This window comes from Vanessa cardui, chromosome 15 (genome assembly GCF_905220365.1).
Source record: "Vanessa cardui chromosome 15, ilVanCard2.1, whole genome shotgun sequence".
NCBI lineage: Eukaryota > Metazoa > Arthropoda > Insecta > Lepidoptera > Nymphalidae > Vanessa > Vanessa cardui.
In genome coordinates this window covers 9,273,098-9,345,186 of record NC_061137.1, presented here as the reverse complement: position 1 = coordinate 9,345,186, position 72,089 = coordinate 9,273,098, and the positions used below count along the sequence as shown (strand labels likewise).

Below are 72,089 nucleotides of genomic sequence, written 5' to 3'. Positions count from 1 at the left end.
TTGGAAGTAAAATTCAAGTGGAAATAAATTGTTTATTACAAAAGTTTTCTATTATAAATAAATATATATTAATCATAAACTCTTAGTAGAGCACAATATAACTGAATTATTATAAAATCGTATCGTAGATGCATAATATAAGATAATTTAAATTTTATTTACCGTTTATTAAGGGAATGTTTAATAACATGGGGAACGAGAAGACCTGCTCCTATTTGAAATTATCATCATTGTCGTCTTATCCTTATTCAATTTATTTAGATCAGGGCAGAATGTTACATGCATGATGAAAAGAAGATAAGAAACCTGTCCTGTGAAAAATATTTATTTATTTATAATACAAAAATGTATACATGTGATTACAGGATATAGTTATTTCAATTCCATATAACTTCACGTTTAATAAGGATATTTAAAATAAGTATATATATACATATATTTTGGTTGTATTTGTACAAAATCAATTGATATTCGGAAGCAGATTTAAAAAAAATATAATCTCTTGATTGAAAGAAAGATGAGATCGAAAAACACGTGTTTGAGCTCTCGTTAAATGAAAATGTATATGGATTTCCAATTTGCCAATACTTGTAGATAGATTTTTACGATTAAATACTCGGTAAAATAAATGCATTACTCAATCCATGTAACGATTGTTCCTAGCCGGTCACGGTGCTACCTTTTCTCTGTCAGCGCTCTCTTATTTAACGCCTCGCAGTTCCTTTATGCTTTCTAAAACTTACAAAATTAGTTTCGATGACAATTTCTATGATTTCACTTGTGGCTTTATTATTATGAAAATGTGGTTAAATTTACATTTTTAAATATTTTATATTCTAAAGTTACTAATGGTAATAAAAGTCGAGCTCATCCAATTAAAAAAAATAGTACCCAATTTTTAAGCCACATTCTGTACAAATTATAAAAAATTGTCGTAAGTTATTTCAGAATAAATTTTATTAACCGTTTATATACTATTTTTAAAAACAATATTAACCAGAATAATAATTAAATTTAAATAATTTATAGAACAACATCTGTACAAGATCGTAGCGAACTCACCTTATATATATATATGTAATTTATGAGATAAAGTTAATTAGAACCAGTTGCTATAAAAAAATAATTTGTAAAGATATTTTTAGTAAATAATTATAAAGACAACTTAATAATTAGTCTTTATAATTCATCTCGTGCTCAGCGGTGAAGCAAAACATCGTCAGGAAACCTGCATGTGACAAATTTCATAGAAATTCTGCTACATGTGTATTCCACCAACCCGCATTGGAACAGCGTGGTGGAATATGTTCCAAACCTTCTCCTCAAAGGGAGAGGAGGCCTTTAGCCCAGCAGTGGGAATATACAGGATGTTGTTGTTGTTTTTGTTGTTGTAGTAAAGTAAATGTGTCACTTTTAAAAAACAATCACAATATTACAAATAATTTATTAAGAACAATATATATACAACATGTAAGTAGCTTAAGTAGGGTAACTAAGTATATAGTAGATTTTTTAAAAACCAACACGTATTCAAAATTGTTAAACAAGTTCAATGAAGCAATAATGTATCGCGCCGCTACAATATAAGGAGACTATTTGGGTCCTATGTCCTCATTAAATATTTATAGAATACAGTTTTTTTCTGTAGGGAAAGCCTTATGTCTCCTCCAGAAGACCCTTTCTCTTTCTTTCTATCTCTTTTTATTACACACGGCTTACGTGGTTTTTTTTTATTATTGTTATTTCATTCTCTTTAAACGTTGTTATATATTTTATTGTTTATTTTATTTAATAGGCAATGTATAGCAATTATTGTAATCAGTGTATATTATGAGTTTAAAAATGGTTATTTACTAACGAAACTTGAATAATACTTAATTTATTCAAAAATCTAAAAATAAAAATGCATTTTTTCAAACGTTTGTCACGTGACACAAAACGCTCCTGATTGGCCGGGCTTATGATGAAGTCACTTTCTTGTAAACCTTGCTTTTCTACCATATGTTCCACAGATTAAAATACAGCAAAGTGACGTCACTGACCCCATTGCAGCGCCATATTGTCCAAGTAGCTTTTTCGCGCATTATTTAAATATGGAATTTTTAATATGATATTTTTCGGCAAATGTGTACCAAAAATAAAAAAATCAACTTTTAATGGGTTCCTTAACCTCTACTAAATAATATAAAATGGATTTTAAAAACCAGTCAAATAGCCTATTGCTACTGCTAACCAGATGTCCCGTGCCACCTCTAGTTTTTTTATCAGCAACAATCAAATCATGCCCTTGTCCAAGAAAATGCTTATTATTAAGTCTAAAGGTGTTTGAGCTCGACGTATATTAATTGAGAATTAATTAGGAAAAACCCAAGTTTTCCCGTGAGGATTTTAAATGATGTTTTCAAAGCATCAACCGACACTTTAGTACAACTAGATCGTTATTTATGATATCCTAATCATAAGGGTATGTTATAAAACAAGGCGGGCGATAAACGTAGTTTAGAGGAAGAAGAAAATTGTATAGCGACACAATAGCAAGGAAGCCTTCCGCTTCTTTTATCAATGTACAATGTAAACCATATTATATGCATCGGTTGATTTTAAACAAAACAATTGATTGTTATTATCGATAAATTGTATTGTTTTCCATTTCAATGAATTATTAATATGAATATTATTGCATAACATTTTATAACACAATACACAGATATACAATAATAAATGTATTTGTGGTAGGACGTTGCGAGTCCGTCTGGATAGTACCACCCACTCATCGTAATATATTCTACCATTAAATAGCAATACTTAGTATTTTTTTTTTCAGTTTGTAAGGTAATTGAGTCAGTGTGATTACAGGTATAAGACACATGACATCTTAGTTCATTAGGGTTGGTCTTTAGTTCTGGTGGCTCATTGGCCGTGTAAGAAATGTTTAAAAAGTCTAAAAGCGCCAATATCTGTAAGCAGTGATGACCAATAACCGTCGAGTGACGCTTAGTTATAGTTTGTTTAACCTTAATAAAAAGAATGAAGTTATTTTTACTAGTAGAGGATAAATAAATGTAATTATATAAGAACATATGAATTTGGTGTTTTGTATGGGATGGCCATCAACCCAAATTGGAACAGCGTGGTGGAATATGTTCCAAACCCTCTTCTCAAAGAGAGAGGAGGCCTTTAGCCCCGCAGTGGGAATTTACAGGTTGTTCTTGTTTTTTATGGGAGTAATATATTTTTTTGTAAAATATATTTAATTAATCAAAGTGTGCACCGTTGTTATCTTAGCACTTTTGCCATCTCGTAGGTAGTTCATTGATCCCTGTACTAAAAAAGAAAGGGGCAAGCCAGAATCAATAAACTCTTCGATGGCAGTTCGGAACGGTGTACCAGAGATTAATTTTTTCTTTGTAAGAAGTTGTCCAAATTCCGGAAAATAGTTCAGCAAGGTCTGGCGAGTACGGTGGATGTCGCAGACAATCCAATTGTATCTCATCTAACTTAGTGCTTGTTTGTGTGTCGTCTTGCGTTGTGGTGAAGCAGCAGTGGCTCAGCAGATCGAATCTTACTTTGGGCAAGATACAGTTTGCGAGGCCCTTGTTTTAATCAAATTTCGGGCGCGAAGCCCTTTGCACCGTGAGGCACACATCGCCCACGCCTTACGCCGCCACTGGTTGCTGACAATAGATATCTGCCGTAATCGTTTGGCCAGATTTTATTAATCTGTAGTGGACGACACCGAGTCTAGTCCACCAATCAGTCACAAGTATATTTATCAGTCAATTTTTTATTTAGTATTTGGCGTGGTCTCCAAGGTTCAGCCATTTCGACGAGCGCTTCTGATTTACAGTATTATCTTTTCGTCATAACTAATGATTCGATCTAAAATACCTTGATTATTGTGTCGGAGGAGCAATACAACAGTCGTGGCATGTTGGCAAGTTCAATTCACAAAATGAATCGTTAAAGTTTTTACTTTTCCGATTTGTTTCAAGTGGATTCATACAGTTTTATCGCTTACCCCGAAGCCCGCGGCTATCTCTGAAGTGCTATGTGATGAATCCGCGTCTACAATAGCCTTTAATTCTTCTTTGGTCTCTGACCGGCCACATGCTTAGTTCCGAAGGTCGGTCTTTCTTTTGCGACAGCAGCGCCCTCACACATCATTAATTCTACAACCTGTTTCTACAGCACTGGTGCCACGGTGGAACTCGTACTCGTAAATAGACCAATATTTTAGGTTTTCTATTGTGTTTATTTGTGGTAGTAAGCCACGCCTAAGAAAAAATATGAGGAAAAAACAAATGAGTGACTGTTTTCAAAACTCGGATATATAAGCGACATGAATTTATAAATTTGAATTTGGAATCTCAACCAAAGAAGAGATATTTCAGAACAAAGGGGTCAGTACGACAAAACGCTAATTTCTTGTGTAAGGACCTAATATATGTATCGTTATTATAACGAAGCGTTTTATTTGAGAAAAAGAGTCTGTGAGAGTGTGCGACACATTCAATTTCATTCTGCAACGTCAATTTAAAAATACTCACTCCATTCTTTTAAATTGTTCAAGCATTATATAAGTTTGATAAATTAACTAATGGAGTCGGGAACGCCGAATGAATGAATAAGGAAAACGTATTTAAAATAAGTATTACAGATATCGGCATTCTAATGCATTCGTCTGAGGCTACAAGTAAGTTCTTAGTAATTAGTGACCTACCCCGGCTTCGCACAGATGCATTGCTGATACTAAATATAATGCAGAACATCTTTATACATTCACGGTCTTATTGTATTTAAAGTTGTTAATTGGATAGGGATTAATGATGTATTGCTTAAAATCGCTTTGAAAACAAGCCAATATTTCTTTTAAAAACATAACCCTAGTATGGGGTTTTCCAATAGGGACATGACAATTTTGAACTTAGTTTGTAAACGCACGTTTGTAAAAATATACACTAGAAATTCGAAGTCGGTGGGCGCTCTTTAACTCCAATTTTTGGCCCAAATTGGAATATATGGACTTGGACAGCCTATGGTTTCAACAGGGCGGCGCTACATGCCACACGTTTATCGATCGATCGAATTATTGAAGAACAAGTTTGATGAGCGTCTTATCTCAAGAAATGGACCAGTCGGCTGGCCACCTTGTTCGTGCGATGTAATGCCTCTAGACTTTTTTCTTTGCAGCTACGTCAAGTCATTGATCTATCCTAATAGAAGCCAATAAGACGTTGGAAGACCTCAAGGCCAACATTGAACGCGAAATAGCAGCGGATTCGGCCGAAACGTGTGACCGAGTCATTAAAATTGGTTCCAACGAAACCACTGTAAACGTGCCCGCGGTGTCTATATGAGCGAAGTAGACTTCCATTCATAAATGTTTTGAATATACTTCAACCTAAAAAGTTTTTTAAATATCTCAAATGGTTTTCATATTATTTTGAAAAAGTTGTCAAGTCCTCATTGGAAAATCATTACTACCAATAAGTACCTACTACTTACTAACAAAAGTAATGCCATATAAGTCTGTGACTTTTATGTAAACCAATACTGTGGATGTACCACAGTTGAGACATTTTGAGATGCCATTTGAAATGTCTCAAATTGCCATTGTTTCTCTAATATATCATGCATGTATTATATACCTCAGTATTATAAACCTTCCTCTTGAATCATTCTATCTATTTGAAAATTCGGATCAAAATCTATTTTGTAGTTTTAAGGATACCGTATTCAGACAGGCGTCAAGGCATTTTGCAGGCCCTCCTGACGAGAGCGATTAGTGCAGCTCATTCTTGCTGTTTTTTCTGATCATCTACGTGTTTCCACTCGATTTCCACTTACCATTAGGTGGTGTGGAGTCATATGCATTTTTTATACCCATTTTGTATAAAAAAACCTATTTTTTACGAACAAAATCCTAAAAAAAAAAGAACTTCACAATTATTGCATTAGTAAAAAAATCCGATTTCGTCATCCCTGTTTTTGTTCAAACTTTCCTGTTATATAAAAATGTCTAAATTCTTAAATTTTATAAATGTAAAAACACCACAAATGTACTGACAAACTGTTTAAAAAATTTTCAGACGATATCCCGTTATTGTTCCGTATTCATTTCATTATATGATGAAGTTAGACCGAGAGCAATTCGCACTTTTATTATTATTTTCAATAAATAAAACCCCTCTATTTCCTCTTACGGTAGTATCAACAGTTAGACATTAACTCGTGTATAACTGTTTACTATTATCTATAGTTTTTCTAGTTCACTTCTTACGTATCCGTCACACTTACTGTAGTTGAGCGCGGTTGCATCACGGTCGTAAAGTTCGAAAGCGTAATGGCCCCCCGTTTTATAATAGTAACAAAGCACTTTCCTCGATTTGCCTAAACATTTTACTCAGATGAGAACAGAGGATTGAATAGAGCTGATTTTCTATAAAATGTAAATTAATTTTTTTGTAAGTTTTGAAGTGAACTATTATCCAAAAAAAAAAATGTTTTTTTGATTCACGATAAATGCCATAATTATTTGTTGTATCAGAGAATGAGTAATAACAACAATAAAAAAACACATAAGATTGTTAGAAATGCAAACCCGAACATATGAATAAAAAAAAATAGATAATCAACGTTCCAAGTTTTGTCAGTACACAAAACTATCATAGAAATTCAACGTATTTATTACATAACATATAAGTAACTAAAAGATACATAATGTTAAAAAAAAACAAAACAGTAATACTATATTACTGTTTTGTACTGTACCATATACGTAACATTAAATTGAAAGTGTGTATAGCATGAATTATTATCATAACTATTAGCGATAGTCAAAGCGACTCCGCAGCGCTGCGGTCGTGACGGTCAAGGCCCGGTTTCACTTTTTGCTACCAAAACAATTTCACCGCTCTCACGCTCTCCGTTCACAGCATCAGTGATTCAGTGAAAAGACGCTGCATTTGACTCCATGCTTACCGAAAACAGTTGAACTGCGACCGACAGAGTGGAATGACCGGGGCGGAGATATTTTATGCAAGTTGTGTTGCAACTTGTAAAATATACATTGTTTAAAGGCCATTGTACCGCTGGGGCAGTTTGTTTAAGTAATTTTCATAGTCTTATGTCATTAAGAATGTCAGTATGGGAAAACGCCACATATATTGAAATAGATTTTTCTGCAACAAAGCTCTCCGAACTATTTACAATATTAATTCTAAGATATAATTCATAAAATTTCACAATATATTTATCGTACCTAATAATATAACGTTCTGCTTTCCGCTTACATTTGAACAGAGAACTTTTTTTGGGCAATGGTATACGTTTATATGAAATAAAAAATTAGCCATTTAAAAGTTTAGACATAACGTTAAAATCATCAATAGCATGTAAATTTCCCACTGCTGGCCTAAACTCTGTTGGATTGTAATACATAAATTTGGCAATCACTTCCGACTCTTCAAAGTTATTTTTTCAGTCACTTCAAACAACACTGGGCCAGCATGTTAGACTATGGTCCCACTTTTCCAATACTGATTAGAAGCCAGATTAGCTGATATATCAAATATTTATAATATACTATAATAAAAAATACCTTAATATATATTAAGGTCTTTTATCGAGAAATTATGTTAAAACAAACTTATTTATACATTTTTAATAACAATAGAGCTGCTAAAATTTTAACGTTGAATTATTAATTATAAGTTAATTAATGACGTGTTTGTCAGAGAACTCGTCATTAGAGAAAAGTAATTAGCCTTAGGTACGCTTATAATTTATGAGAAGGGATGAAAAGTGGAAAAGTGAAAATGTCTGCTCTCATCTAGAACTGAGGCCGAAGTTTAAAAACTCGTGGATGAGCTTATTCATTTCAAGTGAACTTTGAATGAAAGTTCATTATTAATTTTATATAAAAAATCAAGTATTCATATTAATCATTTTATTGATATTGTGTTGAAATTATAAAATAATGTGGAATCGGAAAAAAATTGCGAAAATACCTGTATTTATTTAGGGTAATAGTACTTATTTATAAATTAACAAAAATAAAAATAAATGGTTGTACTTATTTCAATCGCATATTGAATCGTAATTATTTAATTATCTATAATAGAAAGAAATTTAACCTTATTTCGTGTTTACGAATAAACAGAATATAAGCGACATCTATGCCTCATACTTATTACTATTAGGGAATTTCGAATTTTGTTAGCGCCATCTAGGTTTTATCATTTTAACTTAATACAGTAAACTTTTAACAGATGTCACTAGTTCTTGTAGGAAATTGTGTACAGTGGCATCTAGCGGTACGATTTGGAACAATTTAGTTACCCTTATTATTAAAAGAATTAAATAGTTCAGTAATTATGGACATCTTAAAATGCAAGTTTATCGAAACTTCTAATTTTTGTATACGTTTTAAGTTTGGTTCAGAAAAGCATAATGACATAAATCTTTGAAAAATTCTTGAATTCTCATCAGATTCTCGTGTCCGTCATTTTCTTTGATTTAAATTACATTTGCAGATATTAAATAATTTGTAAAATATAATATAATATTGAAATACTAAAACTGTTGACTAGTATGAAGCAATGTTAAATTTATATAAATGTTGTCGAAATAGAGACCAGACTCGAAATCACATTGAATCATAATATAATAATTAATATGTTAAAACGAAGACCCATACAATTACCCTTACCCATAAAAGAACCTCACCTTTGAGTCACCTACAATCCTTAATTACGGATTAAACATTTTTTCCCATAAATTAACAGAAACATAAAGTGATGACACCTCAATTATCAGAACCAATTAATTGTTTTAATTTTTAGATACCTAGGTACTTGGATTTTTACTTCGAAAATCGAGCATACAATTAGATACATTTTTATTATAGTGCAATACATCGCGTCATAAATAAGAGCACTATTACCGGAACAATGCATTTATTTTAGGGAAGTAGAACAAGCATTATTATAATAATAATAATCACAACAATATGACATAACGTGCCACTTGCTCGCCCGAGTATGTCTAAGCGTTTATTGTTTTAACCCATTCAGTGCTGCGTACACCATCGTCGTACCTAATTTTATTTAGGTGCGGAAAATGCCGATCGTAAATAAATCACTTACTGGTAGCTTATAGTTCTTGTTATTTACCAAAAACTCGTTACTATAACAAGTAAGATTAATTTAGGAACAGTGGTGAATTAGTGGCGTATTTTATATTCACAAGATTAATATTTCTGAAGATAAGTTTGCTGCGGCATGACAATTTATAATAAAGACAAGAAATAGTAAATGATATTTTTTTTTTGGAAACTTTGTTTTTTCATTTTTATTCTAACAATTAACGGTTATATGTTATATTATACCATATCGTTTCAGTAAAAAAATGTCCTGCGATAAAATCATTAGAACGATTTTTACAAAATTGGGTCTATCTTTGGTACCGGTTCTACAATATATCAAGAATACCTTTTAATTTATTTTAAGTTGATACGGTATTATTATATTAATTTAGGTACTCCTGGCATAGTGTGATCCTCTGATTGTGCTAGTATTTCATATCCACATTCAACCGAGGGGAAAATTGTCTGTTTACGTCAATTTGTCACAACGACCTTACTTTCACTCAACGAAAGGGATATTGTTCCTCAAAGATTTCCAATAGTTGAATATATGAACGACTTGTATTATACAGATGCAAACGTTAGGTATATTTTCCGGGATAAAGTCTACAATTACTTAATTAATGAAAAATTTACTACGAGTAGGTATTTGGTGTGCTCAAAATATAGACTGTCAATTCAGCCCCTGAAATAATATTATCTTATATATATTTTATTTTAAAAACCATAAAATCTAAAATAAAAACGTACAAAAATTATTCCTTCTTCTTTAATTAAAACTTAGACTAACATCAAATGAAAAGATATGGAATTATTCATTTCTAAGGAACTGTTTATAAATACACTCGGTAGTGATACAGATTAAATATAATTTATTGCATATAATAAAAAAATGTACTAATTGTTACACAATGGCCGACCATTTGCTAAGAAAAGCAATCTCTTCCAAACCATCAATTATGCAATGGACATGACATTGTAAAAATATTGCTTAATGGTTGTAGAATTCGCACCAAACAAATGTAATATTATGTCACAGTATTATTACAAAAATAACTCTGCTATAACAAGCCACTATAACGGGACAAGAACGACATGTAATCATTAGTGTTTTCCTATAGTAATGAGCTTGTATAAAATTCAGTAAACTCAATATATTATTAGACGGAGTAACTGCAGCGTCAATATTCTCTAACATCTGAATCATTACTAGATACTGTGACAAACAAGAAAACGAAATAAACTTTGAAATCTCTTTTAATATAGGTTATGAAAAGCATTTTTACCAATTCTTCAAACATATCAAATAATCTTATAAAGCAAACATTATATTGAAATGTTTCATAGAATTTTTCTTACGATAAAAAGAACTACCTCTTAAGCGCAACAACAATAGCTCCATTAAGGGATGTCATCGTGCGTGCAATAAACAAAAGAGAGTTGGGAGCGATAAAATAGCGAAATACAAAGACCGACGCAAAATGCACAAGAACGCTACCTGTTTCCTTCCAGTTGTCTTCCGTCCGCCTGCCAAAATGGTTGCTATCTACTTACTCCTGCTGATCCCTATTGTCGCTTCCACGGAACATTCCGGGGCTTACTCATCGCCACAATACGCGAAGAAGATGTATCCAAAGAACTACGATTCGAGCGCTTTTCTACCCAAAGAGACTGCATCAAATTTCAAGAGTCAAAGCGCAGCCGATAGATATGACATCGATGCTAACGATACGTCCAATTACGCAAGATCTTCGTTTCTTGATACGGCTGGAAACTTCCTAAGCGGGAGCGGAGGTCAAGTTATGTCAAGCCTGGCTAAGGACTTCATTGCCAGATCCACGGGGAGTAGCCAGGTTGGTTTTGACTGCATGTCGCAGGTTCGTATCGCACTTAAAATTTCAAATTGCACGCATTCCATTGACGCTTGACAGAGATAACATTCAACAAAACTTTAAGTGAGTGAGTCATAAATAATTCAAAGGTATCTTTTTCGAAGGACGATGAATCATTCTTAAAACTAAATAAATTTAACTGCTTTAAGGAAGAAGGTTTGTATGGGTAAGTAAGACATAGATTGTTTACTACCATCACAAATAGGTAATCTTCGAAATTATTTTCCTAATTAGTGAACAAAATATAAAAGAAAATAAGGCAGTTTTTTACCTCTTGCAATACCGTAAAAATATCACTAAGGTATAAAAAATATGGTATAGAAATGTTTAAGCTATTTTTAATTTATAATTAAAAAAAAATCTTGAGGACGACTGAATTTTTATAAAATTTATATGTGTGCTTCGTTCTGGCGGTAAAAATAAAATCGTATCATATGAAATTCATCAAATGTATTCTACTATGCCCCAAACGAGAAAAGTCACTTGACCAGCTGTGGGACACCTACAGTCACTTACTTTACTTTGTTATTGAAATTTATTTTTTTACTAAATAAAAAAAACGTAATACCAACAATACAATAATTAGTAATAGTGCAGCTATTACTAAAAACACTGCGTCGAATGACAATTTAGAGAAAAACCTATTCTCGTTGATGATGTCGATTGATGCTTTTAATTGTGCTATCACAAATAAAAGCCAAAAACTCTAATGTAGATCTTGTAATAAAATAGAATGTTCCAATTCGTTAAATTCATTTATTTTTAGGTTCTTAGTCTGAACCTAACTAACCTGGTGATACTGATCGTGCTCAAGGCATTGATACTGGCGGCTGGTTTCTTCGGAGCCGGTGCGTGGAAAGGAAATCATTATGGAAGGAGCTTGGACGGTAATCATCAACTGTTTATTTATTCGTTATCTATTTTTTTCAATGTGTAATTATTCAGACATTTTTTTTTTATATTTTTGTTCTTAATTTTCAAAGCAGAGTTTCGTAATATAAATATATAATTCAAATCGACATAGTTTAAATATCATTTTATCCTTTAACGAGAAATATAAACAAGAAGGTAGAGGAAATAAACGAAAGTAGACTATAAACGAAATTTAATTAACTCATGAAACCATAATTTGACATAATTTACCGATTTCTTTTAAATCACTATACAAAGGCATAATGAAGGGGAAATACCGCAAAACGGTAGCACATCGCTTCTCTTAACACATCTGCCTACTCGTGACACCTTGAAGTATTAACAAAACATTTTTTCAATACGTAACAATGTTTGTGATAGCAATTTGACAACTATTTCACTACAACTCGTTCTATTTTCCTTTAAATTTTTGTGACTCCTGTTTTTTTTCTTTCAACTAATGGTCAGTAAGGGTACTTACAGTAAATCCAATAGCACGTGATGCGTTTGTCATGTCCATCGGCCATCCTAAATGTAATCCTATTTAAGAAGGATTATCTGACCGTCGGTGGACTTTACCACCTAAATGACCAACTGCTTTAAAATAAGAATAATGAATGATAAATAAAAGCTGTGCACGATTAAAAAAACTTTTATATCTATGATAATATCTGTGAGTCAAACGATTTTCTTTTTTTTATATGTTGGTTAAATAGGTTTGAATTTAGTGCTATCAATAAAAACAATTGGAAATTGTTGTGGAAAACAATTTTTTTAAGCAAGCAAATCATATGTTTTTCTTAAAATTTTTAATAATTATAATAGTAAAATTGCGGAAAGATGGCAACTTTTTTTGTGTTTTGCATTTTATTAAAATGACATCGTGTTATGATGATTGACGGCACAGTGAGCTAATATTATTAAATTTTTTAGAAGACACTTATGTTGCGAGACAATTAATTGTTTTTTTTTTTAATCTAGAAAATAAAAATGCTAACTATCTAACTGAAGACGAAATCATGTTGTACCTGAGCTACCTCGCCGGGCAACAGAGCCAAGATTACGGCTGTCTGTACCGCTTGTCTTGTCAGAAGCCTCATCAAGCAGCGCTCTACGCTTCTGGCGCCGAACTGTTGCTGCAGGGAACTAAATTGTTTCAAGGGTATTTATGTTTAGACGTAGAACTATTAACATTAGCAATTAACACACATTAATCATATGTTTTTGTCGGTGGTAGATAAAAGTACCTCCGCGCTAAATTCCTAACTCCAATAAATAATGTATGAAATTATAATTTTTATTAATATATTATTTACATTTTTAATAGGTTTTAATATTCAACTATATAGTTTTTATGTTGCTATTTATGACATTATGGAATTATGATTACTAAAAAAATATATATTTCAAAGTTACTTTAATTCATTTCGTTTTATATATTACAGTAACAGCATCGACCTGGAGCCCTATGAGGACATATCGAACGGAATTAAAGAGGCTGCAACATGGGGCGAACGCGGGCTGCCCTGCCAGACGCGCTACCAGTGCGCATAGCACTATTTTACAGCTTAGACCTGCAAACAATTTTAAACTCTGTAAATGAATTTTATTTTAAGGATCCATAATATGTCAAGTACGTTTCAATTATAGTCATACATTAAATTGTCACTGTATCGTTGAACTTTATTTTCAACCCCAGCGATTACATGAATAAATATAAATAATTAAATATTTTCGACGTACCTATCTCCATTTGATTTACTTTGTATAAAGATAGGCATTTATTCAATTTACTAACTATTACTGAGTTCAAAAATCTTAAATTAATTGATGATGACATTCAAGGTATTAAAAGAGATTACAATTATTATAACAAGTCCAAATTATATTAAAAATAAAACCTATTACTTTTACATTCAATATTTTTCCAATAGTTAAAAGTGAAAAGTCATTTTTTCCGTGCCTTTGTTGTATCTCTTCTATGATATTTTTTGTGTACATTTCTTTGTTTATTACCAGGCAGCATCACAATTCTAAATTTTAGGTTTTCTGATGACTACTAAATAATTCTACTTACAAAGTTACGACGGAGAGTTCCCAGATACTATAACTCTTGGAGTTCTGTCAGCTGAATTGTTTTGACGAGCCGCACGATACTCTAAGTATGAAATATAGCCATCCCTATCGCCGTCATCCGATTCCAACGTCTTATCTACAAGAGCTGTAAAACAATATATTGTTCATAAACATGTACATATATAAACAGCTTTTATTACTAATGCTATCGAATGCAGTTTTTAATTGAATTAATTCTTACCACTTAAAATAATAAATTTACAAACCAATGTAGAGATTAATCTTATTTGATTCTGGTTCTATAGAGTCATCATTGTCCGTATCGGGAACTTCATGTTCTATTGTGTGATAAACTGCCTAAAAATATAAATATCCATATTGTAAAATCGTCAATAATGTATTAAATGCGTGTTGCAATAATCGTAAAACATCTTAATGAATCATGAATCAAAAAGGCTTGACAAACATAATTACCCTACTAATATAACATAATTAATATCTGCCGTAGAACAGTCTAGTGGAATAGTCCCCCAAACAGGAGAAAATGACTAGACCTGGCACGTTTAGTGAGTATCACTGTACCATTATGTAGCGGCTATACAAAAGAAACAAGTTAAATAAAACATATGAATATAAGAATACACCATAACAATAACAATTAAACAATCAAGAGTCTTAATTTAATTAATTGTATTAGCTAACATGACTGTATTTTTTAAATGTTGAAAAAGAGTAACTACTGAATTTCTTGCCGGTTCTTCTCGGTAGAATCTACTTTCCGAACCGGTGGTAGCTTCACTTAATTGTTAAATGACGACTCAAAAGTGCTTGTAAAAGCCCACTTGAATAAAGTTTATTTTGATATTGATTTTGATTATGATCTTCAAAATTCTATCTAGAAAATCCATCGTAGTGTAACAGTTTCGTTCGATACTATAAGATGTTCTATATCATGTAAACTGGCAAAGTTGTACCCACTTAGGTAAGTTCATACTAGCTAATAGATTCAAGATCTTAGAACAAGCTAATGTTCACATGAATTAATTCAACCCTTGTTCTGACGTCCGAGACTTTCAAGACTACGTGCCGTTCAAGACTGTTTCTTAAAGTACAAGCATGACGTGTTAAGGTTATAATAATAAACCTTCCTTCAATAAGCTTATAATATTTATAATCCCGTCACCTTCAACATTTCCAATCCATCCAACTTAGAGTTACGATCATAATCGTGAGCTGAAAAATAATGAAATTCTAATTCTTCCGGTGACATCTTGGCTAAGGCTTCTGGAGTTAACACCATATTATCTTCTTCGAGATGCCTGAAATAAAAAACAATAGAAATCATTACACGATGATTAACAAATAGGTACGTATAGTAAGACACAAATTAGATGTAGCATCGGAAAATGCAATGGAATGAAACTAAAACCGATTACTGCCGATTTACACGACCAATAGAAATAGCTCCCTATCGCGCCATTCGACGCTACAGAGAAAGCAAGTGAATGTAAATCGACGCGTCAAATTGACGAATATATTAGGTCATATGATATTACAAGTTATTAAGTTTGTGCAAAGATGATATTCGCGTGAGAAATAAATATTGATAATTTGGGATAGCGTACTCAATTCGGATGTGATCGGTTTTACGAATTTTGCCGATGCGACATCTAAATTGTGTCGTACTATAAATAATAATAATAATTAGTCTTTATTTACAAAATGAATGAAATGTGTATTACTTAGTGTCGTGTAACAGTTGCGAGTCCCTAGTGAGTGACTCTGAAGATTTCGGCTTGTAGTGATGATGCTTCTGTTCCACTGGCAGTTGGCCGTGCGGGTGGTGCGGACCCCGACGCATGGAAGAAGTTAGCCCATTTAACATCAGTATGAGAAACGCTGAAAATATAAATAATAAACGCTGTTTTTTTTTTAAACATAAGAAGTACTAACCGGCTTTGTAGTACGGTTCGGGAGAAGCTTAGCCTCATGGTTGTGATAAACAATTGATTATATGATATAACAAAAAATAATATATTATGTGTAAAATTTGTAGACAATTTCCTCTAAAAAAGGTTGCGTAAAGTAGGTACGTCGGTTTCAATTTTAAGTTTATTTCAATATTTTTTTTTCATTTTGTTTGTATTTAATATAAATATTTGCTAAATAAGCAATTAAAAGTATTATTTCGAAATTAAGACTTTATTACAAGCAGGTTATTTTTACTTGCTTTTAAGGCTTTTCACGTGAAATATACCAAAAAAGATGTATTTGGGAATCACATAACTACATAAGTAATATAAAAATTAATCCTTGTTAATTTACGATTACAACAAACATACAAAAAATGACGCCACACGTCCTCAATTAATTTGACAATTGATAAATAAATTGACAAAGCAACATTCAAGATCGGAGCTTATACCTGTATAATTGAGGGGCACTGTTACGGAGTATAAAGGGTAGGGGTGATGGACAGATGGGACCCACCCCCCTGGGGCCTCGGTCCACGGGGTAGAATACATCCCGCGGAGATGCAATATTCACACCTCATTTCACAAGTACCCTGGCTATTACATTTGTCAGCGCCCAGAAAATGAAGCAAAAAATCTATGATTTATTTGATATTTATTACTTTCTGCGACCATTTTCTTTGGCTTTATGATTATTTATTTATTAATTGAGTTGTTATGATGTTTATTATATATAAATAGCATAAAAAGCTACTCGATAAATTAAAGAGAATTATGCAAAATGTACCTCTTATACTATATATTAATGATTTATTACAAATGCAGTTTCATTTTAATATCAAAAGAAAATTATGTTCTACTCTCCTTTTTCTTTTTGTCTGCCCATTCCATTAATCATCATAGCAATAAAAATCAAACAATAGCTGATATGAAAACATTGTCAGGACATGCTGTACATTACACATATTACACAAGTATAGACGTTGATATCTATAAATGTCTTATAAGCCTAATTCACCATCGTCAATAGAGTCACTATTTTTCGAGTGCATTAATACTGCATAAGCGTAAGAGATACAAAACTGTTCTTCAATATTTCTATAAAAATTCAGTAAACAAAAAAACAGGTGTCTTAAGAGTACCCTTTCAAAAATATATTACAATTTACTTTCAATACATCGAATGAATAATTTATTTTCGTCCCCTCGACCAAATTGAACAGTTGTTCTGTAGAAAGACGAGACTGGTCTTTAATCGGACCCTACTTTATTATTGAGTATAGTGTATAAAATGAAGCAGTAATGGAGGACAAATTATGCGCTCGCGGTGACAAGTGCGCTCCGTATGTCACGGCGTCCGTCACAAACGCTGACAACCAACACACACGGCTATAAAGAACATCAAATTATTTTAGTAATAATGACAAATTTAAGTTTATTAACATAAGAATTAACAACATTAAATGCTTAAATATATATATATATATATATATATATATATATATATATATATATATATATATATATATCTTTATAATATATATATATTATAATATATATATATACAAATTATAAATTTTATAATATATATATATACAAATACGAACTAAAACTAGTTACTGTATAAATCTTGAATGCTAGCAGCATTTCCCCGTTGAATCGCAATTCCGATCCTCTGGGCAAAAAACGAACCAGCCCTCCTGACACCAGTGGAGGCAATGAGGCGAGGTGTTACACTTTTGAATATTTGAAGAACATTGAATAAAAATAATATTCGATTCTCCCCGACTCTCCTCGCTTTTGCACGGATGCAATGTTGATACTAAATATACTACAGATTTTTCTTGTTTCTTTACTATATTGTCCGTGTATCATATACAAAAACCTTCCTTTCAAATCATTATATCTATTAAAAAAAACGCATCAAAATCCGTTGTGTTATTTTAAAGATGTAAGCATTTATAGGGACAGACAACAGTCAACTTTGTTTTATACTAAGTATGTACGAGACAAAATTCAAACGAATAATTTAAAAAACAATGAATTGATATTCTAGATCGTTCTTAGTTCTTAACACAAGGATTTATTTTTGTGTAAGATATCCGTTGAAATAAATTAAATTTGTATTGAATTTATATCGTTATGGAATAATTATATTATAAGGATAACTAATCGTTACAGACTAAATTATCGTAACAAACTAAATATAACCTGCATTTTAAATAAGTACAGTAGTATACATTTTTCTTATGGAAATGTTCGTGTGTCTCGCACATAAAAGTCGGTCGCCAGCCCACCATATTATCACTCGATAACACCCTAATCCTATGCGATTACAATGCATACTATACACGGATCACGAATTCCTTTATTCGTCACAAAGCTCTGGTTACATTTCGCACATAGAGCGAGAAATAATCACTATTTATATTTTAATTAATAGAAATATTTGTTTTAAATTATATTGATAGATCTATATTTACTATATTGAGTATCTCAGCGAAATGAATCGCTTTCCACAAAACAATTGCAAGTCAGTTTAAGCAATACTTAAGGAATACTAGAAGGTTTCGTACGGAATATAACATATTAAAAAACCGTAAATATTTTCTGAAGCTCAGTTTTATTTGTTACGGGTTTTAAATAATTACAAAAGCAATAAACGTAATTCTTACCTTCAGCTCTCATTTCTTTCACATTACTGGGGGCCTTCGTTTATTTTGGATAACAAATAATATTTCTTCAACATTGACCCCTTTTCAATAACAGTGCGTCTGTCAAATGCCACTGGAAATCAATGTTACGGCGCAAGCGCAGATAATTGACTCTAAAATGTACTTTGATCCCTTGGCATAGAGTATAAATTAGATTGAAGAGTTCTTTAATTTTCAGCGCATGACTTTCAGCCGTCTTTTACTTACGTCTAACGTGATGTTTTCACCTCTCAACAGATGGCATTGCCAGTACTCCAAGAAATGAATATCCAACAGTTAGTAGAAAACTTACCCTCCGTTTTACTTTTTATGATCGATTCCTAAAATATTTTTTAATATATTCAGATGAATATTACCTGAACAATGATAAGAGATAGACTAGAACTAGAGAATATTGAAATAATTATAGATTTAAGTTTTAGTGCTTACTATTAAGGGTACTTTTGGTACTTATTACTTAGGCTACTTCACTGCCAATTGGCACAATGGTGGCAAAATTTTACACGAATAAATATGCACACTACCCCTATCACTAAGCACGGGATGAAATCAAAACACAAATTAGCCACAGGGCATCTGTGTTCGCCCGACAAAGACTATGAAGCTGATTAAGGCTGCATTTAGTATGAATCTGTTCTTTCCATTATGTCATACACATATACACTACCACCATGGGATATACTGGGGGATATAAAAGTGGTTAATTTGTATCCAATTATACGATATTTTTCTTCTTCGATTTTCGGGTACAAGGTAAATGACCACTTGCGGTGGTTTATGGACATTACGCCGACATATAAATGTATCACGTGGTGGTAGTGTGCAAACCCAACAGGGTAAAAATCACCCTCTCATCAGATATTTTACCACGAAAAAGCATTAATATTGTTGTGTTCCGGTTTGAAGGGTGAGTAAGCCAATGTTGCAACAAGCAGGAAGGAGACAATATCTTAGTTGCCCAGATTGCGTATTCGTGATGTAATGAATGGTTAATATTTGAAACACCCACATATGTATAACTAACCAAATAACGCCAGACTACTGCGTTATGTTTAGTGCACAAATATGTACATAAGCACAGATGCACTCTCAATTCTCTAATCCTGATATTTTAAATCCGATCCGATCGGACATAATTCAGGCACAGGACCGACGGTTTTTTAGAGGTCTCCAAAGAACAGTAGCTAACACACTTCCAACAGACAAGCTCTAGTTTCTAAATAAGATTGTTTTCCTAATATACTTGTATCGTTTTGATCAATAAGATGATTAACAAGATATATAAAAGTAAAGTAAAGTAAAGTAACAGAATATAAATTACCCACTGCTGGTTCTAGGCCTCCTCTTCCATTAAGGATAGGGATTGGAACATATTCCACCACGCTGTTCCAATGCGTGTTGGTGGAATACACATGTGGCAGGATTTCTATGAAATTTGTCACATGCAGGTTTCCTCACGATGTTTTCCTTCACCGCCGAGCACGAGATGAATTATTATAAAGACAAATTAAGCACATGAAACAGCGGATGCCTGGATTTGAACCCGCAATCATCGGTTAAGATGCACGCGTTCTAACCACTGGGCCATCTCAGCTCTTAGATACATAAAGTCTTAATAAATTAATAAATATAAGACAACATCACATACATTACTCTGATCCCAATGTAAGTAGCTGAAGCACTTGAGTTATGGAAATCAGAAGTAACGACGGTACCACAAACACCCAGACCCAAGACAACATAGAAAACTAATGGTAATCTACATCGACTCGGCCGGGAATCGAACCTGGGACCTCAGAGTGGCATACCCATGAAAACCGGTGTACACACCACTCGACCATGGAGGTCGTCTTAATCATACATACATATATCTTGTCCCTTGATGTATCTCCTCAATACTTGAGCTATTGATTCGGATAACTGTATTCAATGTTACTTAGCAAAAATAAAATAGAAATAAAGATAAATGTATGAACGTGTGGAAATATCCAAAGATTTCTCATGTGATAAGGTATGAAACGGCGAATCAACATATTCGAATGGCGACAGATAATCTAATTTTGCATATTCGTCTTGCTGAGGCGGTCTCGCTAGTAATTTTGTCTGCGATATTTTGTGAGTACTATTTATTGTCGTTTCGGTTGTATTAAATTTTTTTATTTCGACGAATATTTTTTTAAATATTTTACTTTAAAATGTAAGTAATAGCCGTAGCATACTTACTTTTACTTACTAAATCAAACTCTTCGTTCTTTTTGCCTTTTAGCTCATATCAAATAAAACTAGTGGTCGTTCTTGGTTGAAATTCAAGGGGAAAACACATGATACATTGATTTAAATTACGGGTGAAATGAGACTCAGTTGGACAATACCTCGTCACTACCAGAAAAAAAAACTTTTCTAAGAAATGTCAAAAATCATAGTTAAGCAAAGCGTATATTGTCATTAATCGTATATATTTATGTATGTAAACCTTGGATGTTTTATTTCTCTCCATAGTGTAGAATAAAGCCGCTTCCGCCGTCTGTACTTCTGGACATTTTAACTACACAACTGATTTTATTGCAGTTTCTATGAATAAACAGATGAATTCAGGAGGAAGGTTCATCTTAATACATGCATCTTATAGTACAGAACCGCCAAGAACCTCAACTTTCCTGCCCTGAAAAAAAAATAATTTTTACGTTTGTTCTTTAAATTAATTATTGTATATAATCTTATTGTACCCACTTGGAACCAGGACAGGTACCCAGTTATGTATACTATGTAGTATATCAGTAACAAATATTATTTGGAACTTTGAATTGCATTGCATTCCAATATAATGTTTTCTATGGAAACTTTAACCATGGCAAAATTCACACTTTTCCCATGCACATAATAATATACTTAAAAAATATACTGAGTTATCTCTTTTTGTATTAAAACATAGATATATTAATTTAAGATTAGTATTATTTTTGTATGTTGGTGACTTCACGAGTGAACTAACAGTTCGAAAATTTAAAAAATAGTTGTAGACTAATAAGCTATTTTTCAAACCTCATGAGGTTTTATAGATAGTGATAGTTTTAACAACCAATCGTCGGATGTACCACTTATTGTGAGGAATTCAGCAATCTTTACTTCAATTAAACTAGAGACGCCTATTCGTTTGTTTTTTAAAAGATTTGATATTTTGTTCCAAATCAGCTATATGTAGTAAGACTAATTTGTTACACTTCCTTATTCAGGCAAATATAAGAAATAACATAAATACGCATTTAAGAGCAATTCGTACAATACAAGCAAATTCTATCAGTTTTTGGCTTTTGGTAATTTAAAATGCAATTCGGCAAACACTGGTGTAAGGTAAGCCGACTTGGTTCACTGTACAAATATTTGGTTAAAGTTACTTGCAAGTTTAGATCATGTATGGATAACGTGTGTACTAGATTTGACAATGCGTTGCCAAACATTATTTTTCGTCGATAAAAGAACCGGCAGTATTTTCTTCTAGGCTAGGCTAGGCTAGGCTTTCGAATAATACAATTGACCATAAGTCTAATGCAAAATAAATACCCACAAACTTAATAGTCGTGTAGTTAAATACCCGAAACTATCACAACCAAATTTATTACGTAATGTCAATAACAAAATTCGCGATGCTATTTACACACGATAGGTAGATTCTACAGAACTTAAACTTGTCAACAACTGAAAACAGTTCGTTACATCTCGCATCGATAATAACCTCTGAAATTACGATATACGATTCATTTTCTCTTAACTCATCGCTGAAATAGATCTTTATTCCTTTAAAGATAGGAACAGAATTTACTGGCACAACAAGGGGTTTCCTTGCAGGTAGAACAGCTTAAACGCCCACTACAGCAGCCATTCAGAAAATATATTTACAGCTCTTGGTATAAGATATTTTTTTGCTCATTACCGATTTAGACAAAAGTCGTTTTAATACTCAAATATTTATGTTTATAGCGATCTGTTGTGGGGAAGTTAAAAAGAGACGGGCGTATGTAAGCGTGTGAGGGATCGTATGATCAATACATCGGGGGCTGCGTGGTCCGTACGTAAGGCATCCCTAATGGTCGTTTTCTTACATTTGCATGCTAATTGACTTCACCGCTCAGGACATTCCTTTTGTCTTGTATGTGTGACGTAAATTGGAGCTAGTTAACGTCGCCTCGGATTTTATAGTGCAGTTTAGTAAAGTAATTTGCCGTTTCTAGTGTTCGTTCTTTTATTTATTTTGGTTATTTTATTTGTTCGCATGCAAGAGCGTATCTATACATGCAATTAATATATACGGTGACGAACGAGGGGTTACTACATACCCTATTTATTATATTATTTCCCGCGTATCTCACTGAAATCACTAGTTGTATTTGAATGAAACTTTGTATAGCTTAAGACCTGAATCAACTTGTTTACTTCATAATGAGAGAATAAAGGAGTCCCCAGTGGATTTTTATATCCATCTACTATCTCAGCGAAAATACATGCATAATAACATTACCTAAGATCGAATTAGCCCAAATATACATAAATAAAATGACAATAAAATGAGAAAATAACACACCAAAGACGACATTCTGTGATATTCTTAAGACAACGCGATAGGTAGATGGCCCCCAAAGGCATGGACTAATTCTGTTAAAATATATTTTTTACACATATTCAAATTGATTTACTTTTTAAACACAAATTTTTATGATATTTACCGTCGCGAATAGAAAGACACCTGTTTTTTGGCGCTTAAGCCACTGATATAATTAACTAATAGCTAGAAATGCATATTAATACATTATTTTCATCATCATCTATATATCAACTTAAGGCTGATACAACACTTATAAAAGTAAAGATCTGAGTTTTGTTACGATCAACAGTACTAACGAATGTACGTACAGCCTGTAATGCATAAATAAGAGAACCTTTTTTTTAAATATTATCTAATGCAGATTTAACATCATCGATACATATGCTTAATGCTTTCGTCTGCAAAATAAGTAACATAGAAATTGGTATGAAACAATAAATATTCGTATTTCTGGCAGCGACCGAGATTTGTGGCGTAACCCGTGTTAGAGGTGGGCGGTTGCTAGGCAACGCTTCGCCTCCCTCGGATCACTTTTAAACTTTCATGTCAGGAAGTTTTTAAGGTTTGCTTGTGGCTCTTAAGTTCTTTTTGTTTCAAGCCTCGCTGTAATGGAAAATGTTTCGGAATAAAACGAAACGAATAAATATAAATATTGTTATTTTTATTTGATCGTTATAGCAAGTTATATAAATTATAATAATGGGATCGCCGCAGTCTGGAATAAGTATACCTACATAAGTATCGAGCTATAATATAGCGAATGAAATATACAACACAGATATAATGTACAATAATTACTCATTATATTGTATTTCGTACAGTGTTTGAAAACTTTGTTGATATGTAAAATGGATGGATGAAAAGCTACATTTCCGTCAAAAAAGAACCTTTTTCAAAAAGTATAATTACCAGCAAATGCTATCAAAACAAATAAGAATTATTTCATCTTTGTTTTGTACAAGAAAATACATCCAAATATAAATTGGAACTCGCCTACTTCGTGTCTATATGAAACAAATACCACGAATCACAGCGTCGCAACCACTAAAATGCGTAAAGTGTTGCCATAGAGTGCTCGTAATATGTGAAAAAGGTGAAAAACATTTTCCCGCTCATTTAATCTTGGAAAGTGTCAGATAATTCACAACGCCACTTACCTGAGTATGAAAAACGACGGAAAACTCACGCCGCTATTATGAAAAATGTGGATCTAATATAAGTCATTTCTACAAAATCACGTATTATAATAAAATTTATACACATCGATTTTTCAAATATAAATTATTTTTATTCTTCTTTTAATAAACTGTACGTATGTGCTTAGTCATGTTTTCAATGTATATTGATTATATTAATTCATAAAAAGTTTGAGTCGATCTATGACAAATTTAAGATGTATTTTGGTAAAACTAATCTATTCACATTGAAACATAAATTAAAGATCATAATTCGGAAGCTATTTTAGTCAACATCAATTATATTTATTTCAATGTATATTGATTGGATTTAAACATAAAAAGTTGGAGTCAATCTATGATAAATTTAAGATGTATTTTGGTAAAACTAATCTATTCACATAGAAACATAGAGTAAGAGATCATAATTCGGAAGCTATTTTAGTCAACATAAATGTTGTTAAAAAAAAGTCATTATAATTGCTCTTATAATATCGCTTGCAACAAAAAAAAACATAATTTGTTTTAATTGACTATATCTTCTACAACTTACCATTTCATCGTCACGTTACTAAATAATTTTAATTATTAAATACGTCACTCGCAAATGTAAACAGAAACAGAGAACACGAAATTATATGCTGCATTTTTCTATACAGGAAAAGTTTCCGAGCTAAGAGAGTGTATCGTACAAAATTGATGAGAGAACGAAACCGCGTCGCGGCCCGAAGGTGCTTTTAGCCCATAATTGGCCGGCTTTTAAGACTACCGAGTTCGTTTGACGTCGCATCGGGTACTGGTGGATGGGAAAGTGGAGGTTTTATGAGGAAGTCATATTTCGGGAAAGTATAAAAGGACAAAGGGTAGAGTTGAGTTAGTTCATCGATTGATCTACTAAAATTCTTTGAATAAATGTCGAGACATTCAATGTTCAGGAAAAAATTGAATACACTATACCAACTCATTTTTGAGATGTCTATATATTTCTAAAGATGCTTATTGTTTAAAATTTATTTTTTTAATACACATTACTCCTTACAATTGAAATTATTTGAAATGTGACACCGTTAATGTTTTTATTTTAAAGTTTTGAATACGTAATTTAATCAAAGAGTTTTTGCCACAATAGTACCACTCAATTGGATTTGAAAATCCAGGACCAAACATTGGATTATTATCGAAGATTTAAGTGCTCGTATTACATACAGACTAATTCATTCATTTGATATTTAAAAGAACATTGATATTTATATTATTATACTCATTTAATTGGCGTTCAAATATAATTACATAACATAAACTATAATATCGAATTTCGAATACTAAATCAATAGTTATTTGTTGTACGTTTAATGTGGATTTAAACTTTACGATTTTTTTTTTCTTAAATTATGCTCAGAAACATTCACGAACGATACATAAGAAATGAACTAAAAAAATATCGCATATAATCTGTCACCACGTGTCACCAATAAAAAAGTAAACCGTTCTAATTTCAAATAAAAGGAAGGCGGGAACCGACGCGTGCACATAATTAGGCGGCAATTTTGACAGCGGGCTAGGTATAAATTTTCTTGTCAAAATATTTTTGCAAACAATCGACTTTTATATTCAACAACTACGAGGACCACACCCATTTTTGAACAACAAAACAAAACCACAATTAGCATAATAGTTACTTGCAACTGTGTTATGACTACAACAATGAACTATGTCGAATAATGAAATCTGTGTTAAAGCTATCGAGAGTGTTTTGAGAGGAAAAATTTAAGCTATTTTAGTCATCATGCAAATAATTAATTGCGTTTCTCAATTAACCTGCCTAATAAACTGGGGACCTAACATAAATATTTAATGGTAGAAAATGGGCGGAAAGGGAAGAATTATAAAATTACCTCTCAAACGTTTCGCGGCAACGGGAAAGGGTAAGCTTTTAGGAGATTTGCACGTGATTTGCTATTTTACGTGGATTTTCTAGTACAGTCCCGCACTGCGAGTCATTAGGAGCTGCTCGTTTTTCCATATATTAACAACGTAAACCTAACAGCATATTAACATCCCATTTCAAAAACCGTTGATTTTATCTTTACAAATACGTGTACATATACAAAATATTTTCTTCTCAAATCCTTTTTCAAATGTCGAAGATAATTGACAGTTTTATGAAGTTTAATTTTACGTTCCTTCGATTTAAAAGAAGAATCAATAATTGTAGATTCATTAAAGAAACAAAATTCAAAATTATTTTCGGGTACAAATTTACCATTTTAAAAATAATATAAATTAGCATGATCGTATAACACATACAGTAATATACTTATAGTGGATAATGGTATATGTGGTACTTTCAGTTAATAAGTTAGAATAAAAAACATAAGCAACCGAGGAAACCATTCAATATGAAAATTAAACAGCAACAATAAGTAAAAGACTAAAAAAAATTACTCTATATTTTAAACAAGTAGGTAAGTATAAATAGGTATACATAAAGTTATATTTAAAAAATATAGAATGTGTATAATCCCAAGAAGCTGTTATATTCGGGTACGGATAAACGGCTCGTCCGCCCCGTAGCAGCTATTAAAAACTTATTAAACATCATCTCGAGCAATTACCCCCTCCACGCACCCCTTTCTAGTCAGGGAAACTTGCTGGGATATCATTGGACCATCATACTGCGAGGAATTTTGAAAATTAATCTTCGACAATTTTGCTTCAAAGCCGATCCGTATACATTTTTCTTTACCTTTTTTATCTGTATATTTTGAGAGATTATTAAAAATAAAACAATATATTTAAATAAAAGATTCTCTTGAACATCGAATATTTATTTATCCTCTATACATATAGTGTCTGTTTGTAATATTAAAATAGCCATTTTTACTCATTGTATATGTATGTATATACGGTATATATACTAAAATAACATTTTATACTGTCTGTCCGTTTGTTCCGTCTAATCTCTGGAACGGCTGGACCAATTTTGACAGGACATTCACTGGCAGATAACTGATATAATAAGGAGTAACATAGGCCACAATTTTTTTTTATTATATTGACGCGCGTACAAGGTCCCGTGCACAGCTAGTATATAAATATAATTTATTCTTTAAAAAAGTAATAAGTGTTTTTATATTATTAAACTATTGATGTTAAGCAAAAATAACGAATTAATAATAAACTTCAAAGTAAAATAAAATAATATCTCCTAAACAGAAATTCAATAATATAACATACTGCAAATTATAGAAACGTATATATGTACAGAGCTGAGCTCGGAACTCGGATGCGGCCTTCCACAGGAAACAGTCATGTCCAAGCTACGAACGCTTTCCTTTCCTATAAGATTGCTGCATTTATACGAACTTATGGACAACATATTTACTTTTAATTCATAAATTTTCATAGATACCTTTATATTTATCACGATTCAATGAATATCATTTATTTAACATAGAAGCACTTATTTATTGATTATAAATTATCGATGTCAACAAACACTACATTTTCATAAGCTACGTTAGATGTCATTATTCTATATAAGATATTAAATTGAAATGGTTATTTTTATTACAACAAGTATTTAAAACGTTGTTCAGGAGAACAAGACATTCGTAGATAATGTCGAAATATCGAACACCACCAAATGTAAATACTAAACGTGGTAAATATCCCGTTTTAAATACTTGTAGTAATCATAAGATTTGTTTTATAATCTCTTTAATACTTATTTAAGAAACTTAACAGTCAAATTATAAAGTAAATTTAATTGTTCCATTGAAATAAAAATAGTAATTACTAATTATAACAAAACAAGAACAACAGCCTGTAAATTCCCCAGCAGTGGGAATCTCTAAAGGCCTCCTCTCTCTTTGAGGAGAAGATTTGGAACATATTCCACGACGCTGTTCCAATGCGGGTTGGTGGAATGCACATATGGCAGAATTTCTATGAAATTTGTTATCATGCAGGTTTCCTCACGATGTTTTCCTTCACCGCTGAGTATGAGATGAAGTATAAAGACAAATTAAGTACATGAAACAGCGATTCTTGCCTGGGTTTGAACCCGCAATCATCGGTTAAGATGCGCGTGTTCAAACCACTGGGCCAATTACTAATTAATAGTAAAAAGTAGTTACTATATCGTACGAATTAAAGTATATTTGTAAAATATTTCTAATTCATCATGTCTTGTCAATCGATCGTGTCAGGGTATAGCAAGCAAGGCTAATTCTCTCTAGTCCTTATCTATGTAACTTCATATATAATATACATCCTCAATGTATGATATATTATTCTCAACGCTACACAGGAAACTTATAGACAATATCTGTATACGTCTCTCAATTGTATTTTAATCTGATTATTATTGCCAGTGCTGAAAAATGAAACAAACGCAAAAATACAAAATAATTATTGTGTCGATACTAATTTATATTTTATATGGTAATCTAATGATCGAATTCCAAAAATGTTTTAACTGTTAGATAGATACATTGTTATTGAGTGTTATGGGATTTAAATTAGATTTATATTAATTAAATAAAACACAATGAAATTATTATAGCAATTACATTATCAGTATTGAAAATTTCAGTAAAAATTATGTATTTTAATATTTCAAGAATTGTAATAACATTAAAGGTCGGCAATAGCAGACAAACAAACAAACAGAAAAGAAGATGGGATGAAACTGTTATATCTTTGCCTATTTATTATAAACATTTTAGACGAAGGCAGCAATTTATTCATCTCAATTTTAAGTTATGATTTATCAGGTATCAAAATTCGAACGTTATCTGACACGTGGCTGAAATAACAGATGAAAGACGTATAATTTTCGACCTCTTTGCTGTACCAATATAATATACTTCATAAATCGAGCTAACGTAAGGGGTGGAAAGAGGCGGTACCGACACATGTCCCAACAAATGTCACCAATTGTTACTGATTTTGTATGACAAGATCCAAACTGTCTGTAAAATTTTACCAAGCTAAGTTTGGTTATTTATTTAAATACACTAATATCAGGATTAGTCTTTCGAATGTCTAGAGAAAAATATTTTTGTGTTAAATATTAATTTTATTGAGAGAGATTGTGCGGTTGCAAAACCGTAACTTTTATTTAAATTCTACCAAATATTGCAAATGTTTTTTTTTTTTTTTTAAATATTTATAGTCCATCAATTCTTTGAACATTTTATGTAATGGGTAATCAATGTAATAATAGATACGGGAAAGTTTAACTATTCATATACTATTGATGTTTACTCCTATATCTCTAAAATTGATATGACTTTTCATCCAATTAAATTTATCTTAACGGAAATAACTGAAAATCGTATTAATCTTTAATGCTAATAAATATGTATAAAATACTTTTAATCAAGAATATATTCGAGGCAAAGCTTGGTGTAATATGAAAGGACAAAATTAGCCATTTTCAAAAGGCATTTCAAAATTAGATTTAATAAGCGATTTTATTATTTAAAAGACCGGAAGACTAACCACGTTAAGTTATTATTAAATCTTAATTATTGGTCTTATAAGATAAGTTTATTCGTAAAAGCGAGGTATACGAAGTAATGATTACAAAATAGTTTTATATCGTTCTATTCCAATCAGTTAGATATGTCCGTTGAGTCGAAAAGTAACTGTACTGAGTAATTATGTAATAAAATTGTATTTCAGTTGGGTAGATTTAATTTAACTTTTTCAGTCTCATAATAGCCAAAACAAATACAATATATAACATATAATTTTATTACATTTGATATTAAGATCAATAATAGAGTTGGTAGAGTCATACATCGTATGTATATATGTACTATCAAGGGTCGTCGTATTGCGTTTCTATGTAATACTATGAGAAGGGCGAGGGAGCCACTGTCTCAGAGGCATAGGACAACAAAGGTTTCAATAGTAACAAAGCGTAATCAATGTAGAGGGCTCCGAATCTTAAATTACCCATATTCATAGTAAAGCCCTCTAGTTTTCAAGTTAACCTCACCTTGGAGGTTTACAAAAATGGTAATTAAAAAACTAGTTTTATCTTTCTTGTCTAGTCAAAATCTAAGCATGGCAAGTCAGTACTAAATGACTAGTGCAAGAACTGCTTTACCAAGGCCTATGAAGTCATTGAATTGAACTGTATTGTATTATTCATATGTATTATTTTTATTATTTGTCTATTGAGATGATATGACTAAGCATGTTTATGACTTTTTGGAATAGTATGATTTTTCAAAATTAAAAAAAAAACTCAACTAAATTAAAAATATATAATTTTAATATAAAATAAAACATGTGTAACATGGATGCTGTTTTATAAAACATTGTTATAGGGCCCTGTGGCGCAACGGATAACGCGTCTGACTACGGATCAGAAGATTCCAGGTTCGAATCCTGGCAGGGTCGGTAACTTACACTTTTTACAACATTTTAATATCTACCATTTAAAATTTATTATCTACCATTTATTATGTCAAGAATCTTCATTTGTCACTTCAATATTTCTAAACGAGCAAGAAATTGTACATACTAAATAAATAACTAACTAGAACTACATACTAAAAAATCAAATTACATTTATACATCAAATATTCGCAGTTGAATTAACGTGACACACTGAAAATTTAAAACAATAAAATGACATATCTTTGATAAATCTATTTTTGACCAATTAATATCTATTTTGTGCAGGGGCCACTTTATAGAACTCATATCTCTAAGTCTTGCGCTCAAACCCTGGGTCAGGTTTATAAAAAGTTACTGGGTTTGCTGTTGAAAAATTCCCAGTTGCAAGTCGAAGTCAAGAGTATAGAAATGCCTACATTCTTATCTTCGCAAAGCACGTAAAGCCGAATGTCCTGATATATTTTTTAAATACAACTCATGCGAAAAAACTTTTATGATTAAAATATCTGATGATTAAAATTAGTAAAAGATTAACAAACTCTCAACTCAAAAAGTCAAGTGATTACTGTTTTAAAGTAATTTTACAATATATTAACAAGACGTCAAACTAACTAAACAATTAACTTAACCATAATTAACTTAACTTTATGGTTAAGTCAGTACGGGTTAGGATAATATATTATATTAATATAAAAAAAACTTAAACATAATTAAAAGCCTTTATACAAAACGATGCGCATATGGAACTTCTCTTAAACTCCGAAACTTTGATTCCAAAGAGCGGAGAGTTAATTAAAACTACTCGTGTAGTTCTGAGACATTTCTCTTATATATTTCCGCAAAATTTTCCTCGAATACGTTATGAGAATCGTGTATTTTCAGTATGCGTAACTCTTTCACTGATAATTCGCTAAGTACGTATAAAACATTTTTAGCGCGCTTTTAAGCGCTTTTAAAATCATATTTAAAACACCATTCAAAATTCATATTATAATAAAAATAACTTGTCAAAATTTATTTTAATAAATTAAATAATAATAAAAACTTAAACATCAATTAAAAATATATAAACATACTCTACATTCTACATTGTCTCTGGCTCTGGCTTTTAATACCTACAATGGCATATTTACTCTAAAACTAGTTATAACGGATTTGAATCGCGTATATTAATTATTTTTGACATCCCAACGATTTCTCAATTTAGAAATCGTTGGCGGTAGTTGCAAATAATATTTTCTTTTGTTCTTCAAATAGACAAATGCCACCTTAGTCTACCCGTGACCACGAACGCTGTAAAATGCTCGAAACGTCGGGATGTCAAAAATAATTAATATACGCGATTCAAATCCGTTATAACTACATAGTTTTATTTAAATGTGTAATAATCGCGAAAATTTAAGACAACATTATATTTACTCTATTCACACATATTAAAGATATCAGTCAAAAATAAAAAAATCTATTGATATTTAACGGATATTTATAAAATATTTTGTCATATTATCCCAAGTCTATCTGCGTGTGACAGAAATCTCTAGTCGAACAGTTGATTTTTTTCATACAAATCATATCAAAATAAACTTTATTCAAGTAGGCTTTTACAAGCACTTTTGAATCGTCATTTTACAATTAAGTGAAGCTACCACCGGTTCAGAAAGTAGATTCAAGCGAGAAGAACCGGCAAGAAACTCAGTAGTTACTCTTTTTTAATATTTAAAAAATACTAAGTCATGTTAGTTAAACACAATTATTTAAATTAGTATATCCTGCTTGGAAGTGAACAGGTAGGCTTGGTATTAATCTAATGAATCAAATGATTTTGATCAATCAAATTATTGCATATATTTTTAAACAAAAACTATTTTATTTAGTATGGGACTAAATATATATCAATTTTAGTGTTTCTAACGGTACATGGTATAGTTTTTGGCTTGTACTTTCACTAATTTACTTGAACGACCTTTGAATTGAACCATAAAAATATTTTAATAATACTGGCTGAGATGGCCCAGTGGTTAGAACGCGTGCATCTTAACCGATGATTGCGGATTAATTTGTCTTTATAATTCATCTCGTGCTCAGCGGTGAAGGAAAACATCGTGACAAATTTCATTGAAATTCTGCCACATGTGTATACCACCAACCCGCATTGGAACAGCGTGGTGGAATATGTTCCAAACCTTCTCCTCAAACGGAGAGGAGGCCTTTAGCCCAGCAGTGGAAATTTACAGGCTGTTGTTGATTGAATTGAATTGAAACTGATACTACTAGTAGTTGTAAAATGATGCAAAAATCTTGAAAAAACAAAAACGGCTACATGCTAATATAAAAAATCTCAAAAATAATATATAAAAAACGAATTACATATTCATCGCTATGAATATGTAATTCGTTTGAAAAAATTGCACATTAATAGAGTCGAGAATTTACAAAAAAAGTTTCTTCGTCAAGTCTATTATATAGATTTAGGATAAATTCAAAGTCTCATAACGAAAGATGCATTCTATTTAATATACAAAGTCTGGAGAATGGACGAAAAATATTGTGAGTGAAATTTTTATTTAAGAATAATGTTAACTGTCCGTGTCTGTGACATTAATTCCCATAATATGAGCCATTTATTTTATACCAGATTTAGGAAAACGCAACTAGGTAGGAATTCCATTTCATCGAGATTATCATTGTTACACATCACGATCAGTATGAAAGTAAATGATTTAGACATACATATGTCATAATAGTCGCCCTCTATAGGTACTCAGATATTGTATCTACTGTTGGTTGTCCTAATAAAATATAATATAATACAATGTACCTGAATCAAAAATAAAAAGATTATATGTCATTCTGATTTATAGTAGCGATGATTTGGAAACTGAACATCAACTTTGACGTATTCAAGCTTGTCTTTAGACATACCCTCAAAAAGCAAGCTCGGTTGTCTTTCATCATCTGTTGGAGATGAACTAGCTTCTCAGCAACATGAGAACGTCTGCAATAATATGGTGTAGATCTTTTACATTTATTCCACATTAGATCCTATGCCAAAAGGGTATAACTACAGTTAAGAGTTTTTCCAAAACAATAACAAGAGACATTTAATTTTATGGTGTTTTGGATTTATACAACTATGACTCTGAAAACATCTACTATATAGTGTACACTAAATCGCCATGTCAATCATAAAGTTGAAAAATAATCCGATAACTCGAAATCATTACACAATATTAAAAAAAAAAAACATCAAAATCGCTTCACCCGGTGGTAAGTTCTAAGGTAACAAACAGTACAAACTATTGACACGTTCCGTTCAAACACTTTCACTTTCACCTGATTTTAAATTATTTCAGTATCACGATAAATCTGTATAACATAATTTTAATAAACTCCAGACTAAAATTATATAAAATATTTTTGAAGTCCTTTTCTGTATATAAAAACTATTTTCTTTAAATTCATTACAAAAGCTGTTCTATATTTAAACAACTCAACAACAACAACAACAACAAGTTCTTATAACATGGATATTTAAAAATCCAAGTAAATTAATTGTCATGCACAAAATCATTTTATTCTAAAATCAGTTTCGAATAACATCAAAATTATCAGTGATCGCATCGCGGTATAGAGATATTTAAATCATGACATTTGTTTCGATAATATGATACTGCAAATGATATTCATAACCAATGATAGTATCGTTAAGTAAAAAGGGTTGATAATGCAATCAAATTATATGGGGATACTTTGTAGTCTCATTTTGAATTTTAAAAGTTAGCATGTTAGCCTGTGTTCTTCTTATGTTTTGGTTTTAGTTTATAATAATAGAACCTTAATAATTAAAATTATAGATTAGGACCCAGATGATGCTCACTTGACTTTTGTTTTCATAATTATTTACCGGTGTAGACTGAGATTTGAAAATTTTTAACAAGAAAAATAATAATAAAATTAAACCAGTTATATAAATAATAATTTATGTTATGGCATAGGTAGGTTGACAGGCAAACGAGATCATCTAATGGTAAGTGGTCAGCACCCCACAATGCACCTTCACTAATGTGTTAACGTTGGAAACTATATTACTTCCCATGTGAATGTTACACTGGCTCACTGACCATTTGACGGTTACACAATTCTTGTGGTATCAACCTAAGCGGGCTTGCACCAAGCTCTACTTCCAATACTTGTAACACCATATTTCCAAAATTAATCAATAATACGATTGAAGTCGATTAATTAATGTACAAATACCTATTGAAACCTACGCGACAGATAGGGTCAATTTTATGGTACTGAAAGAGACCCAGATCCAACGGCTTGATGTGCTCTTCGTGTGTAAGTATAATTCAACTTCCATATTCAGACTGTTACTGAGAATCTTTCGTTAGGAAATTCAATAAATTTGGTACGGCCTGACTTGGTTTTTTGAACCCAGAACCTCGGGAACTGTAACCTCGTATTAGTTAGCCAACGAGGCAGTCCGGAGAGGTACGTGAATATGAATTCCATCATTAGATCATTATAATGGTCAAATCGTTTTTCGGTTATTTGCCACCTGTATGTAAAAGTTTTTATGACAAAATAAGTGTTACTTACTCTCTTGAAATACATACACTCGAAAGTGTTTCAACAATTTGGTTTTTTATTTTAACCGAAAAGTTTAAAGTATACACTCATAATTAAAACATTACTTAGTACATTATTGTATATTTAATGACCTAAAGTGTTTTGAAAAAATTAACATATTTGAATGTTCATATAATATTTAAACGATAATAATTAATTACCCACAATAAGCGTTAAGTAATTACTATTTTTTTATAAGATGAATACTGTTAAAATCTAAAACATCGTCATCATCCTTCTCCTACTGCCCTTGTCCCAATTTTATTCGACGTAGGCGCAGCATGTCTTCTACTTCCATTCTATGTCGGACGTCATTTCACAAGTAACATTCTTTCTAACCATATATTCTTTCACACAATCCATCAATCATTTTTTTTGGTTCTAAATGGTTCTGATTTTAAAATATACAGATATAGAGTCTATATATTTTAAAATCTAAAACAATAAGTAATAATAAAAGTGAAGGTGTAATGATTAATAATACTTCTGACCTACATAATGCATGGCTTAAAACCGTTCAACAGGTATCGAAAAGACTATATATGTAAAGGGGAAGGGAGAAATGGCGTCGAGTCGAGCAAGTCGAGCGTTCGATGCCATTATCAGACGTCTTTAGATGAAAATACCTTAGAAATAATTGCGTTGACGACTTATCTAATTATGACGATTTATTAATTCAAAAGAGCCGAGATAACCCAGTGGTTAGAACACGTGCATCTTAACCGATGATTGCGGATTCAAACCCAGGCAAGCGCCACTGAATTTTCAGGTAGATACTTAATTTGTGTTTATAATTCAGGTGAAGGAAAACATCGTGAGGACACCTGCTTATGTCTAATTTCATAGAAATTTTGCCACATGTGAATTCCACCAACCCGCATTGGAACACCGTGGTGGAATATGTTCTAAACCTTCTCCTCAAAGGAGAGGATGCCTTAGCCCAGCAGTGGGAAATTTACAGACTGTTGTTTGGTGTAGTTATTAATTCAGAAGCGCAGTGCATTCTGGGCTGTTTTTCGAATGAATGCCAATTTATTAAAACCGCCATCTCCAAGGCAACCACCAATACCGTAACGAAATTGACAGCAATGTGACAATAGTAATAAAATTGAGCACCAAACACACTCAAAGTTTGAAACAACGTGAATAAAAAAATCCTTGACGCTTTTCCAGTGGCATCTACTAAGTACCATTTGATAGAATGCTACCTTGATAATATGATGATGATAAATGACTACAAAGATACGAAACGAAATCGATGGAAATTATTGTTGTTTTCATTGAAATTTATAACAGTAATACAATCCCCAAATTGACTAAACATGCGACAGTTTTCTTGAAATTCCTCAATCCAGAGGTTGTAACGTCCATCTGTGTTACGTAAAAATACCCATAAATACATTAAAATACTGTGTTCATGAAAGTCAAAGTCAAAGTCAAAAATCTAATCAAAATAGAAGTTATTATTACACTTTCTTATTACTAAACTACTAGTTAAAAACCTAGTTAAAAAATCTACCACCGATTCGGAATTTAACACCTCAGACCTGAGAAGAACCGGCGAAAGAAACTCAGCGGGATCAATTTTATTAATATCATGTTACATATACAATGTATATTTTTAATAATAATACAAATATATTCTTGTTATTTGAAATTGAGGAGGCGATCATTTCATTCCCAAAGTGTGCAGTCAACACAAAATTCATTGGTATTGTAATATCCTTTAACACAATAACACTCTTTAACGATTCTTTTGAATTTTATTATTGAATATTTTTGAACGTTTTCTGGGATCCTCTTGTAAAACTAACCCTGTGCTATCGGGTACTACCCTATCTGACAAAATATATTGAAACCAGAATACAGTCGAAACATTAGAATGATTTCCGAATAATTCATAAAACATTTACTATGGCTGGGTAAGGGAACAATCCTATTTTCAGACAGACAGATCTGAAAAAAGACAAATTCATAAATTCCTAAATCTTGTCATTCATAAATTCCTAGTCTTGTATTAAATTGAACAGGCTAAAAATTTTGTGTCAATTGACCGAAAATAAAATACGTTCCAAGTGATATCTCTTACAAAGGGCTTATTATTGTGAGTGCTGGATGATCCACCCATGTCCATGATAACAGAGTCATCGGAAGTACTATTAGCTCCCGAGTGTAAACAGTGCTTTGCATAATAGATTTTTAAGGAACCTTCTGAGGTATTTCAAGATGAACATAATCATCAAGGCACTTTCTTAACCCATGCACCCTGGATTAAGGCGGACTACAACTGAAACTAAAAGTCGAATTCAAATACTTTGTCTAAAACAATAATCTAAAAACAAATTGTACCGTTGATTTTTTTTTAATATACATAACCTTTGAAAGAGTATATATTATAGTAAAATACCTTTTATTATGATGAATGAATGATTTTATTTATTCAAATCTTCTATACATAAAAAAATTGGAGTGTGTTTGAAATATTAAAATAAGTGCTTTTTACTAAATGCGTATGTCTGTCTGTCTTTCTATCTGTTTGTTCCGGCTAATCTCTGGAACGGCTGGACATATTTTGACGGGACTTTCACTAGCAGAAACCGAATGTGATAAGATACTCCACCTTAGGCTACAACAATGACCTTTTTTAACTATGTTAAATTCAAATGCGCATGATATCGCAGGCATGATTAGTATTACATACAAATGCAATTCTTATTCTAGTTGGTAAAAAATCAATAAGGACCGGATATTATGATTAGTATTTTGGTAAGAATATCCTGGTTGGGATATAATTAGCTTAAATCATGCACCCGTTGCCTAAAACTGTAATTTATACACTTTTATACAATTATTTTACTATAAAAATAAAAGTTAATATACTGTATCTAAGTGTGAGTACAAAATAATTTAATAATTTTTATTTTATATAAGCTCAGTAAAAAATAATTTGGATAACTATTAATTATTACGAATTATAGATTAGACTGTCTACTCCTAGGCTTATAATAATACTCCTAGACTAATACTTCCCAGGTATCCTTCCTATTCCTTCAATTATTTATTACATATATCATCCTGAATCTGAATTATGATTTTGTAAATAAATAAATACGTACATTTGAATATAATAGTTTTTAATATATAATTGAAGATGTGGTGGTTTTCGTTTAATTTAAACGATTATGTATTATAAATTATAAATAACAATAATTTTCTTAACCGTAACACTTAGGTGTATAAAAAAAATAAAACGCATATTTACTATATATTTTTATTTCGATCGAGCAAAACAAACATCCGCCTTATTCTTACACAATTAACCACTACTGAGCTTCAACATAACTTCAAGCCATAATTGAATTGCACCACAAAAGCAAAACACGATAAAAAAACAACAAAAAGTCACATCTCTATTTCAGCACATTTTACCTCAAGAAGTTCATACGTGATTTTGTGTTTTGTAGAACAAAACGTGGTACAATGCATAAACTTTCAACGCAAGATCTACGAGAAGGCATGGAGACAATAAAACAAAGAGAAACGTATCTGGCCTGGAGCGGTGCGACGAACTCCGTGCGGGGCGCGCATCCGCCAATCAGCGTCGCGGACGGCTCGTCCGGGACCGCCCGCCGCCGCCCCCGAAATTTCAACGAACAACGCGCCGGGGATGAATGAGACGCAGCATCCCTATAAAGATTTTACATCGATTACGGGGGTATGGGAAAGAGCCGTTTCGCTCTAGCCTGAGGGCGGCGACGTGAGGTCCTCTCGCGCAGTCGCGAACAATTAGCGCGCGGGGCGGCGTGTCGGCGGCACACCACGTCACTATAATGTGGTTAGTCAGTGAGCGTCGGGGCCGAGCCGACGGCGACGGCACGGATCACGATATTCGAAGCGCGGGAGAGCCGCGCTGCTCGCTCAGCCAGCGCACCGGCCACAGCACGGTGGAGTTCAAGAGTGCGGCGTGCGCGGGGGCCGTAGAGCCGCCCGCGCCGCCTCTCGCCGCTCTGCCGGACCCACAGCAGTTCAACATCTTCCCGGCCTTTTTCAGCCGTCAGCTGAACTTCAGCAGTGGTGGCGGTAGCGGTCAAGGCTCAAAGATCATGGAGGAACTCAGACCGAACTTGGTGGGCGGTTTACTTGGCGTGCCAGGACTCCTGGACGAGCATCAGTCGGATGCAAAATTTTTACAATCAGGTGCGGAAAGCAAATATACGCCAGACAAGGGCCGAAAGTGCAGCAATGCGTCATCATCGTCAGCAGAGGAGTTTGGAGGATTATATGGCGGTGACCATGCGGCCACTCCGCCCGCGCCGCCTCTTAGTCGCTCCCTGCAAGATCACACAGGTATGTATCCGATTTACTCTTGCAACTAATCCATCGATCGCAGACAAGCTAATGGTATTTAAGTCGAAGAAACCCTTTCCTGCAAATGTTCTTTTGTAAAAACATTGGTCATTGTTTACTACGATTAGTAAATAACAGTAAGTAAAAAATATATACAATCATTTTATTAATAAGATTTGCGTTGACATCTTGTCTTCACATGACATACACAAATCGGTATCGTTCCAAGCGAAAATCCGCTATATGTACATATATTCTATAATATACAATCCTAGCTTCCCGTCCCGACTACACGGTTACTATAAGAGCTCATAATATACAACTATTGCACTTAGGAACAAACATAAAAAGAAAACGTCATGTTTTTTGCTAAGAAAGTTTAATTTCCTTCCTTTTGTTAAACTTTATTTATTTATGAAAACCTCATTTACATTAAGTGAGTACTTTGGGAGTAGTAGAGTAGTTTAAAACAGATATGTCCAACTATAAACAATAATAATCTGCACAACACCAATATAATTATATTATAATATGGAAAAATAATCAAATTATGATTGTAGAATATTTACTATCAAACATTACGTTAGATTCACACACTCCATATCATATTTAGGTAGTTGGTTAGTTAATATTAGATATAAATTATCACCTTCTGTTTTTCAATTATTAATATGAATAAATATAATTATCGACTTAAATTCTACCTACTTTTAGAATTTCAAATAATACATATATTTATAACTGAAACAATCCACTATTACTTCTTTCGTTTCCAATATATAGAGTACACAATACTAGTATTGTACTTTGGGTGTGGTGGTCTATCTTATATGGTTTATCTCAGCTAAGTTCCTCCTGTTAATACTCCTAGCCTTAGGAAGCACAATCTTTCTGAGCTTCGTTTATCCAGCGCCCGACCACCCGGTTTTTATTAAATTGCCGTCCCATCAGATCATGAGAATGAGGTAATAGAAATGCTATGTGCAAAAATTTGTGCATCACGCAAATGCACATGAGTCTGTAGTACACTACAGAGACTAGTCTATAATATAAGGGACTGTGCAGTAAGTCAAACATATTTTAGTTATAAATTTATTATAATTTTCCGCTTATAAAATATTGAATATGTATAGTATGGTAGTAGAAAATAAGCTTAGAATTAACATGAGCTGTTGAGGTTGATGTTTGACTTCATTTTTCACACTTCGTTTAATCGCTTCTTTTTCAGACCAATTTTTTTCATTGATCAACAAAAACAAAACAACAACAGCCTGTAAATTCCCACTGCTGGGCTAAAGGCCTCCTCTCCCAAGCAATCATTGTTTTATTATACTTTATTTCAACGCATTATATAAAAAATGAAGTTTCCATATTTTATTGTTGGAAGTTATTAAAATAATTCAATGAAACTTCCTGTTCCAAATTTAGATTATTTGTTCGATGACACCTCCGTCGCAATTTTAAACGTTCAATGATTTTGTAAAATACAATATTGATTTTTGTATCACAATTTTAGATGGATTACCTTTAATAAAATCTATTTTTTTATTCAAATTCAGTATGAAATGAAAATAATACGTTATAAATATACTATGCGTTGTTCAGGTAACCTGATTCAATAAATAAGATACATATATAATACAAACTTTAAAACTAATAATATTGAGGAGTTTAATTTCAAAAACAATTATAAGTACTTACCTAAACAAATAACAAGTAACTTAGTCATTATTTGAATACCTCTGAGTTGTCTGACACAAATACAATTTACCGACTAGAATAAAATCAATATTTATCTACGTTTACTAGGAGCTTATGTAGGTCTGTTGGATTATGTACTGATCACTAATTCCACTGCCAAACAAAATTAACATCAGAATTGCCATTGCACCGCCAATCATGGAATCTATGTATATAATGACGAGCTCCGTGGTCAAGTACATCGGTTTTCATGGGTACGCCACTCCGAGGTCCCGAGTTCGATTCCCGGCCGAGTCGATGTAGAAAAAGTTCATTAGTTTTCTATATTGTCTTGGGTCTGAATGTTTGTGGTGCCGTCTTTACTCCTGATCCGTAACACAAGTGCTTTAGCTATTTACATTGGAATCAGAGTAATGTATGTGGTGTTGTCCAATATTTATTTATTATTTATAATTTTATGAAACATATAAGTATTAATGTATTCATTGATAATAAGTATAATCGTAGTTTATAACTAATGACCAGTGTCCCGGGAGATATTAATCTAAACTATCGGCGGTAAATTTATTGACATTTGTTTTGTTTTTTGTTTTTATGGAATAGGTTAGCGGACGAGCATATGGGCCACCTGATGATAAGTGGTCACCATCACCCATAGACAATGACGCTGTAAGAAATATTAACTATTCCTTACATCGTCAATGTGCCACCAACCTTGGGAACTAAGATGTTATGTCCCTTGTACTTGTAGTTACACAGGCTCACTCACCCTTCAAACCGGAACACAACAATACTGAGTACTGTTATTTGTACAACATAGTTTTTATAATACACTCAATAACCTCTTGTCTACTGTCAATGTATGAATTGTATGAATTGTATGCGTTAACTGCATCAAATAATTAATTTACGAAAGCCTACTTCACATATTATGTCTCATTTAAAACGTTTTATGTTAACAATTTGAATGCTCTTCTCAAACATCTTTTAAAAGATTTAATATCTTGACTTTGTACGCATATTTGTTTCCATATTTCCTAGTATATATAAAAATAATATAAAGATATATAAACTAATATAAACATACATTTATAGATTAGTGTTAGAAAAGTGTTATTGCTATTAGAAGCTGAGATACCGCCGGGAAAATAAAATTTGTTTTCTATTTAACTTGGAACAGCTTTTATAAATCTCTTTTCTCTCTAGTAACAAAGACTTATAATTACTTTACAAATACATCTATTATTTGGGAATGTAGTTTCAGACTTTTTGAAATATTTATAGAATTTTTTTTTCTGCTTTGATTAAAATGTGACGATTGATTTCCATTACAAAACAGCTTTTGTAATATATTGAAACCAATAGTCCTACTAATTGTTGAAACATTAGTAACTACTAGAATCATAAGAAAAGTTAAAATAAATGTAGTAAGATACCTTTAACATTTTCATCAAATTATTAAGTAGAATTTCACTTGTTCTTTTGTATAACAGTGAACTCTTTTTTACTATAATTACGTATTATATATTAGTATCTAATTAATTAAACAAAAAAAGCCTGCTGAGTTTTTTCGCCGGTTCTTCTCAGGTCAGGGGGTTCCTTCTTCCGAATCGGTAGTGTTTCATATGACCATCAATAAGAAAGTGTAATGCTTCTACGTTGAATAAAGTAACTTGAAGTTGAGTTTACGTCGAGTTTTATCTTATCGTAAAAATGCGGATTTTTTGATACACTTAACTTTATGGTTTATATCTATCTCGACCACTATTTATACGAAATTTATAATATAAATGATATTAATTGATATAAATAAATTACTTGTAAGAAAACAAGAAAACCGTTACATGATCAGTCTAGCAAACTGGTGGTCGGCCCATGAGTCATATTCTTCCCAATTGTGGAATGAAAACAGTTATAATGTGCTTTTATGATGTTCAATTTAATAACGCATATGCATAAATAACCAAATTGTGGTCTGGGAAGTTGATTTTTGGGGAATTAGGTAAAACAATTTTTTTAAGGGTTTCTTGTTCATTTTATGAAAAATAAAATAAAATCTTTTTTGTAATGTTTGCTACTTTAAGACTGTATACATGCGTGGAATAGCTTCATTTGAAGTATATTAATTAGTTTATTATTGGTAAATTGTATACTTTTATTACCTTTTTTCCTACACCATCTATTACAATATTTTTTTACTTACATTTTAATATTTAGTAAAACAGTCCTAAGGGAACCTTCGGCTTTTTTTTGAAGAAACATATTTGTATCCAGTTATTAAGGATGTTTTTTTACGTATTCAATACACGTTATCAAGATGCAATCCTATCGCCTTAAAATGCAGGACGAGACATCTGTGATAACCAATAAAAAAAAATTAACAACGTATAAGCAGTCAAATATATTGAAAAATAAATAATACTCGAGCATTTTCTCATCCCTTACCTCACAACTCAATACGGCAAATTAATATTACTATCAAGCAAGGCCGACATAGATGTCTTTAATTTATTTATATATTTGTGCGCTTTAGAACTTATTGTGCTGCTATGCCATATGACAGCGAGTAAAAACAGATTTGATAGAATTATATAAAAACCTTCCCTGTGAAAGTACGCATGTATGTGTTATGTATATATCAATAAAATAATGTATATATATCAATTAAACGTAGTCGATGTATATCAGGCTCAAATATCCCATATTTGTATGTCTGTTTGACATACGAAATTTGTCGGAATAGTTTTATATCCAAATTCGAAATGAAAACGTGCACTAATGGCATAATTTTTAACACTTTCGCATTGACTTTATATAAAATTTTCGTATAAAAACTTAATCATAATACCCACACGTAATAAGACAAACTAGTATAATTACGGACACGTACTGGGACACTATCCAGAATATGTACGTATTACAATTTCAATTAGAGTAATATTGCAAACAATCGGCCCGAGGCTGACGTCATGAATACGAAATGTCACTAACGACCGCCTCCCCCCCTCGGCCCGGGCGAAGGCTGAATTTTCAAGCGGATATAAACCTCCACTGGATATGTGGGTATATGGGTAGCTAACATATATGTATTCATACCGCGTTTATTGCTCCGTTGTGGACAAAGTGATAGTCGCTATTCGCTAAATACTCCAACGATTTTATTCGATTTGAATTTATTTGAATCATTATTTTATTTTAATAAGTCAACTCGTCGTTTTTAATATGAACTGAGTGACTTTTTTCTATTATAATATCGTTAATATAACGATGAATTACAATAAATCGAGATTAACTCGCTTCAGTTTCAGTTGTAATCACGAATTTAAAAATAAAATAAAATTACTTTCATACTTTTTACGAATACTATTGACCTAATAAAATATATAATAAAGTATTATAAATATATATAATACCTAACAAATTTTATCCTTTTGTAATTAACACATAAACTCACACACACTCCTTAATAATCATACATTTAAAACAAATATATCATTTACCAGCTTTATGTTAGCCCGATCGGGTACCACCCGCCGATCCGATATTTTAACGCCACAGAGCAAAACTTAGCATTGTTATATTCTGCTTTAAGAGATGTAGACATCGCTCGAAAGTTTGTTGATGCATTGAAGATCTTACCTACGTAATATTTCTTTCAGCGCTAAGGTGGTGACTACTTACCATCGCATTGCCCACTCATTCAAATAATAAGGCGAAGTAATATCAAATATTTATTATAGAATTACTTAACTAAATAATTTCATATATTCATAAAAATGTTTTAGATTAAACGTTTAAACGGACAATAATTACTTTATAAAGCTATAATTAGTTTTATCTAACTTCCAAACTTAGTTCTTCACCTTAACACGAAGTTAATTATAAAATAAAGATATATATAGATGTAATGATTGCACGGGTTTACTGTAACTGTAGCTATGTATATAAAAGGTGTAGTGGCTGTACAGTGTACACCCACCCCACCGGCGCGTCACGTACGAGCGCTAACAATGGCCGCGCGAAACGTGAACATCATTTCTTAGGATCCGTAAAGATGTACTTTAAATGCCATTCTCATATTAAAAACCATCAAAATCTAATGCAAATAAAAATCCGATGTTTTACAACAATAACAACAGCCTGGAAATTTCCCACTAATGGGCTAAAGCCTCCTCTCCCTTTGAGGAGAAGTTTTGGAACATGTTCCGGTACGTGTTGGAATGCGGGTTGGTGAAACACCCATGTGGCACAATTTCTATGAAATTATACAGATGCAGGTTTCCTCGCGATGTTTTCCTTCACCGCTGAGCGCGATATAAATTACTAACACAAATGGTTTGAACCAATCATCGGTTAAAATGCATACTTTCTAACCATTGGGCCATCTCGACTCTACATACATTTTTTAAATATATATTTTTTTATAGCTTATGTTCTTTACTTATTTATTTCCTTTAACGATATAAAATCTTCTTATATAGAGCTGTCACTCGTCCCAATTTATTACTAAACGTATGTTAAAATATAAGATTTTTTTACTTTACTTAAAATTAATGCGAACGTTTAAGCGATTTCTGTACGAAATAAAATTAGAAGTCTTTTAAGTCGTTCAAGCAATTGTGTAAAAAATATTCAAAAACATAATCTCTCGTAATCATAATAGCAGTGTGAGTTTACATATTTACTTTAAAGTATCAAATAATAGTTTTTTAATTGATACCTCATAAAAACGAATGATATTTGGAATATGGAAATCCCACCAAAAACATTAAATGTAAAAAAATGCCAAGCCTCTCGCTGCAGTCTTTCTATCGTAAAAAGTTTTGAGATCTCATAATAGCCAAGTCCTATTCAAATTATTATGAAGTTATAAATCAACATTTAGTAATTGTATCAATAGTTTTCAAAATCCAAAGTGTTCAAAATCCATACAAAATGTTCTTGCCAAACCGCAAATATAAAATTGTTTTCTATGGTATACTATTTTTTAATGTTTTTATAATTTTTCCTTTATATGTGGCTAATGACCTATCTTGCAACAAAATTTGAAGTTTCTAAGTTTGCTAGAAGTACCTTAGATTTTTGATGATCGGTCAGTGAGTCAGTGAGTGACAAGAGGGGGGTGAAACAGCCTCGAATCGCTTCGAGAAAGGATGGTACGGCCGTGCCCGTTTTGCTCGAGACTTGGCTGGGTCACTACCGTGCCCCCAGATGAGATTCAAGTTTGATTTTGTCTTAATAATAAAATTTCTGTATCTTTCTTCTTTGAGCAACAACAACGTTTTTGCATATTAGCCATGAAACACCCCCTTAGTTTTCATAAAATTAAGTAATAAAAATCATAATAATGACGATTGTTATCTTAAACAATTACTTTTGTGTTCAACTGTTTCGTTGGTCTAACTCGTTTATAGGGCTGATCAGATCAAGAGATCTTAGATTTAAATTGGGCTACTAACGGCTCGCGCTATTAAAAATGTTTCGCACCAAATTTCATTAAAATTGATTCAGTTTAGCCATGAAACTGTGACAGACAGACATGCAGCGTTACTTTCACATTAAACTATTGTTATATTCAAATTATATGAAATTAATGTTTTTATATTAATTTAAGCTGAAGCTACATATCCACTATTAAGAAATATAACATTTAAATTACAGATATAAAAAGATACAAATGAAAAATACAATAATCAATTTATTTATATATTATATATAATATATTTATCAATTTATTATATTATTTAAAAAATTTATTGATATTATTAAGACTAAATGAATCAATAACTCATTCAAGATATAATATGACTTTAAAAAAACGCCTGGTTTTATGCTCAGATTCCGTCATCAATAATTGTAAGTAACATAATTGTATGTTACTTACAATTTTTGATGACTATGCGTATTTGTTGTTGTTTCTTCTCATTGCTTTCCGAAACGTTAGTTGGTAAATATTGACTATTTGAAATGCTTTATTGTAAATTTTACTTGAATAAATTATATGTGATTTCATTTGAATGATTCTTAATACAAAGTACAGCATCTTCCAAACTTCTCATCATAATACACAGAGATAAACAAAACAAGTCATACAGATTTCGCCACTCGAACATACTTCTTTCTGTGTCCAAAAGATCTTTATTAATAGTTTGAACATTTTAATATGACACCACAGTTAATAGCCAGAACAAACTGCAGCTATCTTATTATACAAGATACTACCCCGTCTATAAAATGATATATATACAATTTATGCCCACAGAAATAACGCAGCTTCCTCATAATGATTTTATTCCAAAATTGGATCTTGGAAGATAATTTAAGTAGAGATTAATATTTAATCAAATGTATGAAAAATATAACAACAACTTTTTCAAATATATATAGTACGACACAACTACACAACTTAGATGTAACATCGGCCATTCGTAAAACCATCACATCCGAATTAAGTACGCTATCCCAAATTATCAATATTTATTTCTTATGTGAATATGATCATTACACAAACGTAATAACTTGTTAAATACTGATGACCTAATATTTTCGTCGATTTACATGCACTTGCTTTCTTTATAGCGACGGATAGCGTCGAATGGCGCAATCGGGAGCTATTTCTATTGGTTGTGTAAATCGAATTTTCTGATGCTTCATCTAAGTTGTGACTTACTATACATAGATAAAAAAATTTTGAGTAGTAAATAATTAAATAGTGTTTTTTTTTTTTTTAAATGAGATACAATTAAATTCATATACATGATAAGTATTTGTGTATTATCTCCATAACAAATTTGAACTTATTGTCAATTTTCGTACATTTAAATTCAATACCATACTCAAGTAACAATTATGCGTACATAGTAATTATATGATACAATGCCTATTTCCGGATATGTAATGGACGTCAGTACAGAGTCAATCAATTCCATGAGATAGACTTTATAACGTACGCTGGATAGAACATGAATATTAATACGCATTTGACAATCTGTCTGAATAATCGTGGTCGGTGTACGTCCGATCTACTGTTATTAAATTTAAAGAAATATATTTTATTAATCGAATTAAAGCACGTTTGTAATGACTTTACTTTTATACAAAAACTTCTGGAATGTAATTATATGACATTTATTTTTTATTTAAATATTCATACGATTTTATAATATAAGACGATTAATTTTATCATCATTAATTCAATCGATATTATGTACCTTCTTCGTTTATCATGCTTTCTATTACAAATCCACATTATAATGTGTTAACTAGCTTAGAGATTAGCAGATATATAAATAAAATTTTAACAAAAAGAAAAACCGACTTCAAACAAAACACTATTTTAAAACAAATGAATATGCACGAAAAAGTAATAAAAATAATTGCGTATTCAACATATTTTTTAGAGTCTTCCTAAGTTAAATGAAATGAAAAATATTAGACTACTTAAAAGTCGATTAACGATTATATCATGTAGTTATAGTTATTGGTATATTTGGAGCCGGTGTCAGCCAATAAAACCCTACAGTATATCTATCAAAAAACAATACGAGAATACTTGGGCACCGTGGCTGATATAATCGTTAATCGACTTTTAAGTAGTCTAATATTTTTCATTTCATTTAACTTAGGAAGACTCTAAAAAATATGTTGAATACGCAATTATTTTTATTACTTTTTCGTGCATATTCATTTGTTTTAAAATAGTGTTTTGTTTGAAGTCGGTTTTTCTTTTTGTTAAAATTTTATTTATTTTTTGATTTTAAGTGAAACTGATGTTGACTAACTATTTTTTTTTAATATGGATAGATTAAGCGTTCCGTTTATATGAGTCAGAAACTACTTCGAGGACAATTTCAAAGGAAACTTGCGAATAAAGCAAAAATAGACTTTCGAAAATGCGGATTTAATACGTCACGCGGCGTAAACTACGAGGATCCCTCGAAAGAGCTGTAATCGAACTCAGCAAAAAAACTTTGAAAAAGACCAACTATATTTCGTACATCATATGACATCACATCACATACACAAAATTTGATTAAAGATAGTAAGAAATTCTGCCCCATATCGCACCCTAACTGCGAGCCGTATAGGAGTTCCATCACTACATAGTATAAAACAAAGTCGCTTTCTCTGTCCCTATATGTTTAAATCTACGCAACGGATTTTGATGCGGTTTTTTTTAAAAGATAGTGTGATTCAAGGGGAAGGTTTGTGTATATAATACATGAACAATATAGTAAAGAAACACTGATAATTTTAGAAGTTTGCGATGTGATGTTGTATATAAACAAATTCTGTAGTATATTTAGTATCAGTATTGCACCCGTGCGAAGCCGGGGTGGGTAGCTAGTTGATTATAATATTCGACTATGATAATTACATAAACATAACCACATTACGGAAGGTGACTCAAATATCCAAATAACCTATAAATAAAAGATTCGACCGAGTATCGCTAACGTGCTCCTCAGAATTGTTCCGTTCCCTTCCGTTCCGTTACTTTGTCATGGATCCTGTGCTCAGAACCTTACCAAACTTTCATCAAATTACCGTTGAAGTATATATTTTATAATAAAAAAAGAATTATCAAAATTGGTTAACGTGATTTTCAGTTATTCACCTATTTGTCGCGCATATACGTAATGCAAATTTAAGACTTGTCGTTTTCACGTGGATACCATCATCGGAAAAAAAAATAAAAAAAATGGGACCCCACGGGAAGCACTACCTTTCAAACAAAAAAAAATTATCAAAATCGGTCCACCCAGTGACAAGTTATGAGGTAACAAATATAAAAAAAAAAAAAAAAAAAAAAAAAAAAAACAGACGAATTGATAACCTCCTCCTTTTGGAAGTCGGTTGAAAAGTAGGAAACGACTTTGTTTAACATTTTTTATAAATAGTTATAGAATAATAATTAATACCTGTTGACTTCCAGGCAGGATATGTTAATTTAAATAATTGTATTAACTAACATTACATTGTATTTTTTAAATGTTGAAAAAGAGTAACTACTGAGTTTCTTGCCGGTTCGTCTCGTTCGTTCGTCGGTTAAATGACGATTCAAAAGGGCTTGTAAAAGCCCATTTGAATAAAGTTTATTTAGATTTTTTGAAATCAACTTCTACTTCTGCAATGGAGTCGTTATAATAGTTATAGACTATACACATATAATATTTTCATCATTGAGGATATTTTGTGACGCATTAAGTGTGTCAAATGTTTAAATTTATAATTCTTTAAAAAATAAACATATATTTAGAACAACCTATATTTGACAAACATCTTATTATAAATACATATGTAAAGTTAATTAACTATTAAAAATCACAATACTGTTCGTTTTTTATCGTTTTTATTACAAATAAATATAAAATACAGTATTATAAGGTATTGTTAGCTAATTCGTACTCACATTAGCTTATCAAAACTATTAAAATACGATTAAGTATTGGAAGTTATGATTTAGTTTGAAAATACTTATTAACAAAATTGATAAAATCATTACAATTATTTTCCATTAAGCAATTAATCATTCAACATAGTACACAATATTTTTCCCACTAGACCTTTCATCCACAGGTTTAACTGGTTGGACTTGAAAGATAAATTTCGATTTTGTTAAAGGTTTTAAGACTTTTAAGCCTTTTTTCTTTTCTCCTACATCAGCAAAACTTGCAGAACCTTCACCAAATCTATCAGAAATGGTGTCTTCCTCATTACTTACTTCAACACCAGTAGCTGCTTTGGCTAAATCCATTGAACTCAACGGTTGAGGTGTATTTAAATTTTTATTATAATCTACAGATTGTATAACTCCTTGCATATTATTATTTACAGGAAAATTATTTCTGTTAGACTGACTTAAGTTAGGCATCTGACCAGCTTTATAATTAGTTTGTTGATTTGGGATATTCTCGTTAAATATTATCGCATTAGGATTGTTGGGTACATTGTATGTTACGTCGTTATTCCCTATTCTACGAGATTCAGGATAACCGTTGTCTTGGTAATCTTCGTAGTTTTCATCAACTCCAGCGTCATAATCATTGTAGTCATTTTGTTGTTGAAATTGACTACCAGTACCAGGGCTTAGAAAAGGAAAAAGTCTTCCATCCCTTATTCTTTTTCTTTCCTGAATCCTTTCTAAGACGCCTCCATTGCTATTTTTAAGCGTGTTGACTGAAATTATTAAAATATAGATTTAATTAATCGTGCAAGGAATTTACTTGCTATTTATAATAAAATTATAATATTAAAATTAAACAAATACGGCTGATATTTGATGATGACAAAGATTATATAATATGAACATTGATAAAAAGCAAATGAATTGCCTCATTAAATCACGCGCACATACTGTTTAATCGTATGCAATTTAATTAACTTTTAATAAACTGAATAGATCTACTTTATTGTTAAAAATTGGACATTAGTCGAAATAATACTATGCGAGAAATTGGAAAATTATCGACTGTTAAAACTTTAAATCCAAAAAATGAGGTCATATCATTAAAATCTATTTACCTTTTTTTAATACCTGATGTAATAATAATAAATATGAGACATACATTACTCTGATCTCAATGTAAGTGACTAAAGCACTTGTGTTATGGAAAATCAGATGTACCGACGGTACCACAAATACCTTGACCCAAGACAACATAGAAAACTAATGGTAATCTACATCGACTCGGCCGGGAATCGAACCCGGAACCTCGGAGTGGAGTACCCGTGAAACCGGTGTACACCCCACGGAGACCGTCAAAGGCTTCATAGTTGTACTAAAGGGAATTTTCCCTTAGTCTTCCTACCATGTTTTTCCAAACAATCGCCGCAAAAAAAAGATAGCAAATATTCCCTATATTGTACCGTGCCGTACTAGTGAAAACATCAAGAGTCCAACAGTGTATCTTATACAATAACACAATCTATATATTATATTTTACACTCCTCAGAAATGAATTACTTACTGAACTGACATTTGTGCTCTTTTTTATTTAATATACATATTTAAATAAAACTAGTTATAACGGATTTGAATCGCGTATATTAATTACATATTACTATTTTAATTATACCATTTAATTATTACTACAACTACCGCCAACGATTTCTCAAGTCCTGGCGGTAGTTGTAAATAATATTTCTTTTGTTCTTCAAATAGACAAACGCCACCTTAGTCTACCCGTGACCACGAACGCTGTAAAGTGCTCGAAACGTCGGGATGTCAAAAATAATTAATATACGCGATTCAAATCCGTTATAACTAGTTTTATTTAAATGTGTAATAATCGCGAAAATTTAAGACATCATTAATATACATATTTAGAGAGACTGGCAAGTAGACCACCTGACTATAAGTTTTCATCACCCATAAGATATATTAATACATATTAATCATTCTTTAAATTACCAATACGGCAGCAACATGGAGAACTAAAGAGCTTATCCTTCAATGTTCAATTACTTTAATCAACTATTTATATCTTCACTATATTTATACACATTTATAAAAATATTAAAAAAAAATGACTTACCGAAAAGTAAACAAATAATAAGTCGTTTTGAGAGTATTTCCATTTTGAGTTGTGTCTAACGCAAATAATAGTTATTGACTAAAATGAAATCAACATAGTTATAATACTAACGAGGCCTACCAATCAACCTAATTATCTGTATCATTAAAACATTAAACTTGTTTTGTAAGTATATTTAAAAGCATATTAAAATGCGGTAACATTAAGTCACAGTACACTTTTATTATTATTTAACTGTGCAACAGTTTGTGCAACTTAGGCCGATTCCGATTGATTTCCATGGAAACTTTCATTTGATTCGACCGAAAATCAGCATAAATTTAAACTAACTACTTATTAAATACAAACCATAATCCAACTGTTATTCCCAGAAACATTATAAATAATCATAAGGCATTGGTACATAATTAAACGGATAAATTCAGAGAATTAAAAAGAGAAGTATTGAACATAATCCTATAAACGGAATAATATTAATTATTAAATCAATGCAAACACCGCGTGCAAAAAGGTTTATTTCACCAGCTGTTATGAATTAAATAACGATACAATATGTACAAACTTCCTTTCTCACAGAAGTGATTCTAGTACAGTTGTATTTTTTTATTTGTAAGCTTTGGTCGTGAATAAGGATGTCAACATGGAGTGAAATGAATATCAAATTTTGTACATAATCCCTGACGCGTGTCGGGCGCGTGCGCATGTTATTGAGAGAGTATCCACAATATCGATTGTCACCTGTGACATAACGTCGGTATACTAAAAACGTTGTGAAATATTTTGTCATCGTATAATTTCCTGTATTTTTTTGTTTTATATATAAAATAATTAACTTATTTGGTCTGTTTTTGGAATATAAATAAATATCAAATAGTAACATTTAGTAGAATTTGTGTCTATCGTGCAACTTGATGTTTTTAAAATTTTTTTTTTTAATTATATAATAAATGCATTATTTAGTTCAACTGTTATTAATATACAATGTGACAAAAAAATCTTTACTATGTATTTTTTTAAATCACAAACAAAATAGCAAAGTAATATGCGAATAAAAATCTTCAATAAAGAGCCCACTTGACATAATGGAGTGCGCTCGCGCCGCTTCACCCCTAAATCCGATAAACCTATTGTAATTACAGCACACGATCAGCTGCCACTCGAAAAAAGTTACAAATGTCCAACGGGTTAACAGAAGTATGAATTCGTTTTAAATTTATATTTATGTTAGAGGACATTTAATATTAAGCTTACATTAACATGGCTAGTCGTGGACATTGGAATTTGGACCACACGCGAGCGATATTATAATAAAATCTGCTGACATTATATTTTTCGTAAATAATCATTTAAAATTGTCTTCTATGGTTAATATTCAAGTAATGGTAAACGGCTACCACTATGGTTACCACTTTCTAGATCATAGATGAGACCCATTTTCCCCTCAATGATAAAAATCGCACTTAAAAGTATTTTACAAAAATAACAAATTTGTTTGTTTTATTAATAATAACTGCGATTGATTAATAAATATTTTGTAAAGTTTGTTATTAGTAAATACTAATAATTACAAATTACTTACAGTTTAGTTAAAGGATTTCATTATAAAAAGTAAAATCAGCTTCGACCACAAAGTACCCCAATAATAAAAAAATCACTGCATCCTAAGCCGTAAAGGAATAGTGCAAAGTGGAATAAATTGAGATCTCAATCAGAGGGATTTGCGGCATTTGCACCGATTATAAATCTATTAAGGGCCTGCGACAACATATGGATGCTGGAGGGCAAAGCGACCTGGAGCCCCGTGGAGCGCCAGAGGGTGCCAAATACGTAATAGATTTTTATTTTTAATATGAAATTGCTATTTACTTGATAGCAGATTTTTTTGTGCAAAAATATATTTTACTTTACAAATATAAATCCGATTTTATCCGAGTTAATCCGTCCCTATTAAATATACCAACTTATAATGATATGTAATTATTATTATTGATTAGAAAAAAAAAGGTGAGTTTTATCAAGAAATACAATAAGCTTCAAATTAGCACTTGTTTTGTAAGTTTAATCCAAAAATATCAGTAAATACTTAAATATATACAAATATGAATTAAAAATAATTATTGTATAAATCTTGACCGCGTGGAATGGTAGCAAGATTGCTAGCAGCATTTCCCCGTTGAATCGCAATTCCGATCCTCTGGGCATAAGACGAACCAGTTCTCCTTTCACCAGTGGAAGCAATAAGGCGAGGTGTTCTTTGATAAAGCTCTTTGTACTACTCCAAGGGCCAAGTGTTTCGACAGCAAAAAAATAATTTGACAAATAATAAACAATAATTTATCAAAAAGTTAATAACCTCATCGACATGAAAGAACTAAAATATGATGTATTAAAAGCTGCGCAAATAACCAATAGGCATAATAAATTATACAGCCAAAAGTATAAGGCTTATCTTGATTGAATGTCTTTAAAGTACATATATAACAAACGAAGCGTAATCTAGTTTTTTAGAAGTTACGGTACCTCTTAGTTTTTCTAGTGAAGTCACCCGACACCTTTCGATCGCCACAGATGGTGCATTTATGTCAATCGTCATAATTAGGGGATTAAGGCCCCCTAATGACACGTTACATTGAATCTTTGTTACACCCCCGAACAAATGTTCCCCATTTTGTAATACAAATAAATATTGTGCGTTGACTTGTCGCAAGTCACTCGTGATTGTGTCACGTTAACCTTTTGTTCTCTCTGTAACAGAAAAGAAAACCGCAAAACCTAATGGATTTCTATTTCCCTTTAGTAAAAATGTAAAAATCTAACAAGGTTCAAAAGAAATCACGTTACCTTGATTCTATTACGAAAAATTGTTAGGCAGAACCGTAACCGATATATACGCCATCAAAGCCTCTAAAACATAGAAGCGAATAAAAAACAGCCTTTTAAACGTTAAAAGGCCCCGTTTACCGCGGACGCAAACACTTAGCTCCGTGTTAATTAATAAGTAGCTGGGACGCCGTCAAAGGGAATGCATGAATACTTGCCAAACCGACCTCCGACGGAGCTTTTAAAATGTCCCCCTCTTAATTCCAATGCTCAGAGAAACCAAAGGTAAACTGATTATGTCGCCAATATGCGATTTTTTACAGCAACGAGCTTAAAGACTTGAATATGTGAGCGTATGCGGATGGGACAGGTATAATAATAATGGGATTTCAGCGCACTCGCTGCATGCCGCTAATTTTGCGAAAAGTTAGAGCTATTACGTTTTTTATTCATATTACAATAGTTAACTTAGAACGCTTTTTTTCTGACACAAAAAAATCAAGTAAACTTGCACAATTAATTTTAAAATATGTATAGATACATATAATTCTTGTGTTTTTTCTCACTTAAGAATCAATACGGCTCATAAATCTTTTATTATAATAACGTAACACATACGCTAAAAATAAATCACAAAACATTCTGAAGTGCGATTCACGCGAAGAACTCTGTTCGGCTGAAGTACACGGAGTTGATGCCGAATCATTAGCTGTAACAGTGTTAAAGCAACGCAATTACAATTACGCCGAGCTGAACTTGACCTACGGTAAGGATCGATGCGACCCGCTATGCAAATAAGAAGAGGCTTCTTTGAACCAGACCCGCGCTAAGTGGGGTCGAATGATCAGACCTTATGTAAAAATCTGGTTAAAGAGGCATTTGTTTGGTTCGCGGATACGAATGAATGCAACAAAGAATAGAGCTCGTTTTCGTTTTACTAATACAATAACTATTTAAAGTATTTCTTACAAAAGGAAAACTTTTAAATAACATGTTTCATTACTTCAACTAAATTTGAGTATGCAGTCAAATTCCTTTAGATTAAGAAATATTAGTTTAAAGTCCGCCAAATATTGTTCTTTGTGATTTTCATATCGTTATTTCAATTTTAGCAAAAATATGGATAATAATTATATTTATTGTTTTAATTTTTCCGTACTTGGACACGTTCGAATTGTTGATTGTAAATTATTTTGTAAAATTTAACATAGGTACAGTTATTAAAATTCATTATATTTTTATAAATTTTATTAAAAAGTCCGATTCGTTTTATTGACCTTTTTAAAAAAGGCTCTTATGAATATTCCTTTAAGATGCAATTATCTTCAACAGCTGAAGGAGCGTTCAAAAAATTGAAGCCCGAACCTGGCGGGACGAGCACTTCGGGGGGCGCGTCAGCACTATCCCCCTCGCTAGGACCGCAGCACGCTGGACACACGCCGACCACAGCGTCCTGTCCGACGCCTGCAAGACGACGTCACAGAACGACATTTACGCAGGTAAACCTACTGTTTTAGTTTATGTCCAGTTTCCAGTACGGAAATTCTATGTTACTATTTCTTTGACTTTAAACTTTGAGTGAGTGGTAGTAAATAGTCTTAGTATTCTTGTACACTTAATTAGAATCACCAGTAACGCAATGGTTTTCGGGTCACTAAGCGACGTATAAATCCGCAGGTTCCAACCTGAACCACTGATGCTACCGTAATTTGCACACCTAGCAAGATTCAATCTCGATTGGAGGCCTAAATAGGCATATAATTAATTCCTTAAAATGGAATCTAGCTACAATTATTTATATAAAAAAAGATAGCTACTACAGACTTTTTTATTACTAATGCTTTACCCGTGTTCCACTTATAGAGCATTACATCTAAATATATTCCTAAAAAGTTATTATATACCTACTAACGCTTAATTGTATTATCATGCTTTTAAAAACTAGAAGGGATACACTCCAAATTTATTATGCAGCACCAGAACATAACTAGTATAGGATTTATATAACTTTTTTAGTTTCATATAAAAAGGACGCTGTTTTAAATATAAATCTGGGACGATCGTTCACCTCACTACAATGGGCTTATTTTCGACACACATGTATGTTGATGTATGTGATGAATGTAACAAATATGAGATGTAAAATTAAAAACCTACACGATCTGTTAAAGCGTCACGACTGCTCCGATATTTTCTCATTTCAGCTTCAACTTCATTTTGAAATACCCTTCGGTTTCCTTAAATGATAAATATAGACTTTTAAATTGTAGCTAAGTTGTCATGCAGTTTAGCCACAAATATATATGTATGATAGGTTCTTACCACTCTTTGTAACTAGGATTGAAACAACGGTGTATCTCAAAACAAAACGAAATGTGCAATATGATTTTTATAAACAGTTTTGATGCATTTTGCCCTAAATACAATACATTTAGCTGTGGAATTTATTTATAAAAACAGTTATTATTATAAATAATTTGTTTAATTATTTCTAAAAAGAAATCCAGTTCCAGTGGGTACTATACTTTATTATACGTATAATTTACAAATAAGAATGATTTTTTACCATTATCTTAAACGTTCAATATCTTTTTTGGTTGTTGTCGGTTGAATGTCATTGTTAATTCACAACAACGCTCAACTCTTGCGATGTTGTGCGTAATGGATTACTCAACCATAAACAGTCCTTTCATATGGATTTTATAGTATATAGTCTTTTAACTATTTTTCGGAAGGTAGAAACGTTAATTCCGAAGAGAAAAATACCTTTACTGTTCTCGCCTCAGACTTTACTGCGAGTTCATCGAACTTTTATAAAAATTGCATAAATGTAGTTAGGACAATGTATGTTTAATATTAATATTTTTTACTTTTATTAAAATACAAATTCGTTAGTAAAGCAATATTATATACCTATTGTAAATGAGATTTGAGCTTAATTTTATAATTTATTGTTATAAATGCCAATTTAACATTTTATGATGTAAAACTAGTCAGTAGTAGAATTTAAAATTTGTCCTATTTATATGTGTTGTAAAAATAACATTTATTTATATTAAGTATTTAAAAACCTATATATTGCCATCATCTTTGGTTATATATTTTAATTGTACTTACTACCTTTTAGAATTAGTTAACTTATAGACTTTAAAATTCTTCATTTTTTTTATAATGATAATAATATTCACGTATAAACTTTCTATCACCACCAGGAACAGTTAGCAGAATTAGAGGCGGCGTTCGCAAAATCCCACTATCCCGACATCTATTGTAGAGAGGAACTAGCGCGAACGACGAAGCTCAATGAAGCAAGAATACAGGTCAGTACTGTTATAAACGATAATACAATAACTATACCAATTTTCTTATTCAGTAATCTTGACGTATTTTGTGTCTTCTTTAATCTGTTATTTTATTGCCGTTTCGTTTGTTGTACTAAAGCTTAATAAAGTTGAAAACAAGCGGACGACTCGCTACGCCGCCTTTTTCTTAGGTGGAATTGTCGAAATATCAATGATGCGCGAATACTCGGATAATTTAATTTGGAACGTAGGCCGGAGGCGGATTGAATTAAGGCACCATCTGTCGTCCTCGGCCGTATGAATACGAAATGTTTACAGTTACTCGCGAGCGATCCTTATCTCAGTTTTAAAATTGCTCAATCCCCCGGGACACTCGCTATTGATTTGTCCCCAGAGCACCTAAATCGCAGCTTCAGATATTTTATTCAGAGCATGACTCGTGACATGTTCAAGAACGTCTCTATTGAGTTTAAAGTCAAATTTGAAACTACTTAACTATAACTGTTAAGTTGAAATATCATCACACAAAAACTTATAACTTAGCAAATATGAGTCCTGCAAAAATAATGATTATTTTACAAAGATAAAACGTCTACTCAAAAATATGAAAGGCATGGCAAATGTCATTACATAAGAGATTTTTGCATACATTCTGCCGTTAAAAGCTCATGTAACGTACGCACACAGAGTATTTGGAAGTGCCAATACATGTAGGTAAGTAGCTACGGTACCTACACTCGTGCACGCGCGCTACGTAGGAGGCTATTAACGTTCAGGCGACGCTACATAAGAATGTAAACGTTAAAGACGACAGCGACGTCGGGCTCCCTCCTTCTAGAGGAAATTTCGATATAAAAATACAACGTTGCCGGGCGAATGAGGGGGTGTGGGCGGGGGTGCGGGAGGGTGGCCCCTGAGGCATTGCAATCCCATCAAATGGATCCGTAACGAAGTTAGCCGCTCATCCTCCCCGCGCGCCTCTCGACATTGTCTCTGCCCTCAAATGAATTCTACAATTGGAAATAAGAAAATGTTTTGTTGGATCCGTGCTTTTTCAGTTTAAAGGAGACCATTTTCTACAGATAACACGACGCTCGGCTAAATGAGTAGGTACTGACTTGATTTTTCATGTTTGAAACCTCTCTAAAGTCTTTATTTAAATAGTTATAAAATGTTGTGTTATTGTAACAAGCGTTTGTAAACGTTGTGTATGGTTTTCAAATATTTTATTTCATTATAATTATAATAAGATTCAAAAAAAGATATTAATTAATATTTTTATTAATATAAAATATATTAAAAACAACATGAATTATATTCCATTCCATTACAAATATAAATAATTATGTTACTTATGTACACACATGTTCCAATATATTATGATATATTGACTTCAAAAAGTGAAACGAAGCTTATATATTTAAATTTCACTTTTCTTGCATATCTTTTTCTAAAAGCTGCAAATTGTTAGACAATAGTTTAAAAAATACTATATAAACGTATTTAATTAATTTAATCAATATACAAATAATAATAACAATAACAAATTAAAATACGTTTGTAAACATAAACGTATATATGATTTTATATAATACAGCTTGACAAAATGTAGTATATTGTGTTTTCACTTCGAAGATGCAGCTCAATCAATTGAGCAGAACCGACTGAATACCAATTATGTTAAATAAGCTAGACATTAAAAGATCAATGTAAATAAAACCTTCATTGAAGAAATTAAAACAAAAAAAAAAATTAAGCTAGTCATTTCAAGTTGAAGATATCCAATAAGATATTGTAACAGATCGCTCGGATATTGGTTCGTTTTTCATCACAACGCGCGCGGCGAGGGACGGATGTCGAATTGCGTTGCGAAAAAACTAATATCCCTTTTATGTTCTGTTACCTTATTCTATATACTACATATATCGAATATTATATCGCCCGTATTTCATTAGATATAGGGTTCAAATTAGTAATTACAAACGATGGGCTGGTATGTATCGGTTTATTTATATGGGGAGTGCGTCCGGAGGGCGTCTCCCTGGCCCTCTCCCTCTAATCAGCTGTAATCACCATATCAAAGTACGCACGCCTCATTCCCGTTGACAACACAGATTACGAGGCGATGTTTTTTATTTTGTTTTAGGTATAACATGTTACGAAATTATGTTTCTACATTTTACTTATTTCAAAGAATACCGCCATCGTTTGAACAATACAATATGGTTTTAACAGAAAACGCTTAAAATATTTTATGATAAAACTTTACTTTTGGTTAGATTATGTGCGGTACTATCGCACACTATATTAATTTGTAACGTTTATTATCTTGATGGATGTAAATTAAATACAACCTATTTATATTATACTAAGTCCAAATTTATACATTAACATGTTTTAAGCGTTTTATTTACGATAGCGACAATTGTAAATGCAAAATAAATAAAAATCAATTATGTGATTGGTCTACATGTTCTGTAAAGTGATACTTTATTAACATTAGAATTAACAACATTAAATGCTTAAATATATATATATACAAATATGAACTAAAACTAGTTACTGTATAAATCTTGACCGCGTGGAATGGTGGCAAGAATGCTAGCTAATTGTAAATCTGTAAAGTTGGTTTTATAATTATATGTTTGTTTGTTTGTTTTAAAACAGGTTTGGTTTCAAAACCGTCGAGCGAAATACCGCAAACAAGAGAAACAGTTGCAGAAGGCACTCGCGCCAGCCGTGCTGCCAGGCTGTAACGGCATGATGCGGAACATACAAGGCTACAGGGGATACCAACCCTACCCGCACCCTAATACCATCAACAGATATCCACAGGTAACTTATTATCAGACAGGGAATTTTACCCAATAACTATTACACATTAAAAATCGGTACAGGAATCTTGAAATGGGTCAGGTGATTTTGAACTAAAGATCGTGAGTAAAATCTTATAATATTTTTTAAGTTCTCAATTCATTGTAATACTGACTGAATTGGCCAGCGATGAAGGAAATCATCGTGACGAAGCATGTATAATTCGGATTCTTTCGGATCCTGTATGACATGAAAATTTGCCACACACCTATATTGTAGACACAGTAGGTGAGTTATATAAGCCCCAAGTCCTTAGTAGTTTTGCACAACAGACATTTAAAGGGCTTTTACCTATTTGTAAAGGCCGTAGAATTCCACAGTATCCATATTATGCAGCGAGTATCCTACCGGTTATATATTTACGGTGCAAAATTGGTCTTATCAAATAACCATTCTACATGTAGACAATGATTTAACAACTGAAAAAAAACGGATTATCAATGAATACCGGCAAACATAAAACTTGAGTAATATTGAAATATTTTAACTTTAAGAAAATTTGCGAATAGTATTATTTAATCAGTAAACATACTGGAAACGAACTAATTTATTTCCTATGAGATATTTAAATATGATTTATTTCCTACAAACAACAGGCAAACGTTTTTATTTATATAAATGTTTGTCAATTGTTAAACATATTTATAACACTTTAACGTGTCTAAAATTATTTAACAAATCTCCTGAGATTCAAAGTAATTTCATTATTTAGTCTACATTACAAGTACACAATAAATGAATAATTATTATAGCAGAAAAGTAGACATAACAATTATATGAGCATAAAATAAGACCAAATACTTCTACAATGATTTTCGATTTATATGTCGTAAATGTCTGTATCCGATACTTAAATTTTAAGACCATCTCGGTGGGTAATATTAGTAAAATTAATATATACCTATATACATATATTAATAATCTTGAGTGCTCACTGTTATTACAGGCACAAGTTTTATAACATCTGAGATTCCATGAGTAGCAGCGCATAGACTATGCAAGGAGTGTTTGTATTTATTATAGTATCTTACTTGATAGGGCTTTGTGCAAGTCCGCCTAGGTAAGTACCACCCGCTCATTATAATTTCTACCCCCAAGCATTGATACTTAATAGGGACATAGTAACTTCAGGTACAAAGGACATTGCATCTCAATTCCCACATATAGTAATTTTTTTTCAGGGCCAATGTGTACCGCCTACCTATGCCCTAAAAAGTGCCAGTGTCTTTGTAAAAATATTACTACTTAGGAGATTTACTTTAAAACGGTTTTGCTTTCCTGGAAGGTAATAAAAAATGATCTAAGTAAACTTAATCGTATGTCCTTAGATACGAATATATGACGAAACATTAAGCTACGTATTCCTGATCCAAAGCAATGAGATTTAATTTGTAGAGAGAATATATGATTCATACAAAATCATTTTTGTAAGTGACTTCCAGGTTTATTTTTACCTCTGAAAGCACTATTAAGGACAATTCTTTAATTATTTTGGTTCTATGTCCAACAATGCGAATTTGTAATTTGAAAATCGCTGAACTTACTACACTTAACTACTTATATAACGACTTATTACTACATATAATAAAACAATATTAAATAAACTATTACTGTCTATTGATACTACTCGTGTATTTTGTAAGAGTAAAGTTAAGACACAACGTAATTTTTTATGTTATTATGTAGAAAATATGTCATAAAAGCAAGTAAATAATAATTTCAAGTTATATAGACACGGTATATAAAATATTATCTGTATATTGATATGTATGTATTAGTAACTTATAAGAAAATGTGCAACAAACGCAAGTTATCAAAGAATGTATTATGTGTACGAATCGCTCGTTAGCGTGCGGCGCTAATCATTCGCTCTGATTACGCCGTAATGAGATTGCGTCATTGTACGGCCACCGAAAATAATGCAAATAGCAACCGTCGGTTGCGCTTGTGGACAATACCACTCGTTATGTGTTCCATACGTTAACGGATATGAACGAATGTACGCGACGAATCGATTCGAACTTAATTGATTTCCTTATTTTGTTCGTGATGCAATAAAATCACCATTTTTAACAGCATTTCATATCAACAACGCAATTATTTTATAATAAGAACTATCGGTGCCATGCGGGTTCACCAAAATTATCAATCAGCGGATCACGCAAATATTCCTATATGTACTATAGTTCTCATTACAATTTGCTATTTATAGGGTGATGTCAATAATTCTTCGCTACTTGGAACTGAAGCGAGAAGTTACAGTTCTCCATCACGGATAGCTAAATATCCAAATAGAATTAGATTTTCCGATATTATCACGGATACTAATACGGATATAGTATATCAAGTCGTCTTATCATTATCAATCGTTGCATTTCCACTACTTATTTCGTTGGTCTATTGTATAGCTTATAAGAGAGTTCAAGTCCAATGCATGTTAGTTATTTTTAATAGACTCCTTGTATCACAAACAAAAATCCGTTGGTTTTGCGCTGATCGCTCCTCTCCTGCCGGACTTTACGAGCCATGGAATAGAGAAAGCTCCCAATTTTGATACTATTGATTTAGTGTGTGCGCATTTCTGTTCACAAATAATAATAATAATGCGAAAATATCAGAGGACATCTGTTAATGGATATTTTTAATAATTATTTTATAAAATTTGAATAAGAACAGTAACAGTAAATATTATTCTTTTTTCATGCAATAACAACCCGTAAATTTCCGAAAGCTAAACATTACAAGAACGTTTAGTGATTATACAACCACACTTTTCATTAGATTTCCTCACATTTCTCTTTATATACATAACTGAATATTATACAAAAATAGCGGGCTCGAATCTAAACAAGCTCCATAAACTTTTTAACCATCGCTGATATATTAACACTTAATCGAACTTCTAAATAAAAATATATTTTTAATAATAGGTATTTTAACGTGTTAAAAAATTTAATATTATATCCGTACTATAATGATTAAAAATCGTTTCCCGACGTGGTAATTGCAGTGGTTTCAATATTTTCGTCATCGCATTATCCATTAGCGAAGTGTTGATCGTGATAAATTACAACCACAGCTGGAGCAGGGACAATTTATGCCCATGTTTCAACGTAAAACAAACCTACTACTATAAACAACATACGTTTATAGCAGGCATTTTCATTTTTAAAGAGTATATACTAGAGTACATAAGTAAAAAAATTGTATTGCTACACATATTTGATGCTGACGAACATTAATACTTAGAATTATTGTATTCCAGTTTGCCAGTGCAACTATAGGCTTGTTTTTGAGACTTGACATTTTAAATTCCAAGATTGTTAGTGTATTGACGATCTAACGGATGGTTAATATTTCTTAAAGTCCAAATGTCTATTTGTAATAATGACCACTTGCCCTTGGACCATTTGCAATACCGTCTATATATGCAATAACAATCCTAACGAAAGAACGGATCCTGACATTTAGATTAGACTAAGAAAACGCTAGGTTATATAGATTCCTGAAACTAGTAATTTCATCATGAACCATCAACTCAGAAATAATAGATTTCAATATTAATATTCTTGTTTCTTCTATTTAGCACCACGGCAGCTATGAGGAGCTGCAAAAGGATATCTTCTCGCTCTCACAGATGGGCGGCGGCTCATACCCGATGCCGCAGGGTTTCTCGATGGGCCACGGCGCCAATATGAGCGCCGTCGGCATGCGACAAGATACTATGGGTGAGTGTTCTCGAGAATTTCTTTACAAAGTTACATACATATTGCGAAGATATTTATTTATCAACACATAGGTATAGACATCCAACGCTATGTGCATCCGTATAAGATCCGACGGCGACGTGAAAGTCCACGCATCGTTACTAATGAAAAGTTTAAGCTCAATTCTGACAAACTCTGCTGAATACAGTTACACTTTTACATTTTATACATTTTTATTTAATTAAAAACATAGGCTATTTCTTAACGCATACTCTAACAACCCTTTTGAGGTAGGAAAAAAAATTTACTCATATTTGCTCGTACACACACATACGAAAATATATTTGTATAATTATAAAAAACATATGAAATCACTTTATATAATACAAGCTGTGCCCGCGACCTTGTACACGTTTGAATTTAACAAAAAAAATATTATAGCCTAAGTTGCTACTTTATATCAGTTCTGCCTGCCTCTGAAAGTCCCGTCGAAATCAGTCCAGCCGTTCCAGAGATTAGCCGGAACAAACAGGCAAACAGACAAAAATTGTAAAAAATGTTATTTTGGTATTTGTAGTCCGTGTATACATGCATATGCAATGAGTATTAGGGGCCATTTTAACAGTCACTCCAATTTTATTATACATATGAATAGATGATAAAAATCAAGATTTCGTATTCGAAATTATATTATAAAATGATATTTGGTCTTGAATACATTACTTTATATACTACTACTATAATACCTATTTTTATTTATACTAAAATATTAACTATTTGATTCTTACAAAATATTTTATCTGTATTTATATGATATAGTTATTAAACATCAACGTAGATAAACAATTAGTTGAAATGTAACTATTAAAGTAGCAAGTATCACAGCGATGAGGTTCGGAATGAGACACTAAATACAAAGTTTTATTATTTCACCGGTTGCCGCCACCCACCGCCTAACACAATGAATAATACGAAATTAAATCGAGTACGAACTAAGATGTAAGTTTGAAGTGTAAAACAAGAAGCGGTAGACTCGCGCGGCAGCTTTCATCAACTTTCTATTAGAACCGTCAAGGCAATTATAAAGTTGCGGAGCCCGGATGATCGCAGCCTCGTTTTTATACAAATATCCCTTATAATAATGAGAAAACTTGCTCTTTGCTGGCCACGACTAAGTTCCGCCAGATGATCTCGAAAAGGAAAAAAAACTTAATTAGAATTTGTTAAAGTCACGGGAATTCTTTCTTTTGTTCGCTGCAAAGTGTTTTGTCATAGCAGCGTCAAAGCCTAAGGACTATTAAACTCTGTAAAGAATGTTACTTCTTCTAAATTGTGGTCTACTATTGCTTTTGTTACTAGTTGTGTTTATTTGAACAAATAATTTAATTGCAAAAGGTTAAAAACTTTCGGAATGGGTTTTTAAATTTGTCAGTAATTATTGACAAAAATACCAATTGTAGTAGGTATTTATAATATTAAATAAATATATTAATAAATTATATACTACAAAGGTTTTTTTTATAATTAATTTCAAATAAATTAAAGTGGAAACAATTTTGTTGAGTGTGGGGAAGTTAGAAGACATTTATAATTATATCAAGTGATTACTTTTGAATTTACTTAAGATATTTCCGTTAATAAATGATGTACTTACGTCAGTCGTATGTAGTTGAAGACGCTGGTACGTCTCACTAATTCAATGATCTTTGAGTTTGCGGCCGGAGATTATAAATCTCTGCTACTGAACTCAAGATGTTCTAACTTGTCCTGAATATATTGCAGGTATATTACTTGCATCATAAACTCTAATATAATTTATTTGAATAGTTATCATCTTTATTCGAAAAGCATTTGATAAATCTGGACTACTAGAAATATGGGAATAATGAGTTATTATAATCACTGCCTTCCACGAACAAACATATATAAAACTCTCGTTATATTTCTTAAAAATAATCATATATATGTATATATATCTATAATAAGAGTTAATATTAATACGATCAATTTTATAAAATAAAATTTTATTCATTATAATTTAATATCGATTTACTTTCTGTAGGCCAGGTTAAATGCATTAATTTGGTGAAGTTCTTATTTTTATACTTTTTAAGCCATAGTAGCATCCTGAAAAAGCACTTAAATTACTTAATTATACAAAAATATATATGTAATATAATTGAAATGGATGTACTTTTTTATTATACCTACATTGAAACTACAAAAAAACCTTTATGCTGTTTAAATATACCAAACTTAAAGCTTAAAACTTATTACTGATCATAATAATAATACATTATTTCTCTACGTTACTTAGTAATATGAATAAGATTTCATTATGATTGCGATATATTAACGTTAATTTGGGCCCTTAAGTGATATCTGTGATCATTTTCACCAGTTACGACTTTCAATTTAAGAGAGTAATAAAAACATTTTCGGTAACTCGAGGCGGCACGTGAAACGAAAACGCCTTAAGCCAGATTCCTGCGTAGAAAAAACGACCAAGTAATGGAGGCGAGGCATCGTACCGTAGATATTCTAATAAGAAAATTTCCACTACATTTACTTTGGCGGGCGTCCTCGCGGCGTCTTCGCAAATATCTTATTTCCTGCGGCGAGATTGCATCTTGAGAAAACGCGAGGGTCGCCTTGTACCTCTCTACTCTCACGACCCTCCGGCTCGCCTACGTTTATGTCTATCACTATGTGGTAAAGCTATTGAGGGTAACTGCTATCTCCCTTTGAATCTTTACATAACACTTAATAAAGGAGAGAAATTTTAACAAACTAACTTGAAAACAACGTGACATTAGTATATATAAACTCGATTTATATATTTAAAAACAATTATATGTATATTCGGATATAATTACACACCAATACATATACAAATAAAACGTTTTATATTTTTCGAAATTAAGGTCGAAATCTTTATTTGCTACTTAATTGTTATATTTATAAATATAATGTTAGAAAATTGCTGCAAAGAATTTCCTCAGAACTGATAAAAAGCCACGGAATAAACTTGTATAATAATATTATATGATAATGTAATGATATACAATACAATGAACAAAATTATTAAATCTATATGTACTTGAAAGGGCTGTTTCGTTATTGAGAAAATCTAAACTCATTAGCTTTACATTTTTAATAACCTGTTGCAAAATTACGACATTACTTTTTTAAATTTTGATAAAAGTCCTTATATAAAAGGGTATGATATTAATCCGCAAAGGCATAAGGACATAAAGATTATCGATGGATAAACTTATTATTAAATGGTATTGCTTTTATACAATTAATAATTATATATAGATATATAATTCATAGATTTATTTAGTAATAAAATGCAACGTAAGCGGTATCAAAATTTTTTAAGAAAAAAAACAAATGACCTACAAAATCAGAAAAAGCGTTATTTATATACTACTATATCATTACTTTTATATAATTTTATTTGAAAAATATAGACATGAGTGTCTATAGATACCAATAGTTGACAACATCATCTAGAAAATAATATTAAATAATTATTAACAATGACAATATTCTAATTTTTTTTCGTATGTTATGTATTTCAATGTATGTCATTCTTTGGAACTTGAATTGTTAAATACATAATGTTATGTTAAGAGCATTTCAAACTAAAATAACTCATAACATACAAAAGTAATTGTATTTGTTAATTTGAATTGCAATAATTTGCTCATGTGATCAATTTGTTTGACGTGGGCAGGCATGAGCGCAGAAGACGAGTGGTACAACAAGTCGCTGTCCGCGCTGCGGATGAACAGCGGCCACCACGCAAACCTGGCCGCCGCCCCCATGCTGCAGTACCAGACCTAATCGCTGCTGCACGGCGCCGACTACTCCCCGGCGCCGCACGACTACGCGTCCCCGTAGTCGCATGGAGTACACGCGCGCTCGTTAAAGGTAATGTATGCATAAAGCTTACTGCACACGTAGCGTGATTAAATAATACGTGATTGTTTTTTTAAAACTGAACGTCTAAATCTGGATTTATATACATTCGAATTATTTTGATATTAAATGCGTAGTAGCGTCCTGGAGTACATAGTTTGCTAATATCGTCAAAGGATAGATATTGAAAAACTAACTCATCTAGCTTAAATCTGTGGTAGCCATTTTATTTTGTAGATATTTATTTCAAATCTTATGCGTAGGATTTTATATTTATTATGAAATAATACAAATTTATAAGTTACTTATTTATCCAAACGATAATTACGTTTATTATTCATTTATTAATTTTTTTCATTTTCGTTTTCAATAGTAAATGGATACTAATAATCTAGATCCTTGAAATTTAAAAAACATAATTTCAGATTGGTCTACAAATTATTTTTGTTGAAGTAATAGTAACAGTAATCGAATTAAGACAGTACGTCTGCGGACGTGCATAGATACTATGTATAGGTACAAAATAGAATGTTAATTTAACAAGGAACGACTGTTTCTCTATAAACGTATATTGTGTATGCTAGTCATATTGTACAGCCATTTCGAATTAAATAATTGATAAGTACATAATATTTTCATGATTGTTGTATTAATTAAGTGAATTATCTCGTAAGGTCGCGTTTTTGATTGCTCCTTGCGTGCGAAAACATATCTTACAAAAATAAGTCGAAATTGTATGCGAAACAATGATATTTCGTAAAAAAATCGTCTTAAAAGTATTCTACTGTTTACTATATTATGGTGTGTCTGGTTTTTTTTACATATACGTCGAGAAATTGTATGGTACGTGAGTTAATTTATGTTAAAATAAAAATTAAGCAAGGAGCTATCATAAAATGAACAAAATTTTTAATTATTAATTGCAATACAGCCCGTGTAAATATTGAACCGTTTGCATGATACATTTAAGGCGTTAAAAGCTCAACGATATTGTAATGTTAAATTATTATTTAGTCAAATTTTAATATTAAGATTACCTTTCCACGTTACATTTTTAAATAACGTACACACTGGCAGTTTAGAAGCATTTAAAAAGTACGGTGCATTTTTACCTTCGAATATTTATTTCTATAAAAAAAGTGGCCCTTTTAATCACTAAGCCCGCACATCAGTGAAATTGATTGACATTTGGCGAGTGTCGAGCATATAGCTTTCACAGATACCAATAAAATAAATTCGGTTTTGTTTGATTCTTTTATCATGTGACACTCTATCTAAACATATAAATCATCTAAGAAAGTTAATTTACCAACAACAACCACACCTTACAATTATTGAAGCAAACATTTCCGTTAAAAATTATCTCAAATTAGAAAATATTGAAGCCATATATTATTGTTAAGTGACTGCGTTTGAGTAGCACTTATTATTATATTAATGAGATTGAAATAATCTTTTAAATCGCCAGTCTGTACGCAAACTTAAACCCGTGCCAAATGTTCTACACATATTTGTCTTACGAAAATCGATATTGTAGTTTAATATAAGCAAAGCCACATTGTATTTATCATTTCGACTTTGTACAATATACGAAGGAATATAGATAAATTAAAAGAGAATTCAATGCCGTTTAAAGGCCGTCTGTGCATTTTTTTCAATGTAAATATTATCTATAAGGAAACTTGTCTTATAATGAACATGTGTAAAATTAAATAAATTGTCTAAAAGGTATTTTTGTTTCATTTTTAGGTATATTTTTAATAATTTCTAAAATTGGTTTACTTATAATTTATAAATATGTTAGTAGCCCAAGCCTCCAAAATGATGTTACGTCATAGGATGTCATAATTAGTTATATCACATTATTATGTAATAAAAAATATTATTCTCATTGGTTGTTTAATAATTTGTTGAAGTTTAATTAATATTATTTTACTTGGCATGATTTTTAAGACTGGCGCAAAAACAGATAAAGTAAAAGACAGATAAACTTACTGAAATTACATATTAAAGATCAAGGCACTTGAAAAACCGCACCGCGATTGTTTGCGATTGATTATTTCGCAACTTAGTATAAATATTTGTGCCAGTATTAAATAACCTGCTAAATAGAATAATATTAATTAAAGTATGTTATACTTAATTTATTTAATTAAATATTTAATTTATACTTAATTAAATAAATCATGAAACAAATAATAACAATTTGTGTTATATGTAAAATAGTCAATTATTCAAAAATATAATGGTCAGAAAATAATGAAAATATTGCTAAATTAGTGGCAGTCAAAATTCTGTCTTTTGTCATATTAGACGCATTTGTGTATTAATATTTAAAG

At 31.7% G+C, this 72,089-nt stretch overlaps 3 protein-coding genes and 1 non-coding gene across 4 annotated transcripts; 3 read left to right on the top strand and 1 right to left on the bottom strand.

The window, feature by feature from the left end:
* Positions 1–10,670: 10,670 nt before the first annotated feature.
* Positions 10,671–13,523, top strand: LOC124535764. Its single transcript, XM_047112087.1, has 4 exons — positions 10,671–11,022; positions 11,804–11,924; positions 12,931–13,111; positions 13,395–13,523. The coding sequence occupies exons 1-4, from the start codon at positions 10,681–10,683 to the stop codon at positions 13,501–13,503; spliced, it is 753 nt and encodes a 250-aa protein (XP_046968043.1). The 5' UTR covers positions 10,671–10,680; the 3' UTR covers positions 13,504–13,523.
* On the bottom strand, positions 13,378–18,762 carry LOC124535763 (multiple coagulation factor deficiency protein 2 homolog). Its single transcript, XM_047112086.1, has 6 exons — positions 18,673–18,762; positions 15,768–15,924; positions 15,209–15,344; positions 14,292–14,382; positions 14,027–14,170; positions 13,378–13,523 (listed from the first exon to the last, which is right to left on the bottom strand). The coding sequence occupies exons 1-5, from the start codon at positions 18,683–18,685 to the stop codon at positions 14,031–14,033; spliced, it is 537 nt and encodes a 178-aa protein (XP_046968042.1). The 5' UTR covers positions 18,686–18,762; the 3' UTR covers positions 13,378–13,523; positions 14,027–14,030.
* Positions 18,763–30,830: 12,068 nt separating this feature from the next.
* Positions 30,831–30,903, top strand: Trnar-acg. The gene has a single exon. It is a non-coding gene; the product is annotated as a tRNA-Arg (tRNA).
* An 8,462-nt stretch (positions 30,904–39,365) lies between these two features.
* On the top strand, positions 39,366–69,690 carry LOC124535845 (homeobox protein unc-42). The gene is made up of 6 exons (XM_047112233.1): positions 39,366–39,882; positions 57,273–57,439; positions 59,153–59,260; positions 61,910–62,093; positions 65,701–65,844; positions 69,566–69,690. The coding sequence occupies exons 1-6, from the start codon at positions 39,366–39,368 to the stop codon at positions 69,673–69,675; spliced, it is 1,230 nt and encodes a 409-aa protein (XP_046968189.1). The 3' UTR covers positions 69,676–69,690.
* Positions 69,691–72,089: the final 2,399 nt, after the last annotated feature.

Bases quoted from the DNA above. Each gene is read 5' to 3' on its own strand.
- LOC124535763 (XM_047112086.1), bottom strand. The intron at 15,345-15,767 runs GTAATACACATT...TTTTTATTTCAG, and splicing joins CAACTGTTACACGACACTAA to GCATCTCGAAGAAGATAATA. The intron at 14,171-14,291 runs GTTTGTAAATTT...ATTGTTTTACAG, and splicing joins TAAGATTAATCTCTACATTG to CTCTTGTAGATAAGACGTTG.
- LOC124535845 (XM_047112233.1), top strand. From the start codon at position 39,366: ATGTGGTTAGTCAGTGAGCGTCGGGGCCGAGCCGACGGCGACGGCACG. The intron at 57,440-59,152 runs GTAAACCTACTG...TATCACCACCAG, and splicing joins ACAGAACGACATTTACGCAG to GAACAGTTAGCAGAATTAGA. The intron at 59,261-61,909 runs GTCAGTACTGTT...GTTTTAAAACAG, and splicing joins TCAATGAAGCAAGAATACAG to GTTTGGTTTCAAAACCGTCG.
- LOC124535764 (XM_047112087.1), top strand. From the start codon at position 10,681: ATGGTTGCTATCTACTTACTCCTGCTGATCCCTATTGTCGCTTCCACG. The intron at 11,023-11,803 runs GTTCGTATCGCA...ATTTATTTTTAG, and splicing joins GTTTTGACTGCATGTCGCAG to GTTCTTAGTCTGAACCTAAC. The intron at 13,112-13,394 runs GTATTTATGTTT...TATATATTACAG, and splicing joins GGAACTAAATTGTTTCAAGG to TAACAGCATCGACCTGGAGC.